The sequence below is a fragment of the Apium graveolens genome, chromosome 1, assembly GCF_009905375.1.
Source record: "Apium graveolens cultivar Ventura chromosome 1, ASM990537v1, whole genome shotgun sequence".
NCBI classification, from domain to species: Eukaryota; Viridiplantae; Streptophyta; class Magnoliopsida; order Apiales; family Apiaceae; genus Apium; species Apium graveolens.
This window is the reverse complement of record NC_133647.1, coordinates 129891779-129963867: the sequence shown is the minus strand read 5'-3', so window position 1 is coordinate 129963867 and position 72089 is coordinate 129891779. Positions and strand designations below refer to the sequence as shown.

Below are 72089 nucleotides of genomic sequence, written 5' to 3'. Positions count from 1 at the left end.
AGAAAAAGTTAAATAGACATCGCCTCAAAGACATCGGTTATTTTTGGCGCCGATGTAAAAGGTGTTTTAGACATCGGTTTTGAGCAACCAATGTCTTTTGGTTTTATAAACATCAGTATTTTAGATGAACCGATGTTATATGTATGTTTCCCAAAAATTAATCAGCGTGCCTTCCCCGTTTTCCCGCCTTAGAAAATATTTCATTCCCTACATATTTCCCCCCTCTGTTTTTTTCCTTAGCCAAATTCTCCCCCTTTTTTTCACACACATTTTCCCTCTCTTTTCAATTAAAAATAAAACTAAAAAATATTAAAAACATAAAACCAAAAACAAAAACAAAAAACTCAAAAACATATCTCTTCACTTTATCCTCTCTCTGAAGAACATCCACATCACCTCTTTTCTCTCGAATCTCGATTACTCTCTCTCTCTCTCTCTCTCTCTCTCTCTCAGAAGAATACCAACGGCATTTCGTCAATCTCTACCGAATTTCACTCCCCCAATCTGCATCATAATTTTTATCCAATTCCGTCCGTTCACTTCTCTCGCCGGAATTTCATTACAATATTCATTTGGATTTTCTTGTCGACGTATCCCAATTAAACATCGCAATGATATTGTCCATCTAATTCTTTTGTAATTTCAATCTCTTTCTCTCTCTATCTCTCTCTCCCCCCCTCTTGATGTTATATTAATGTTTATATGTTTTATGTCCATGAATTTGATTTCGATATTGTTGATTTTGTAAGATTTTCGTGATGCTGATGGCGAATAAGAAAGTAATATTAGAGGAAAAGAGCCTCTAGATCTGTATTTGGTGTTACGATTCTTGTATCGTTTTCGATATTAGCTAAGTTGAAGTTAAATCTTGAATTTGGTAAGTTTTGAACCCTAATTTTAGAATTGGGGGTTTCAATTTGAAACCCTAAGTTGTACGCTCTTTAATTGTAGAATAGTAAATTGTTGATTTTTCAGTTGGATTAATATTCAATTTATTTGATGATTTGACTTTTATATTGGGTATTGATTGACATTATTATTGGTTGTCGTGAAGGTTTGTGATAAAATGGCAGAGGAAAAGAAACAACCCATGTTCTCGAAGGTATAATAGAAGATCATATCATTTATCTTAGGGCCCAAAATTCTTGATATATTAATTACGTTGAGGCATCTTGGATTTTCTTTAGTTGAACATCTATCTTGAGTTGACTGAATTTATGCAGCCTTGATAATATAGACATCACGTGCAACAACAATTTTAATTGATAAGAAAAAAATAAATGTTTGAGCAAACTTAACCATTCTTAGTCTTATAAACTATCTACACTTTTTCTGTTGCGGTCGTTTCCCACAGTGTTTCAGGATATATGGGAGTTCAAGAGAAATCCAAACTAGACCTTTGCCTTAATGAGATGTATTGAATGTATTCGACTATCTTAGAAATTCAGCATTCAGAGGCATTGGACTTCAGTATATTTATAGAAATATATATCTCTGTCAAATACTTGTACGCTTTCAATTTTTATTATGCACATCCCAGCATCTGGGAGACCAAGATAAGTGTTTTTTTGCTTCTTTTCTTGTGTGTGTCTTCTCTTGGAACTTTTGTTATGTCATGCATTAGGAATTGTAAAACATTGATAAGAAACTGAGGTTACTGTTCCGTCATGTGTAAGTTATTCAGAGTTTTTATTTATCTATTACATATATTAAAATCTTATGCAGATGTGTTGCTATGAATCATATAATGATATCAGAATTTAGAAGTATGTCTTCTACTTCTTGCATTATAGTGACATAAATTAAATTAGAGACAAAGGGGAGAAAAATGAGACAAAGTTATACATCCACAATGCACTCATCAAGTTTAATTTTAATTTAATTTAATTGTATGTATTACATTTTATATAGAATTTGTAAAGTATTTAAATGTGCTTTTAATATATAGACTGCTATTTTTTGTTAGATATATAAATAGGGTTGTTTGAAGTTAATAGAAGGACTACTAGAGTAGAACTCCTAGAAATACACGACTAAAAAAAATCGTACCATATCCTAAAATAGAGCCGATAAATAATTATCTAGTTTCATGAAAGATTAGGAGTCCTTATGAGTAGCAAATGCCCTCGTAAATATAAATCACGCTAGGTTATAATCAATAAATCTTTTTCCAGGATACAACAAATACAAAAGCTCTTCCTGGTTCTTAACTATCAATCATGTTCGAAGTCTTCACTGTGCTTATTCTTCTTTTGAACTTTCTACTGCTGTTTCTTTTATGTCCACTTTCCTTTTTTGAGAGGGCCGTGTCGGAATCTGATGATTTTGAGTCTGCTGATACAGATGATAAGACTGTTGATCATGTTGACGACTCCGGTGAGGCAGAATCCAAGTCTGTATGTATATGTCCAATAGACTACCTTTTATTTTTGTTACATGTCCAGGTAAATTTATGTGCAAAACATATTTCACTCTTCACATGGTTTCTTTTACAAAACACATATAATGTGTTTATTCGCTACATCGGAGTTTGTTCGCTAGTTGGTTATATATCAGTACATTGTGGTATTTTTGTTATTGTTATTTCCTAAATTATTTAATTGCAGATTGTACTTACAAAGTTTTTCAATAGTAAGTTAAACTTGTTAAGGTGTATTGTTTAACAGGTCATGAGTGTTAAGGCAATTGGAATTCCCCTAAAGCTAACATTATCAGGAGTGAATCAGCTAATTTATCCCCAAACATGGGCATTTACAATGGTAGTTATCCTTTGTGTGCTCATATAAATGAATTATTTTAAACAAGGTAAAATTCTAACTATGAACTACTAATTTTCTTCTCATTTTTTTCATCGGGCACCGAATGATCAGCAAGTTGTGTTTCTCTGTCTTGTTCACCTAGCCTTTGATACAAATTGGTACAGATCGAACTATATAACTATGTGAGTACGAGCAATAGATGTAGCCATCTCATATTAGTTTGTTCAAGTGAAGCTTAGATTTAGCTCTTGGATTTCATGAAGTTGGCTTATTACATGATCAAATCGTTTAATGCTATTAGTAGTTAGGCAGACTACTGAACTTTGTATCGTGAAGTGTAGTAGTAGTTGATCATTTTTAAGTCAAAGTATTAGACTATTGAATGTTATGAAATTTTTATTTGAAAGTTTTTTCTTTACAGTTGCATAAGTTCAAATGATGCTATGTCATTTCCAAAGTTTTTGTTCTATTATTACCTACTGCAGACCTCTTAATGTTGTGTTAAGGAACACTAAGTTTTAGTCCCTACAAAGTACAGCTATATTTAGTAATAAAATTTAAAGGTCAGGATTAACTTTTAATGGAACTCCCACCTCACTGCACATATTAGATGTGCATATTATATTAATATATAAATAATAGATGTGCGTTAAAAATTTAACATCAAGATATAAATATCGGCTTCATACAAAAAATTGATGTTATATATCCTCTTTCACATCAGTTTAAAAGCGATGTTAAATGGGGGTCTTTAAAATCACCCGGAAAGACGTCAAATTTTTTCATTCATGGACATCGGTTTTTAGATGATGTCTATTGACATTTTTCTAGTAGTGATAAGTCATATTTAAATGATGTCATCATCAAACATAATTTTTATTTTCTTATTTGTGATTTGTTTGATAGGAGATAATATTTCCGTCGTAAGTTGAATGGCGTCGTGCTTCTTCAACTTACGAAACTTACGACGGACAATGTTTTCCTTGGTAAATAATTACGATGGAAAAGTATTTCCGTCGGAAGTTTCCGTAATAAATGGCTCGATTTGTCATAGCTTGTGGCGAAACTTCTTTTCAATTTCTTCCGTAAATAGGGTAAGAGAGTCATATTCAGCAATCTTGCTCTCCGTGAGCACATACATCATTGGAGGATTTTGGCAGAAGAACTTGACATCCTCCTGCATCATAGCCACTGCTTGAAGATATGTGTACTTCTCTTCCAGAAGCTTGATCCAAAAGTCGACAGCCTGGTTTAAACAAATATGGAGACGGTCTGAATGAATTTTGGCATGATCAAGCCTCGTCATATTCAGTGATCCAGTGATTTCCTAATTTAGCATCTGAAAGAAAGAAACAACTAGTTATTATCAGATTATACCATGACTACATGTAAAGAAGTCCTCGTTATACTGAATTTATACTGAATATTCTTCAGTTCTTTTTGTTATTAATTCTACATAGAACTTTTTATGCTGAAATCACTACAACCGTTACATAAACCATTACTAAAAATAACATAACACAATCGTTCATCTATACTTGTTTGAAGATGAAACATATAACAGTTTAAAAATATGAACCTCTGTGTCAATACCCAACGACATACAACTGTTTTATCAATAATCTATGTTCAAGTTCTTACACACAAGGATTTTAAAATGATACGAAAGAGACAACCATTATCTCAAAATTTAACAACAATATTTGTATTTAAAAAACCTTTATTCTAGTTTGTTAGAACATCTCCAACCATCACCTCCTTTTAGCAAAAAAACATATCCTATTTTGCACTCAAATATAGATATTAGGTATAAAAAAAGCACTACAACCACATCACATGTTAGCAAAAAAAATTAGATATATATTAGATGAATCAGTTAGCTATATTTTCCATGTGAATTTAATCCATTGTAAACCTAAATCTACAAATTAATACATACATATATTTATATAATATTTAAAACATAAATATTAAAATTATTATTTTATATATAATATTTTTAATTTATATAATATTAAGTGTGAAAATATTGTTCTCTTATTAATAAAATTTATTAAATATTTTTAACAAACAATATATATATATATATTACAATATATATTAGTAACTTTTATTAAATATATTTTTATTATATTATATGTTATTATATTTTCAGCTGAAATAATTATTAAATTACAAATATTTTTTTTTCATGTATTGAATTAAGTATTAATTAAATTTATATTATTATTTAAATTATATATATACATATAAGTATGAATAATAGGAATAAAATAATATTTTTAATATAACTAATGATTATAGTTAATATCACGACCTTAAAGTTCAATTAAAATTTAGATAATTTTGATTTGCCTACTATTTTAACTATATACATAAATGTTTAATTTACAAGCACAAGTGTTTCTAAAATTTTTAAACTTTTGTTACAATCCTGCGAACAATTTTTTTATTTAAGTAATGCACCTTTATTGAAAACGCATTATTCCGGATTATCGGAGACAACAATTTATTTTAAAAATAATTTGTTTAATGAGACAGAAAATGGTTTAATCATTTTTAGTGACTTTCACACATTTACAATGTTAACCTCATTAAAAAAATCAAATACTATTTAAAAATTAAATGGTGTCATAGGCTTGTTGCAATTTCACAACTGAAATTAAAATTCAATATTCAAAATTTATAAAGAAATTAAAACTATAGCTACAAATGTAATTTTTACACTCATTTGTCAATTTACAGATTGAGATCCCCACCTCACATTTTTTCCTTCAATCTTCAAACTTGAACACCATCAATTTGTGGCTCAGCTTGGAAATGTGCCATGACAAATACTAGGCACTAGTGACCTGATGGTACTGAAATTATCATCTTTGCACCTTGGCCAAATGAGACTCTTTTCCAATATTTCCTATACTCTAAGTTAAACAACTTGATATTGAGATAGTTTACTATGTTTCATAATGTTCTTTTTGACATTTTTATTATATGCTATATACAATATTACATGGTTAAATACATACCAAACTTTAGATATATGCGAATTTGTACTTTTATCGTCCTGCATTAAATTAAAAACTTTTGGATATTTAGTTATTCATTTAAATGAAACTCATAAAATATGCAGTATTTATTAACATCTATATATTAACTTGCTACAAACCATTTTACAAACTTTATTATTGAACCTCGAATTCAAAAAATTGTATAAATTATATTATCAAATAAAAAATTTCATGTTTTGACATCTAATACAACCTCAAATTAATTAAATTATTAACAATAATTTATATTAGGCACTGACATAAAATTGTTGTAACAACAAATACTACAATCACTAATGAAATCCGAATATTAAGATTGGTATTTTGTTCTTTCATAAGCTACAAAAGTTAAACATACAACATTTGTAAATTAAAATTAGGTGAACATGATTACTACACATATTTTTCTCTAATTTTACAAATTTGGAGGTGATAAACGTATCAATCAGCTAACAAAATTAATCAAGTAAAGTATATAGTTTATAAATTACTTTAATCATCAATTTAAAATAAATGAACTTAAACGGTACAACGTAAATTAAATTACAAATTTTTCTTTTTTATAAAAAAAGGTTTAATTATACAATATAGCTTTGGGTTAAATGATCTTTCTAGTATTATAAATTCAACATCCGAATTTATGAAAGAAATCATTTTATGTATTAGTTAATTTAAAATAAATTGTTTTCAATACTTTGAATTTTTTTTACTTTGTTTTTTCATATTAAATTGGAAAAAACTTATATAATATTTCGTGAAATTTTAAAATTTATTAAAATATTTAGAAAGGTACAAATGCAAAGCTGCATTGTTGAATTAGTTACTAAGATTTTTTTTAATAAAATTATATACCTTTAACAGTAATAGTGAACTATATCTTGGAAAGCATACAAACCAAATTTCTTCGTAATCTTTAACTACTCTTTAACCCAGCAACCATCTTACAAGTCATTTATGTCCAAAGTGTTAGCCATTAAGTGTAGCCATATCATACCATTTAGTTACATACATGGTTACTTACGAATGGTTAGTGTAAATCTCAATTAAAAAGGTATGTGAAGTCTTAGTGAAGCTCCCGAAAAAGAATCTCAATTAAAAAGGTAGGTGAAGTCTTAGTGAAGCTCCCGAAAAAGAACGCAGCATATCAGGTATCAATCTTTAACAATTAAATTATAGACTGCATGCATCTATGTATACTCAGCAATGAACAAATTTATTGAACACGTTAGCACGTACCCACTCTTTAAGCAATAAGTTCCCTAATAATTGATCTACACCGGTACAACAATTTAAGTGATGTGGATAGCTCAAGTTATGACTGGAAATGTAGAGTAAGAGTGCAGGCCCTATGAAAAAAGAAAATGAACATAGAAACGCAGGAATTTTGAGTTTTTAATATGCTTCTCATCAATGATATGGTAAGTACTAGATCATAATTACAACTCGGGACTACATGCTTCACTTCCAGAACACCTTTTAATATGATGCTAATTCACAATGTAGGACAATCGTTGCAAATGCAAAATATTGTGCGGACTCGACCTACACTTTGGTTGAAGGAGGAATTTACATAGTTGACAAATTTAAAGTGAAGGAATTTTTAAGGAACGAAACATATCGCCATGTCAGAAACAGAAAGCACATCTTCTTCACCAAAGACACAAAATTAAGCAGAGCAACTGAGCCGGGATTAGTAATTGAAAAATATGCTTTTGATCTTTTCCATATGACTGAAATAGAGAAACTTGCGACAGCCAATAGGTTCTTAGTAGGTATGGAAGTTGTACTCTTCTTGAAAATATTAACAATTTCTATTAGTACTAAAATGTATTCAATTTTAGACATGGTTGGTTACTTAAAGAACTGAAGACCGCTCATTACTTCGATTAAAAATAGTCAGGAAAAACAAAGGCTGAAATTTGATTTGGTAGATGGTAGGTTTGTCTTCTTAATTAACGATTTGTTAGTTATTTTTGTAAATAGTTACTGAAGTTCGTACTTAAGAAACTTTTCATAACTTAGGTGGTGCGTGTCTGTCACTTTGTTTGACGATTTTGGGAATTTAATTGACAAAGGTTTGCAACAACTTGATGAGGAAGATTCTATTATTATTATCAGCTGTGCTAGAGTTAGTTCATACAAAGGTATGGGTAATGGCACCCTAGTAATAATTTATATTAACTAATAAACTCCAAATGCCCAATAATAATCTACATTACTGACATAGTGAGAGCATACCTTACAAACTATCCCGCTACAAGGATTTTTAACAATCATGATCATTACAGTGTGGATGACCTCATAAATAGGTGATATGTTTTGTTAAGAGGAACTACAATATTTAATGTACATTTATATTTATGCTACTTTGCGATGTCTTTAAATGCGATCAAATGACTGATATGTCTGATGTTGATGAAGAAGACATCAAACAGACACTAATCGTGAAATATATTACTCTGTTAACCGAAACACATATTCATGTACTATAGTTATGATGGTGGTTTTGTAATTGTAATAGCACAAATACTAATTTATGATATTCCCGTTCAGAGGGAAGTTGTGTCCGAAGTTGTCATTGACAAGGTTAATGACGACGCTAATTGGTACCTAACAAAATGCACAAGATGCCTTATTGAAGCCCCTTTCATAGTTGACAAATTCAAAAGTCAAAATTGTAAGAGGATTATACCAAATCCCAAAAGAAGGTAATATGACAAAAAAAATAGTTTACACAAGTATCAACAGTAAGAAATTTATGGATGCATAATCACTTTCTTCCTTATACAGATTTCAGTTGGAAATAAGATGCTCAGATGACAGTGGATCGTTGACAATAATTTTACCCCATGAAGCCATTTCTCAAATTGCACAGAAAAGTGTTGAAGATCTGTACTCTCCGGAGAAAGAGGTTAACCTCGAACATTTTACTTGAATACTTTTATAAGAAATATCAGATATATTACTATAATCCCTCAATTACACATGTAGGAACTGGGAGAACAACAATTTCCCCCATATTTGAGAATGTTTGACAAGCAAAAATACAATATGATGGTCCTCATTATAGAGGAAAATGTCATCAATGGCTCAGAAGTGTACGAAGCTACTGGAATTGGTAACGGAATTGAATCTGGTGGGACCTTCACTCCGTCTTCTAACCAAACTGTTGAGGCAAATGGTATGTCATCTATGAATGTAAGATATTAGCATCATAAGTACCTTATTGCTATAAAAACATCTAATGTCTGACTACCTATTCACATGTAGGTATCAGTCAACGAAGATACATTAATGCAAGCCCTAAACACAGCAAAATCAACAAGCAAGAAGGTTCGAGCAAGAAAACTTCACGCACCAGTGCCATTTGATGAAGAAGGTCAAATTCAGAAGGAGCCTAAATAAGACAAAGTATGTAACCTCATTTTTACATTTTACTACATATTATTATTTCCCTATTTTTCCTCTCTGACCAAAAAAAACATTCCCCAGAAAAAGAAAGCCAACTGAAGAGAAGTATGAGATTCAGTGATATCAGGACTTTTGTCTACGTACAACAACTATTTGCAGTTGTACCTCCTCAAACTATGTGACATTATATTTTGTTTACAACCTCAGTTGTAATTGACTGTATTTTATATCATAAGTTATGAAGGAACCATTTCCCCATATTAATCATGGCCAAGTACCACTAATTAGAGCAAATTTCCCATACATTACAAACATCTTTCTAGGGTACGATATTCATAAAATTCTCCACCTATAACTGCAAACTATAAAAACAAAACTATAACAAACCAACTATTGATTTTTTTTCAATATCAATAAAGCAAACAAGTAAATTATAAACACACTACAATCAAATATAAAGGAAAATTATTAAAACTTTTCTTCATCATTTATATTTTTTGGGAAGTAATTACTAATATCAAATCAAACATAATTGCAAATGGTGGTAGGTGATAAACTTAATACATAATGCGTATGTAACCATAAGGTAAGTTGTTCACAGCAGCATACTTTCAACCAAAAAAATATATAGCATTGTACCTAGGTTGTGAAGAACATAATGTCAAAAGCAAAGTTTGACGACCTAAGTAGCCTGAAAATTGGAAAGTTTGATTGGAAAATCAAAGTAAGAGTTGTAAGGTTTTGGAGAGGAGCAACAAGAAAGGGCGAGATTTTCAAAAGCTTCAACATCATTCTCTTAGATGACAAGGTAAACTATGTTATGAAACTTTATTATTATACATTCACCTGCAGATTGTAATGTTCACTTTCTGCAAAACTCCCAGAATAACAGGATGCACGCATTCATCCCTGGAAACATAAATGATGTCCTAAAAGATAAGTTCACTGGGGTCAAGTTTTATAACATTAGGAAGTTTGTCATTCAGGCAAATAAAACCGATGATAAGTTCTTATGCATCACAAATGATATGCAGTTTATTTTCTCAAAAGACACTCAAACGAAAGAGATTGAGGAAAGTACAAGTGGTATTGAAGCAAATGCATTTGATTTCTATGATCATAGCGCACTTATGGAGCTTACAAAATAAATAACTCACTTGGAAGGTGAAATCAATAACTTTAACTTATTTAGTTCGTAACCTACAACTTAAAGTAACAAGTGTAAATAATTGTATCCACAGATGTAATTGGAATTGTCAAATTTTATAAGCCACTCACACATTTGGTTAACAGATTCAATGATGTTGAGAAGCAAGTTAAGCTAGTACTCACCAATGAAAGGTTACATTTTCCTTCTACATTTCATATCCATGTTTATAGGTTATTTTCATCGTTATTCCTCATATATACCGAAAATCATGCTTAGGTCCTTAATCAATGTCATTTTCTGGGATACATTTGCTAAAATGTTCGATGAACAAGTGAAATAAGTTCATGAAAAACCAACTATACTGATTATAGCAAGTAGACGAATAGGAATGTGGAATGGTATTATATTATTAACTTCTTCTGTTAATTGATCATTCCAAACACTATGTACGTATATTGACGTGTTGTGCTAAATATTGTGTATGTATACTAATGCATTTCGCTTCGAAGATCAAGTTGATATTTCAAGTGTAAGGGGAACTCAATCTTATATCAACTATAATCATTACAGTGTCATGCATCTAAGGAAGATGTGACGCCTTCCAAACCCGGGTCAGAAGTTTGGGGTTCATAAGACACACCCAATATCTAAACCTGTATATAAAATATTATATGCATTGACCCTTCTTTACACATCGACGGATCATAACAGGTTAAAGTATGAAAACAAGCCACAACCTTAACTTTTATTACATCGTATTAAATCCCAACTGTATCAACTTACAACTGATAATGATATCGTTCTTACAATCTTGCATAACTCATCTACAATATAAAGCTCCCGCTAGCTTGTTCCAAATTAACCTGGAATCCTAGCTCGCACACTGGACAGGTAATCCTCGTTATCAACAATTTCATTTTTAATTGTTGAAAGCATAAAAAGGTTTGCAAGAGTGAGCTAACTAGCTCAGCTAGTCATAGTAGCAATAATTGAGGTTAAACAATGATCAGTTGAAATGATTCTAAAGAATCAAGTTTCTAGATAAGCAATTATTAAAATTTGAAATTCACTTTTCATTTTAAAAACCATGGTTAGGCTACTGATCAGTCACGCACTAACCCCGAGCAAGGCACACATCTCTGCTTCTATACTGGATCCCAGGCACGCATTGGCCTATTATGACCATGAATCTGGTCTAAACACGAATCTGGTCCATATTTATAAAACCATCCAATTCTAAAATGATTCAATATGATAACCATTGTAATTCAATAAAAACAGAATCATAATTAACATTAATAAAACATTTACCTCAGAGCATAAACCATTTCATAGGTATCACCAGGGTATATCAAGGTGTAAACATGAAGAACGCTTCAAGACTGATGAAGAATCAAGTATCTGATGAACAATGATTCAATGATAAAGCAGGGTATAGATCTTTAATGATAGAGGATAGTATAGAGTGTATTCATTTCTGTATGCTCAAGTAATTCTGTTTTAGTATTTTGTTTATGGTGAGTATATGTCTATGGAGTAGTATCGTATTTTATAATTTAACATCTTGGAAATCAATTGTTGGTGGTTTACAAGAAATAAGCCTTACAGATCAAGTTCAATGATATGATCAGGGTTCAAGTTTGAATGGTTTAAACCGTTTGCAATATAAAAAAAGATTTATTTTGAATACTAGCAACATGATATGAGCAAGTTTGAAAATATTTGCATTATATCTTGAAGAAGGTTCAGAAGTACTTGCCTTATCACGGATGATTTCCAACTTTACTTCTACTAATCTAACAGTTCTAGTCATCAATCACTTTCCGTCTTTTCTATGCCTTGCTTCTATTCATTGAACACTTACCTTCTTTTTCTATAATTCAGTTCTATTCACTGATCACTTGCTCTTCTTTTCTATGCCTTGCATTTCTCTATTTGGTACCACGAGTATCTATCAATACCCAATCTCATATTATTTTAATCGTCAAATAGACGTTACAAGCTCTTATCTACCCTTCATTTTACCCAGATCGGACATACGGATTGAAAGTTATTATTAAAACAGTTAAACAATAACCACATATTTTTAGAAAAAAAAAAAAAAAAAAAACAATAACCACATAGGCATATAACCGATCCATCAGATAGCACGTAGCAAATAGAATGCAAGATATTCGATCAAAATAATTTTTCAAACATGATTCGTGATCAAAATGATTTTTCAGGTATTTATTACGAATTTTTAAACATTTTTCGGAATTAAAATGGGTCCCCGAATCATTTCATAATAAAATAATAGGGTTCGAACGCCAGAATCTGACTTTAAAATGATTTAATAATAATTATTGAGTTTTGAAAATAATTTTTAAATAATATTTGAAAACTCAAAAATATATTTAGAAATTTTTAAATCAAAATATATAATTAAATCTAATTAAATAATCAATTAAAATTAAATAATAACGAACTAAATTAATTAATCAATTAATATTTAAATTAATTGATTAATTAAATATTTAATTATCAACTAAAATTAATTAATTAAATAATTAAGATTTATTTTTAAATTAAAAATAATTTTCAGAAATTAAATACTAAATTTTGGAATTTTTAAATAATTAAAAATCAATTTAAGAAAATAATATAAAAAAGAAAATACAATTTCTGAAAATACTAAAACAAGAATCTGATTTTTGAGAGTTTTAAAACATAAATCAGATTTTTACAAGCTCTTAAAACCGAAATATAAAATTTGTAGGTTTTGTAAACGACAGCGTTGGAAATGGTAATTTCCCCCCATCCTCGTCCTCTACCTCCCATCGGCCGGAACTCCATGGCCGCCGACATGCAGCTTTTCCAATCGCCTAAAAGTAACCCAGAATAACATCAAATTCATAGCAAATGATAATTACGCTTCCAGGATCACGTTTGTACAATCACAACCCACAAAGGTCTCCTGTACAAGCCTGAAAATCAGATTGAAATTCCCGCCGCCGCCCCTTTGTATTTTCTGGCGATGTTCAATTAAACTGATCCAAGAATCGTTTGTTATCAACAAATACATAAATCGATTGTAAATCGAATAAGGAACATAACCCAATCCTTGGAATCAACTAATAACCCAAAATAAAGAAACGCCCAATTTCCAATCAAGAACATTCAAATATATAAATCCTTATTTTTCAATTCGAGAATCAAACAACAATTTAAAGATGTTATTGAACTCCAAATTAGTCATATAATATACCAAAATGACCAGGAAGAAAAGATCTACATGATTCTGCCATTAAATCACATCAAAAATATCAAGAACAAAAAATATAATTTAATCCATAAATAATTCGAAATAAAATAATTAACTAAGGAAAATACCTTGATTTCTGCACAAAAATGGATGGTTGATTCAGAAAGAGTTTTTCGAGAGTTTTGATTTGTATAGTGCACGACCGAATCGAAGTTCGGTAACACCTTCGTGTGTGTGATTGATTATCAACAACGCGAAGTTTAACTAAGGTTTTCTCTGTATTTTATCGGTTTTGACTGACTGATTGTGATCATACAAATAAAATAAGATAACAAATAGGCTATTTATGTTTATGGAATATTGGTTCATTTTGGATTATATTGGATCGATAAATTAGTTGCTTAGCCGCTAGGTAACTGTAAAAACGATCCGATTTAATACCCGTATTGGATAATTATCCAACCCGGGCTTCTTATAAAACACTTTATACGAAAATAATATAATATTATTCCGTACTTTGAGAATAGGGGTTTGAAATAATTATCGTATCGAAAATCTTGCGCCGGGCCGCACACTGGTCAACCCTGTAATCCGAATCGAAAAAGTCAAAACACGAGAAATGTCCGGAATTATCAGATTAGCTTAGGAAGGAGTTTTTGGAAGAGTTTCGGGTCGTAAAAACATAAAAACGGTTGAGGTTGGACGATTCCCGGCTTTAGAAAATAGTTTTGTAATTATTAATAGATTCACAAATCAATATAAAATCATATAACACTCCAAAAATTACTAGAAAAATACCTTAATTATCTATATTTTATTCTGGACATAATAAAATTAACATACTTATACTTTACCATATATAAACATCCACATAACAATGCCAATCATTAGATCATTTACCAAAAATCACAATATAATCACATAATAATTATTTATCAATAAAAATAATTATACGCTATGTCTCGGACATTACATCCCTCCCCCCTTAATAGGGTTTTGTCCTTCGAATCACACTAAGGATCAGATAATGATATATTCAACTATCTCACATGCAATTTCTCAGGTTGATTCCTCAACCATACAACTTTTCACAAACTTTTACTCACAACAGCATTCATTACTTAACAGCCTCTCGTTGACATCATATTATATTAGTTGCTCATAATATTAAATTCAAGCCTCCATTTTATATATAATGGAGCTAAATTTCTCTTCCTGAATATACACTTATAAACATCCTATGAACCAGCTATACGTATGGCGGTGAAGCCAACTCACATACACTTATATTGCATATTTTACTGTTCCAAAAGGACCGCCACAATGCATATTAATTCTGTTGTCTTTCTAATTCTAGTAATTCGTGCTCAAGACCGTTTACAATAGTTTACTGGTTGTTGAACCTCATTCCCACATATTTCTTTGTTCAATTAACTTAGTTTATAATCGCTTCCAATCGTATTTGGGGTTCTTTAATCGTTCCATTAATCTTCTTGTCCATCTACGAATGATATACTGAAACCATGGCGTATTCGATTTCTAACGTCCTCGAAATTATTATAGAATTAAGAATTAATGTGAAAATCTTGACTAGATATGATTGACGCACAAGCTTATTATCATATCTTATTTTCCTTGAATCATAATCGAATATCTTTACTGAGCAAAAATCTCTTACTACTTTGAAGAAAATACACTAGCCTGGAGGCATCACCGGCATGTTCTAACCCATATTATCAATTATTTTGGTTTTAGGGTGGTTCTTATATGAACTGAATGAAATGCTATTCCTTGTCGTCTAGTCACATATAACACTTATTCTTTCTTTATGTCGTACTATCAAAAAGTCTTCTTTGGCATCCATATCTTATACCATATTTGAATCCATTGAGTTAACGATGTTTATCCCAATTCCTCTCTTTTATTTCCGCCTTACTTAAGGCTCGTTCATCTACGAGTGGTATATACTACTTTGGTTCAACATAATTCAGTCAATTCTGAAAACGTCTGTCAAATCTCAAATCAAATAATCTTGAGCATTTAGAATCAATTTCGGGATCTAATGGTGTGCAACCATTTCTTCAGGCATCAACTGACCCACTTATTGGAAAAACTATTTATTAATAAAAGAGAATAATTAGGTTTGGATAACCTATCAATAATGATGCAATTAACGCTTTCCTCACTTTAGGTTCTCAGGTGACTTCACTACGATATCACTTGGGTAAATGTATTCATCTAGTCTTCGATATTCTTCCTTAGTTCTTGGGTTGGTATAACATGTTTTCCCCCATTTTCTCTTCAAGCCTGGTCACTAGATATTTTCTTTTAGCCCTCGGTACTTGATCGTACTCCTGGGATGCATTCCCTATCTCAATTTACAAATGTATCCTAAATTTTTCACCTTACTTCTGTCCTTCATGTTACTCATATTTTACCTATATCATGGCATTTTATAAAGTTTCTTTATCATATTTTTTATTCCACTTTCTTTCCTATATCCGTTCTTCATTCTCATAGCTCGTTCAAAACTGAACTCTTGATATTATTACTCATTTTGATGTCATATCAAATTAGATATCAATACAAACTTTGATGCTCAGAACATCCCATACTGAAGTAAACATCAATCATCTATATTAATACTACTTTTGATATTTAACAACAACCTAAGTATCATCATCAATCAAGAACTGAATTAAAACTGTATCTCATATTTTATCCAAAACAGAAATACTTAATAAGTCATTTATTGTATGATTATCAAAACTATTTAGAAACCAGACGTCCTTTAGTAAAACTTTATTGCAGATGATAAAATCTGTTTGATTGTCTAATAAAATCCATTTTGGTGTACTTACTAATCTCTTCTTTATTCCACCTCACTTCTTCCTTTCATTCCTTCCTTCTCTTTGCTCTATCTTAAATCTTTAGTTCTTGAAAACATTTCTCTCACTTGTACATGCAAATAACTTCTATTTCTCTTATCCATTAAAAAGGGCATATTCATCCAAGTAAAGCTTCACAAACTTGCTGCAATTTCTGAATTCTACTGGTGTCCTTACCTTCTCCAAATTCCTCATTGCTTTGATTTTAGATTTGAAGGACACATCAAACTTTGACTTAATCTAATTGGAATCAATTTCCATCTAACTGACCATTAATTGGTATAATTAATCAATTAACTCACTTAATTGATCAATTACACCAAGTGATGACTAGCTAAATGAAATCAAAGACCAATCATATATAGTCAGATTGGTTGTAACCACATTTCTCAAGAGCCTAGATCACAATTATTTGTAGTATCAACATGAATATCAATAACACACGGAATTATACTTTCTATTTTTAAAAGTAGGGTATATTCCTAAAATTTTGGCAGCATCTCCTTTATATTATTGATTACCAGTCGGACTCAAGTCGATACCAACAATCAATTAAATAACCAACAATCAATCCACAAGTGTACCAACCAGCTGCCACCTTCTAAAATCACCATTTCACCACCACATATAATACTAGCCAGTATAACCCATATTTTTAGTTCAACTTAAGATTATAGTGAACAATTCTTATTATACCATACCTTTTTCTCATATCTTCTGATTAAAATAGAATATCACTAATGAGTACCATTACAAATTATTCCAGAATTCTTCTAGTTCATGTTTCAAATGAAGGTCTCTGATTAAAAAATCACTTATCCTTGACAATGTACACTTGTTCTTATTAGTTAACTTGTTCAACTTCTAGTAACCAGCACCTGGTCACAACCAACACTATCATAATCTTGTAAAAGAATTCAATTAGTTTTAAAGTAATACATCTGAAAAATTATTGTAGTTAAACCACCATATCTTCATCTCCATTTATGTCTTTACATACTAAACCTTCTTCACTGGCTCAATTATGAGCGTCAATTTACCATAACTCACTTACTTGAGTGGGAAAGCCCAACCATTCCTTGAAGAACACCCTTGAAGTTTATTCGTAACTAGAACTTATTCGATCTTGAATCTTCATGACAAATATCTTCCATATGATTGAGGTATGCTTCATCATCACAATGCATTAATCGATTATCTGGTTATTATTAAAAATTTCTTCATTTGCTTTTGCTGTCTAATCAATCATTTGCCTTATTCGATATACGCAACTTTACTTTCTTATTCCTCTGGTTAATTTACCTCATACGGTTCCCTAACTACTCCAATTCATGCCAAAATCTTATACTTGCAACATATCATGTATAGATATTTCCGCTTCTGATTTGATGTCCTCGCAACAACTGCGTTATCGGCATAATGGTTCTTCTCTGCACGTAAATATCAACCATTTATTGGCTTACAATTATCCACACTCATCACATAACTCCATCCGCTACACGAGTTCATTTCACTTCCTTTTAAAACATTCAAAGAATAGACCTTACATAAGAAGGGAATTTGTGTATATAATTCTGATTGGAAACCTTTTGTAAGAGATAACAGTACTAGGAAATAATCGGAATGATCCATAAATCAAGAAATCATAATTAAAGAGGAAAGAATGAATGATAATTTGGATATGAGTGAAACAACCATATTTGTACTCAAGATGGCCAGTCATTCATACTATATGGCATACAGCACATGATTAGGTGGCGTCCCACCAGACTCTTCATTATTCTGACAAAGAGTCACACCATAACACCGCTTATCTCAATCAGAAAGGGATATTTAGAGGAGGAATGATTTAGAAGGGATTTAATAAAAAATTCTTTTCCTTATCACCTCATAGAACTTATGATGAAGAAAATTCATACTTTATTCAAGAATCAGAAGATTATACACTATAATAGTGTAGAAAAGAATAATATCATTGGCCGCCATCCACATTTCGTGTATATACATCTTTAGCACTTTTTTGATCAATAGATCCCATTCCTAGTCATAGATTAACTTTAAAAAGTTTTCAGAAATTCCTTTTTAAATCGATCACTAGAATAAATTCCTATTTATTAGATCTTGCATCTTTAGCGTCGCGTTTCCATGTTCAATATTTTATAATTCAACCGTAGTTGCCCTTTTACGAGATTTACAATCATAACTTCAAATTTCGCTTACGCTACTGATCATTCAACATATCAACTCATTTGCTAATAACATTCTTCCTTTAGAAAAGGCTTGAGATTTTCTCAATCTTCTTTACTAATACTCGGCTTCTTGTGAATCGACATATTCTTTGAACTGTAATCGTCTCAGAAATTCGATGAGCAGTTTCTCCGTACATTGATTATGTCGTTAAACTTACCAAACAACATTTGCATTCTTCTTATAGGTACAATCAAACCTTTTCTATAATAGCGGGTCTATTTGGCCTTCTAAATTAACCATACTAACTTCTAGAACAAGTATTTTTTTAGATAATTCAAATCTTATAACAATCGAGAAACTCAAGGAGTAATTGAACAACCAAGTTTTAAAACTTGTTTTGTTTAAAGGACTTTTAGAAAAAAATTGTTAAGAAAATCTCTTTTGAAAATGGTTTAAAATTTTGAAAATCATACACCTGGTCGTCATTACTATATGAGTTGGTTGTCGTCCTTCTCAACTACCACAAGGAATTTAATTAGGAAAATAATCAGATAAGAGCCCATTTATTTCCATATATATTTTACCCCTTAGGGATACATTTTACTTTCATTGGTCGACAAATATCCAGTTACCATTGCATATTATTTTATTCGTAACTTCATTTCTAGTCTCCCATACTGGTAACACTCCCATCATCATTTCTGACAAGTCTGTCCAGTAATCATCAAATCTATTTCATAAAACAAGGTCGACTAATATTGCATCACATTACTACTATACGCATCATGTTTGGTCATAACACCATCATCGAATTCCAAGAAAACTCTTGATCTTCAATCTTCTCAAACTCTTTTAAAATCCTTCTAGCTCACTCTATAAGATAATCATGGGTGCCATACTTACTAGAACCTCCATATAACCTGGTAGTAGCTATCCTTCATACTACATGAACCTTCTCTCTGGGTTCCTTTATACCTTTCTTAATACCTCGTGTACTCACCATATGTTGTAGCTCTCGAATCCATCCTCGTAGGTGTTGTTGCTTTAATAGACGGGCTTTAAACTTATGGTATAGAACAAGGTGTAGGATAAATAGAAAAGATACACTCATAGCTGAATATCCGGTAGAACCAGAATCAGCATATGGGGGATTCTCGAATAGGTAGTCTCGCATCAGGGGATAGGATAATAGCTTGAAAAAGTGTAACCATCACAACAGGAGGTGATATAGCTAACACCAGTGGAAGAGCAGGGCGTGAATCAAATGATGATCCTCCGATTGAAGGCTCCGGATGATCAGACAATCCCTGGATAAAAGAATCTGCCATCGCTGCTATTTCAAAATTCGCGTCGCTAGATAAGAATCTCGAATCTCATCACGAATCATACCAAAACCTACTTTACAATCGCACTCAACCTCTCTACGTTCTATCTCTCTATTTCCTAATCTTAATCATAACCCTCTATCCATTCCCGACAACTAGGCTTGTTTCAGTGACTTATAACATGTAGCTCTGATACCAAACCTGTGACGCCCTCCAAACACGGGTCAGAAGTTTTGGGTTCACAACACGCAACCAATACATAAACCTGTATATAAAATATTATATGCATTGACCCTTCTTTACACAACCACGGATCGCAACAGGTTAAAATATGAAAACAAGCCACAACCTTAACTTTTATTACATCATACCAAATCCAAACTAGTTCAACTTACAACTGATAATGATATCGTTCTTATAATCTTGCATAACTCATCTACAATATAAAGCTCCCGCTAGCTCGATCCAACATAACATGGAATCCTAGCTCACACACTGGACAGGGAATCCTCATCACCAACAATTTCCTTTTCAACTGTTTAAAACATAAAAAGGTTTGCAAGAGTGAGCTAATACTAGCTCAGCAAGTCATAATAGCAATAACTGAGGTTAAACAATGATCAATTAAAATGATTCTAAAGAATCAAGTTTTTGGATAAGCAGTGATTAGAATTGGATATTCACTTTTCATTTTAAAACCAAGGTTAGGCTGCTCTCTATACTGGATCCAAGGCACGCATTGGCCTATTATGACCACAAATCTGGTCCATATTTATAAAACCATCCAATTCTAAAATGATTCAGTATGATATCCATTATTATTTAATAAAAACAGAATCATAATTAACATTGATAAAATATTTATCTCAGAGCATAAACCATTTTATAGGTATCACCGAGGTATATCAAGGTGTAAATATGAAGAATGTTTCAAGCCTGATGAAGAATCAAGTATCTGATGAAAAATGGTTGAATGATAAAGCAAGTTATAGATCTCTAATGATATAGGATAGTATAGAGTATACTCATTTTTGTATGCACAAGTAATTCTGTTTCAGTATTTTGTTTATGGCGAGTATGTAATTGTGGAGTAGTATCGTATTTGTATGGTTTAATATCTGGGAAATAAACTGTTGGTGGTTTACAAGAAATAAGGCTTACAGCTCAAGTTCAATGATATGATCAGGGTTCAAGGTTGAATGGTTTAAAGCGTTTGCAATATAAAACATGATTTATTTTAAATACTAGCAACATGTTATGAGAAAGTTCAAAAATATTTGTAATATATCTTGAAGAAGTTTCAGAAGTACTTGCCTTATCACATATGATTTCCACCTTTACTTGTACTCATCTAACAGTTTTACTCATCAATCATTTTCCTTCTTTTTATATTCCTTGCGTCTATTCATCGATCACTTGCCTTCTTTTTCTACGCTTTAGTTCTATTTACTGATCACTTGTTTTTCTTTCCCATGCCTTGCATTTCTCTGTTTGGTACCACGAGTATCTATCAATACTCCATCTCATATTATTTTAATCCTCACATAGATGTTACAAGCTCTTATCTATAATTCATTTTACCTAGATCCGACTTACGGATTGAAAGTTATGATTAAAACAGTCAAACAATAACCACATATGCATATAACAGATCCATCAGATAATACGTAGCACATAGCATGCAAGATATTCGATCAAAATAATTTTTTTCAAAGAAGATTCGAGGTCAAAATGATTTTACAGGTATTTATTATGAATTTTTGAATATTTTTCGGAATTAAAACAGGTCTCCAAATCATTTTATAATAAAAAATAGGGTTCAAACGCCCGAATCTGACTTTAAAATGATTTAATAATAATTACTGAGCTTTGAAAATAATTTTTAAATTATATTTGAAAGCTCAAAACTATTTTTGGAAATTTTTAAATAAAAATAAATAATTAAATCTAATTAAATAATCAATTAAAATTAATTAATAACTAATTAAATTAATTAATCAATTAATATTTAAATTAATTAACTAATTAAATAATTAATTATCAACTAAAATTAATTAATTAAATAATAAAAAATTATTTTTAAATTAAAAATAATTTTCAGAAATTAAATACTGAATTTTTTTATTTTTAAATAATTAAAAATTAATTTCTGGGAATAATATAAAAAAGAAAATACAATTTCTGAAAATACTAAAACAAGAATCTGATTTTTGAAAGTTTTAAAACATAAATCAGATTTTTACAAGCTTTTAAAACCAAAATATAAAATTTGTAGGTTTTGTAAACGACAGGGGTGGAAATGGTAATTTTCCCCATCCCCTCTACCTCCCGTCGGCCGGAACTCCATGGAGCTTTTCCGGTCGCCTGATAGTAACCCAGAATAGCCTCAAATTGATAGCAAACGATCCTTACGCTTCCAGGATCACGTTCGTACAATCACAACCCACAAACGTCTCCTGTAAAAGCCGGAAAATCGGATCAAAATTCCCGCAGCCGCCCCTTTGTATTTTTCGGCGATGTTCAATTAAACCGATCCAGGAATCATTTGTTATTAGCGAATACATAAATCGATTGTAAATCAAATAAGGAGCACAACCCAATCCTCAGAATCAACTAATAACCCCAAATAAAAAACACCCAATTTCCAATCAAGAACATTCAAACATATAAACCATAATTTTTTAATTCGAGAATCAAACAACAATTTGAACATGTTATTGAACTCCAAATTAGTCATATAATATACCAAAATGACTAGGAAGAAAATATCTACATGATTCTACCATCAAATCACATCAAAAATATCAAAAACAAAAATAGATAATTTAATCCATAAATATTTCGAAATAAAATAATTAACTAAGAAAAATACCTTGATTTCTGAAAAAAATGGATGGTTGATTCAGAAAGAATTTTTCGAGAGTTTCGATTTGATATATTGCACGCCCGAATTGGAGTTTGATAATGCCTTCGTTTGTGCGATTGATTATGAAGAACGCGACATTTAACTAGGATTTTTCTCTATATTTTATCGGTTTTGACTGACTGATTGTGATTATAGGAATAAAATAAGATTACAAATATGCTATTTATATTTATGGAATATTGGTTCATTTTGGATTGTATTAGATCGATAAATTAGTTGCTTAGCCACTAAGTAACTGCAAAAACGACCTGATTTAATACCCATATTGGATAATTATCCAACCCGTGCTTCTTTTAAAATACTTCAGACAAAAATAATGTAATAATATCCCGTCTTTTGAGAATACGAGTTGTGTTGCTTTATCGAAATGATTATCATATCAAAAATCTTACACCAGGCCGCACACGGGTCAAACCGCAATCCAGATCGAAAAAGTCAAAACACGGGAAATGTCCGTAATTATCAGATTAAGTTAGGATGGAGTTTTAGGAAGAGTTTTGGTTCGTAAAAACGTAAAAATGATTGAGGTTGGATGATTCCCAGCTTTAGAAAATAGTTTTGTAATTATTATTAGATTCATAAATCAATATAAAATTATATAACACTCCAAAAATTACCAGAAAAATATCTTAATTATCTATATTTTATTCTGGACATAATAAAATTAACATACTTATACTTTACCACATATAAACATCCACATAACAATACCAATCATCAGATAATTCACCAAAAATCACAATATAATCATATAATATTTACTTATCAATAAAATAATTGCACGCTATGTCCCGAATATTACAGCAGAAGTAAGTAAAAAATTTAATTTTTATACATGTATAAACATCTAATATAGGCAACACTTTTAACATTGCCCAAATCTAATTAGGTTGACCCAACCAACTTTCCAACAAGAAATGTATGCAATGGACAAGCATGCACATGTGGAAATTCTGAATGTTGTAAAAATTATAATCATGGGGAAAGAATGCATCATGGTACTACAAAAATAAACAACTTCCTAAATTTACTTCATTGAAAGTGACAGTATATGTACTTGTAGAGACAAATTTGTGCACAACTCATTATCACTTCTATGGAAGAGACTTATATGTGGTACAAGACAGTTTGCACACAGTATTTTGAAGAAATAGAAATTGAGGAAGATAGATGGAACTGTATGTATTGCAATCGTATCATGCCCTGGGTTGAGGGGCATTTAAGTCACTTTAGAAATTGAGGAAGTTGGTGTTTTTAACGTGTTTTTGTAGTGTTTTGCATTTCAGGCATTTATGAGGAATCCAGGTGATTTGACATTGTTTTGATGCTAATATTATGTTAGGATGGTGTCTAGAATAAAAGCTCGTGAAAAGACCATCTCAAATCAGCAAGAAAAGAAGAAGTCAGAAAATTCCCCAGAGAGTCAACGCGCCCGCGTTGTAGCTCAAATCAGCAAGAAAAGAAGAAGTCAGAAAATTCCCCAGAGAGTCAGCGCGGCCGCATTATAGAAGCGCGTGACCGCGCCAGGATGGCAGAAGTACAGCACGCCCGCGCTGGTCAAGCGCGCGGCCATGCCGGGTCGGGATTTCAGAATCCTGATTCTCTTGTGATTATGATCCGTTGGACTTCTACTTTGCATGGGCTGCTATATAAAAATAACTTAAGGTCATTTTTCATAACAAGACGTACAAGAGTTGAAGAAGAATGTGTAAGAAGACTGTAGAGCACAATTTAATCAAGGCGAAGAGGATCTAGTTTATACTTGTGATTCTTCATTTACTATGCCATATATTGGATTCTGCAACCCCCAGAAACCATTACTAAAGGCCAAAACAGGGTTGCTAAAGCCTAAAAAAAGGCTATTGCGACTCTTTTTCGAGGTTGCAATTTTAGACGTTGCAATAGAGTTTTTTACAACCCCGGGGACACCCTATTACAACCCTTGGTTATCAATTACAGAAACATACTATTGCAACACCATTGGAGTTGCAGTAGGACTTGAAAAGTATTAGAACAGGGTTTGGGCTATCTGTATAATATTTGTTAGCCCCACATATGGGGCCCACATGTTTGCATCAACGTTTTTTTGTGTTTTTTGCAACATTTTACACTGATTATTAGCAACACTACAAAGACCTATTGCAACACTTTTACAAAAAAAATGCTAGGAACTGTTTGTAAATTAGCATACCCATAAATAAGACCATTGTCTTTAAACCCGCACAATCCACAAACCATAACATCAATCCACCAATGATAATATCAGTTACCCCATACTACCACTACCTTCACCATCACCATACTACCATCCTTATACCACTAATTGTCTACCAACCATAAAATAATAGCCGAAGTTTTAACAAGTTAAAGTTACAGTTTAAAATCTAAACATAGTACTGAGAAAAACAAAGTAGAATGAGAATGCTGCTAGAACGCTTCTGACTAGGTAGAACCACCTTCAGTAATATGAATGACCATGGTAACAAGAGTGCCATCATCATGGTCACTTGAAAATGTGGCGCAGAGCTCTAACATACCATCCACGACTATTCTTCTACTTCATGTTATGTTCTTTATTCATAATTAGGAGTTGTTCCATGCTTGCTTTGCTCGAAAAGGTAATTGACTTTCTTCCCTGCTTTTCTTATCATTCAGTTTTTATATCAATATTAGATATATATATATATATATATATAGAACTTAAAAGAAAAATATGCAAAGAATCAAAATTTTAAATAATGGTTGCAGAGTTTAAAAAATAGCAGTAGTAGACTGAAAAAATAGCAGCAACAACAGAATGCAATATATACTTTTATAAAATAGAGGAAGCTTATATGACCTGCAAAGAACAGTTTGGCCTTCCACCTTCTTAGCAGCACCTTCCAGGTTGACGACTTTAGGAATCATAATCATTGATTTATTTGAACCTGTAGGAAATAAAATATTAATACAGCCATTCTAAAGCAGAAATTGTAAATATAAAATAAATTGATTTAACAGTAGGGTTTAGCAATTAAATCACAAGTACTACATGAAGGATTAACTAAACCTGTGCCATGCTTCTTCTTATAAAGGTACTCAACTGAAGTCAAGTGAGTTATAAGTATTTGTGAAGATAAAATTACAGAAAATAGTAGTATGCTAAAGTAAACATATCAAGGAAAAATTCGTACCAATGCCATAAATACATCATATTAAGTTAATTACGGATCTAACAACTTAAATATACTAACCAGGGATTTTCTTATCCTAAGGCCCTGCTCATTACATGCCCATACAAACCTGTACAACAGTCACACATAAGATAACAAACATACTAATAGTATAAAGGATATAAACGCTTAGACTGTGTGTAGTCAAGGAAGACAAGCTTACAACAGGTAGTAGTGTTTCTGCCTGATCAGAATTATAGAATGAAGTACTTATATCAAGATTTTCATCGTCATACCCTATTTGTTTATCTTCCAATATTATCTTGGTTCATGTACCAGGCTAAACTTCCGATACTATCACAATTCATGTACCAGAAGGGTCCAATTGTAGAAAACATACACCTAAGTTCATGTTTCCCTTGCACTCCTTTCAGCAGCTTCTCTAGACTTTGCTTTATTCTTTTCTTTAAGATAGAGAACTTGATCAGAGAAGTTGTAAATGATCAGAAGTAAGAGTGTCAACCCAACCTATATCAATCGATAACAGGGTTAATTAAAGCATTCCACATAAAACTTAAACCCAACTTTCTTTGAACAATAAACTTACAGAAACCAAGATGCCATAAGCTGTGATATTTCAACTCTCGGTTTGTGCATCACTGGTGGCCAGCTTGAAACAACCTGAAAATTCATCTGTACGTAGTCAATTCTTTCTTCAACCTTAATTTTGTAGCGAATAAAATAGAATATGCAAAACAAAATAAAGCTTTTATCTGGAGGAGAACTTGCACTATCTTATTCTACTCCAATGTTTTGTGTTACAGACTTAAAAATAGAAAAATGCAGCTAAAAACTTGGAACAGAGAAACTGCTTCCTACTGCTACTCCACAACGTACTCTACTTCCTAATTTATCTCCAATACATTGAGAATTATTTAAACCAACTACTACCTAATTAATTTATTTAAAACAAAAGTTTAGATTAATAAAAACATAATTCCAACATTCTCTCCCTTCATCTAAACTTGATTGTCCAGGTTCTTGACCCCGAGCAACATCCGCATTTCTTCGAACTTCCCAGCTGTCAATGGTTTGGTCAGAATATCCGCCCTTTGCTCTTGTGTCTTCATATATTACACTTCTATTTCCCCTCGCTCCACACAATCTCTAATGAAGTGGAAGCGCATATCAATATGCTTACTCCTACCGTTTATGATAGGATTTTTGGTCAGATTAATCACGGACTTGTTGTCCACATAGATTACCACAGGTCCTGGGGACACATCCATCACTTGCTTTAACAAGTTCTGCAGCCATATTCCCTGCGTTGCTGCAGCTGTAATGGCCATAAACTCAGCCTCACACGAAGACAGAGCTACGGACCTCTGTTTCTGTGAAACCCATGTTATCAGATTCTCATTTAAGTAGAACACTACGCCTGTAGTGCTTTTTCTATCATCTATGCTCCCTGCATGATCACTATCTGAATAACCACTTAGAAGATAGTTACCAGACCCCTGATGATACACTACACCATAACTTAGAGTGCCCTTTATGTATCGTAACACTCTCTTCACGGCGTTGTAATGCAACACTGTTGGTTTCTCCATATACCTGCTTAGCACACCCACAGAATAAGATATATCGGGATGAGTATGAACAAGATACCTTAATTCACCAATGACACTCCTGTATAATGTGGAGTCGACTAGCTCTCCACCTTCATCCTTTCCTATCTGTATCTTGGACTCCATGGGAAATTTGACTGGCCTGCACATTAACATATTCATCTTCTCCAAGATGCGTCTTCCATACGATGTCTGTTTAACTTCAATATAGCCATTCTGCTGGTTCACCTCCAATCCTAGATAATAGGCCAATTTCCCGATATCACTCATGTCAAACTCGTTTCTCATCTGTCCCTTGAACTTTAGAATGTTTCCCGTACTCGACCCTGTTACTAACAGGTCATCCACATACACTGCAACTATTAGACACTCATCTCCTTCACGTCTTGTGTACACGGCATGATCATAAGGACACCTTGTAAATCCCAAACGCCTTAAATAATTATTTAATCTTGAGTACCAAGCTCTTGGTGACTGACACAAACCGTAGAGTGCCTTCAATAAGCGATATACCTTGTGTTCTTTTCCATGTTTTTCAAAACCACTAGGCTGAACTACGTACACCTCTTCTGTTAAATCACCATTCAGGAATGCGGACTTTACATCCAAGTGATGCACCTGCCAGCCTTCTTTCGCTGCTAAAGCTAACAACAATCGCACTGTTTCAATGTGAGTCACAGGTGTGAAGACTTCATTGTAATCTACTCCTTTTTTATAGCACATAACCTCATGCCACAAGCCTTGCCTTATATTTCACAATATCTCCATTGGTGTCCCTCTTAATCTTGTAAACCCACTTTAACGAAATGGGTTTGCGTCCCTCTGGTAAATCTGTCAAGACCCATGTCTTATTTTTCTCAATTGCCGTGATTTCAGCACCCATAGCTTCTTTCCACTCGTTGATATCCTTAGCTTCTTCAAATGTTTTTGGCTCTTTAACACCTATCAGCAAAAGTTCATCATCCAATTCTATTTCTTCTGTGGTGTCGTAGATTTCACTTAATAAACGGAACCTTTTGGGTTCACTTGTTTCACCTGATGACCTGAAGCTATCGCCTTCACTGTTAGACTCACCAATTTCACTTTCCCTTATATTCAGAGTGTCAGGAGTATGCGGTTCTGTTTCTGTTTCGATGTTACCCTGTGCATTAATCTGAGTATCCAAAACAACAAATGAGGAACCATGTGATTGTTGTCCATCCATCTGCATCTCTGTGTGCTCCCAATTCCAACCTTTTTCTTCTTCAAACACTACATCGCGGCTGACTTGCAGTTTCCCAGTATTTGGATTAAACAACCTGTGAGCCTTTGTTCCTGGCTCTTTTCCAATGTAAACCATTTTTACACTTTTGTCGTCAAGCTTTCCCAGAGCCACATTTTGCGTCTTAACGTGTGCCAGACACCCAAATATTCTGACATGATCGAGTTCTGGCTTTACCCCTGTCCAAGCCTCGTAAGGAGTTTCACCATTCAGAGACTTAGTTGGCAAGCGGTTCAAGAGATAAACTGAATGCCTCACTGCCTCTCCCCACATTACAGCTGGCATATTCCTTTCTTTCAATATACTCCTTGTCATAGCGATCACAGTTCGATTTCGCCTTTCTACAACCCCATTTTGTTGTGGGGTGTAAGGGGCTGTCAAATGTCTTTTGATGCCTATAAGTTCACAGAAAGTTTCAAATTCTTTTGACGTAAATTCTCCCCCCCCGGTCTGTTCGCAACACCTTGACAGTATCTTGTGCTTCGTTTTCTACCAAAAACCTTGAATTTTTTAAATACCTCCATTGCTTGATCCTTCGTCTTTAACATAAACACCCACATTGCACGACTATAGTCATCCACCAGTAAGAACACATACATGTTTCCCGCCGGAGTAGGTGGAGAGAGAGGGCCACACAAATCAGCATGTATCAAATTGAGCTTCTTTGTTGCTACGAACGTAGTTTTCAACGGGAATGATTTTCTTGTTTGTTTTGCTAACAAACAACCACTACACACAGTCCTTGGTTGCACCATTTTTGGAAGTCTTCGTGCCATTTCCTTCTCTGATATAGCCTGAAGTGACTGAAAGTTCACGTGTCCAAGTCTTGCATGCCATAGCCATGTTCATTCTTCAGCCTTTGTTAACATACACACAGGACTCCTCTCCTCTATTACTGCCTTGTATAACTGATTAGATGATCTTTGTGTCTTCAAAATAAGCTCTCCCTGCTCACCATACACCCACAAATATCCTCCACTCAACACAACTTTATTTCCACATTCTGACAACTGACCCAGAGATGATGTTGTTGCACAATTTCGGGATGAAGTATACATCTTTAAGTGTGTGTTCCTCACTATTTTTACACTTGAATACTATCATCCCTTTCCCTTCAATTTCTACAGCCGACCCATCTCCAAAGCGAACCTGGCCCTTCACGTTTTCATTTAATTCGTAGAACTTTTCCCAGTGTCCAGTCATGTGGTTACTGGCACTGTTGTCCAAGTACCATATATTTTTCTCGCCCTTTGTTCCTTCGTACTGATTAGTGTTTGGCTTTACACTTTCCTCATTCAACAGCACAATATTTTCACACTCAGTTAAGAGTAGTGTAGGCTCATCGTCCTCATATTTTGTGAGGTTTGATTCTTGGCTCTGTTCCTTATTTTTCTCCCTATCTTTTCTTGGTTTTCTACACTCAGTGGCGTAATGTCCATACACACTGCAATTATAACACTTCACCGTACTCCTATCACGAGTTGCAGCATAACCCTTATTAATTCCCTCACCCTTGGGTTGTTGTTGTTGTTGTTGGTAATGTCCTCTACCTCCATTTTGATTTCTGGAACTATACCTGCGTCTGCCACGTGCTGCAAAACCTCCTCTTGGTCTCTGGTTTTGATACGCAGATGACCCGGTCTTGTTCGACCTTTTTGTCCACTCCTCCTGTGTTAACAAGGGTTGTCCCCCTGTGTTTTCTGATTTTCCTTTCGTCCTTTCTTCATGGGCCTTGAGGCGGCCTACCACCTCTTCAACAGTTAATACTTTCATGTCCCCGAATTGTTCGATGTTTGAAGCAATTTAAAGAAATTTTTCTGGGACTGCCCTCAACAGCTTCCTGAGAACACTAGCCTCCTCCAATGTTTCACCAAGAACTCGAATGTTTGTGACAATGCCACTCAGCTTCATGTAAAAGTCGTCCACCTGGTCTGTGTCCTTCATGACCAGTGACTCGAATTCGCCCTTTAACGTTTGCACATTCGCCTCTTTTACTCGCTCCGCACCTATACACAATGTCTTTATCGCGTCCCACGCTTCCTTGGCCGTTTCTTTCTCAGCAATGGTCAACAAAATATCCTCTGGCACACCTTGATAGATCGCTGCAAGGGCTACTTGTACCGTCTTCTCCTCTGCGGGTTTCTTGGGATCCTTTGGCTCAATCGCATCCCAAACTCCTTGCGCTTTCATGAAGACTTTCATCTTCAAGGACCATACTGTGTAGTTGCTCTTGGTAAGCAGTGGGTAGCTTAGACCAACGGAACCTTCCTTCGGTTTTGAGGTTTCCATCTGCACACTCGTGTGTCTGGGTTGTATTTTAGGCATGCACGTACCTACAATAACCAGGCTCTGATACCACAATGTAGCGAATAAAATAGAATATGCAAAACAAAATAAAGCTTTTATCTTGAGGAGAACTTGCACTTTCTTATTCTACTACAATGTTTTGTGTTACAGACTTAAAAATAGAAAAACGCAGCTAAAAACTTGGAACAGAAAAACTGCTTCCTACTGCTACGCCACAACGTACTCTACTTCCTAATTTATCTCCAATACATTGAGAATTATTCAAACCAACTACTACCTAATTAATTTATTTAAAACAAAAGTTTAGATTAATAAAAACATAATTCCAACAAATTTGAGTACAAATACTCGATTGCTGAGGCGAAAGATGATAAACTTAAGGAGCTTTAGGAAAAATATACATGCTCGACCTCCACAAGGCAAAGAAGTGCATAAATCCATAAATCCAGTATGATTGTAGACAATCAAGGACCCTAGTCTGCATTTTTTAGGCTTATAAAATTTGATCTTCAATAATTGTTTTAGTACAAATTCTAAATGTAATCAAAGAAAGAGTAAATTTTAAGCATGGCCTCTATTGCATACAAAGCATATTTCCAGAAGCAAAAGGAGACATAGCAGAATGACATGCTAGCTCGGTTCATATGTATTATCAGGTGGCCTAATTGTCATTTTCATAAATTCACCTTTTCTATGAAACACATTTCTGATCAAAAGATGAACAAGAAATAAACTTTTTCATGGACAAAAGAAGACTCATACTTGATTGTTTTATAGATCCAGTCCTGTAATAATGCATGCATTATAATAAACACACATCATTAAACTGTTAAGCAGATCATATTGCGTGATTAAAAATGGATAACAAAAAACTGAGCTATATCACTATCAAGAAGAGAAAAAAATTAAGATAGAGATTAGAATGAGTATCCCTTGGTGCAAGTAGTTTTCTTTGTAGGAGTTTGACAATAATATCCTGTAGAACAGAATATCTCTTTGGTAGACATAACATCTCCCCACATGTCTGCTGCTCCACACTTATGGCCTTCATCCCCAGAAGGTGGTTGATAGGTATAACTGGAGATTTTGTTTTATGCACTTGTGTAAGAAGAAGAACATTTAATGAGATTAAAAAGAAAAAAAGTTGAAGGATGAATTTCAACTTACGGATCGCATACACCAGTAGTTTTGTTGAGTTCTGCAACTGGACAATAAGCACCTAGAGGGCAAGCTACATATACAATAAATTCAACAACATAAATATATTAAAACGGTGAGATTTTTATTTAAAACATACACAATATACATTATGGTCACTGCATTTGTAAGTTATGATGTCTTTCAAAATATATACTTACGCATCATGCAGGTAAGCCCATGTGGGCAAAAAAAGCCTTCACAAAAGGGTAGGCAGTCAAGAGTTCGAGAAGGCATTTCTTTTTTATTCTTCCTATCGACGTCCTTGCCTTTTCCAGCACTAGAAGCCCATCCAAGAAACCACGATGTTATATTACCGTTTTTGTTAGGTTTTACATAGTTATTAGCAGAAAACACACACCTAAGAAAGAACAGGAACTGCTATTTTGTGTGGAGTTGCCAACATGAAAGAAAAGATATTTACTAAGAAATAACATACCTGAATGCAAGACTTTTTGATACACTACAAGGAGAGTTGGATCATGTACTTCTGATAAGTGTAGATGTTTTAACATAGTGGTTATCGATGCATCTGCGGAGAAACAACAATCAACCATTTTGTCTACCAGAATGTTTTGTTTTGTGTGGTTTGGGATGATGTCTTAGTCCGAGTTTTAGGACAATAAGCAGAACATTAGTTTATGTAAATAAGGGAAAACAAATATCTTAAATTTGAGAATCATTAGAGCAAGCTGCTAAGTTCAAGAGATATCACAGATAAATAAATGTTATTAATCAAGCAAGCCATCTAGCAATATCAGAATTAAATATCACGGAATTGTATTGTAATGCATAATTTGATACAAACCCTCTAAATATCACTTAGCAAGGATAATGTAGTGCTTGCATACTATAATCATACAAGTAGAAAAAGTTTTTGCTACTAGAATTAATCAACATACTCAATGCATATAAATCTAAGCTAATTGAATACTAATCCAGACATCAACTATTTATACATAGCACCCAATCTAAAAAATAACTTGAATAATACAGAGACATCGATTTACATATACAAATGTTGGACCAAGACAAGATGGCCCAAAGGAATCATAGTTAGGATAATTATGAAATATTATGTAAAGCCCAAGAAGGCCCAATTTGTAAGATAAAGCCCATTTGGGACTTGGTATAAATAAAAGACAACAACCCCATTGAAAGGGGTTGGCAAATTAAGCAAAGAAGATCATCTCCTAAAACTATAATCTAATAATAATATTATTATTGGAACATCATTTGGCGCTAGAAGGAGGGCTTTGCTTTAACAAGATCCAGCCAGAAGATGATTGTAGAAGAGCTTGATCCGGGAACCGCCGGACCGACTCAGGTAAAGGAGTTGACGGCAGAAGTTGCCGCCGATCCCTCGACCCACGGCGATCGCGAGCTCCCTAAACAACCGGAATTGAAGCCGAAGTGTTTGTTCCCTCCACCTGAGGCTCCTCCAGAAGATCAATTTCTGGGCTTGAAGGACTCGCTCCAAAGGGAAAGAAAAAGAAAAACTGTGTCAAATCAGCGTTTTAGAGTTCAAACATCTAAAGGAAAGAAAGTCCTCTCGAGCGACATGCGATTGCATTTGGAAAAGAAAGAAAGGCTAAAAGCCCAAAACAAAGAAAATCCAGAAGACTCACTTGATTCAGATGAAGAACTCGAGTTTCTAGAACACGAAGCTCAAAGATTGCAGGCTAAGCTTGAGCGAAAACCCGAGATTCACCGTCTTCGTCGAGAGCTCCAACAAGCCCAAGTTCAAAATGAAGGTCAAGACGATGAATTTTATGTCGAGGACGATGCCGAGTATGAATATGAGCCGTCGGCAGAATCGACATATTCGCAACCACGCGAACGTCGACAGAGGACAGTGTCATCTGCCGACGTCTCGCGTTAGACAGAATCCACATAATCTATATCTCACGAGGAATTCGCTAAAATGTAGGAGGAAATCGCCCAGATGCGTACCTTGATGAGAAATCAGGCAGGCTTTGAGACCATTTCCGAAAGCCCCCTATCATTAGTGCTCGAGAAGGCGCGCATCGACAGGACCTTGAAGACACCTGCTCTCGATCATTTTGACGGATCTTCGGACCCGTTAGCATTCCTAAACACATTTGATGGTCGCATGGCTTTCTTCGGCCATTCGGAGATCACTAGGTGTCAATTCTTCTCCACTTGCCTCCAAGGCACGGCTCTGCGATGGTACAGTAACTTGCCACCTCGGTCAATCGACTCGTGGACAACTCTGAAAAGCAAGTTTCAGGCCCGGTTTTCCAGCAACTACAAAGGAATCAAAGTTACAGCATCCTTGATGACAATGCACCAACGCTCTGGCGAAAGTCTTAGAAGTTTCCTAACCAGGTTCAGAGAAGAGATAGCAGAAATTCCAGACTTAATAGAGCAGATGGCTGTCAATTTCCTGACAGCCGGCATCGATAAGTCTAGGCATGGCCTTCTTTTAGAAGAGATCTTTGAAAAAAGGCCGAAAACTTTACAGGCCGCGTTCCAGATTATAGAACACCGCATGATGCTTCAAGAAGCGGTAAGCTGTATACAGTCTCCACGGAGGTCATCAAAATATGAACGACGCCGAAGCTACAGTCCACGTTACCCCGCGAGGGAAAGGCGTCGAGAGCGCCGTAGGTCTCCCCCACCATGCACTTCGGACCTTCCCCCGAGGGATAGAAGGGAAAGAGATTGGCAATCCCACAATCGATCTGAAAAAGAGTTCACTAAACTCAACACCGAAAAAACGACAATTTTGGCGGTGTTAAAAATAGAACCGGATTATCGCCCTCCAAGACCCATGAAACCAGGAAGACCTCCAAGCTCCAGATATTGTCAATATCATGAAGATACTGGCCATACAACAGAGCAATGTTTTCAGCTTAGCAACCTCATCGAAGGAAAAATTCATCGAGGACAACTAGTCCATTATGTGCAGCACGATGATGAACCCAGACTCCACCATGGAGGCGAAGACGATCGAGTAATCGGCGTTATTTTTGGTGGCGTAGCCGCCGGAGGTCTCTCCCACAACTCTCGCAAGATTTATGCTCGAGAAGTCTTTAATGTCAATCCATCGGCATCTAAACGCCCTCGAATGAATCCCTCCCCAGTCATCTCTTTCTCCGATGATGATTATCATCCCGGTCTCATCGAAGGCCATTAAGATGATCTAGTCATCACAACACGTGTGGGAAACAACACAGTTAAGAAAATGCTGGTCGATAATTGTAACTCCGTCAACGTGTTATATCATCACGCTTTTTCCCGAATGGACATAGGAGATCGAAGACTTGAGAACTCCCGAAACCCGTTATACGGGTTTACAGGAAATGAGGTTCACGTGGTAGGAACCATCGACATGCCAGTACTTTTCGGTTCCACACCGTGTCAGATTTGGAAAATGGTCAAATTCCATGTGATTAGTGCTTCCTCAAGCTTTAACGCTATTTTGGGACGGACTACGATCACTGCACTCCGAGCTATAACATCTATCTCCCACTTAAAAATGAAATTCCCCACAGATTTCGGCGTGGGAGAAATGATTGGTGATCAGGTAACAGGAAGACAATGCTATCTAACCATTGTAACTCCAAGAAAAAAGGTTGATGAAGAATTTGATGTTAATCAAGTGCTTAACATCGACCCCAGGGACCTTGTGGAACCACCCACTAGCAATTCTTGCTCTCCCACCGAGGAAACTGAAGAAATAGAAGTGATCGAAGGAAATCCTAAGAAAACCACAAGGCTCGGCAAGAATCTCCCTGATCAATTAAAGAAAGATATCACGTGCTTTATCCGTGAGTTTTCTGATATTTTCACCTGGGATCCAAAAGACATGCCCGGGATTCCCGAGGCTGTCGCTCGACACTCTTTACACATCAGTAAAAACATCAAGCCGGTTAGGCAAAAACATCGTACATTCTCTGCTGAAAAAAGGGCAGCCATCGACCTGGAGATCAATAGATTGCTCGAGGCCGGTTTCATCGAAGAAGTGCAATTCCCCACTTGGATCTCGAAAGTGGTCCTAGTCAAGAAAAGTAGCGGGAAGTGGAGAATGTGCATCGATTAGTCAGATGTTAACAAGGCATGCCCCAAAGACTTTTATCCACTCCCGAACATCGATCAACTTATTGATGTGACAGCTGGATACGAACTTCTCTCTTTCATGGATGCCTTTTCGGGGTACAATCAGATTAAAATAGATTCGCAAGACTGGCAGCAAACCGCATTCATCACTCACCGGGGAGTCTTCGGATACCGAGTGATGCCTTTTGGTTTAATCAACGCCGGAGCTACTTTTCAACAAACAATGGATAAAATATTTGGCACACAAATTGGGAGAAACATGCTGATATATGTCGACGACATGATCACGAAGTCGAAGGTTGCCTCTGACCATGTCATAGACCTCCGCGAAACGTATGAAAACGCGAGAAAAAACAACATGTGGCTAAACCCATCCAAATGCTCGTTCGGTCTTACTGCCGGAAAATTCCTTGGGTTTTTGGTTACACAAAGAGGTATCGAGGAAGATCCATCCCAAACAAGAGCGATCTTAGAAATGGGAAATCCAAAATCAGTAAAAGATTTAAAAAGTTAACCGGTTGCATCGCCGCACTTCGGAAGTTTATCCCACAATCGTCAAAAAGATGTCTCCCCTTTTTCTCAGCAATAAAGGCAGCTTCCAAATCATTACACTTTGAGTGGAACGAGGAGTGCGAGAAAAATTTCTCCGAGCTAAACGTATTCCTTAAAAATCCTCCCATCCTCACTCGGCCCCTGCCAAATGAGCCTCTGAAAGTATATCTCTCTGCATCCGATGAAACGGTCGCGGCCGTTCTGATTCAAGTCAATGAAGGAAAAGAAATCCCGGTGTATTACATTTGCCACTCTCTTCGAGATGCCGAAGTCAGATACCCGCAAGTAGAAAAATTGGTCTATGCCTTGGTTGTCGCAAGCCGAAAGCTTAGACATTATTTTCAGGGAAGGGAGATGCATGTGCTTACAAATCAACCCCTGAAGAGGATTCTACACAAACCCGACATGACGGGTAGACTTGCCACATGGACGATAGAGTTAAGTCAGTTCTATATTGAGTATAAGCCTCGAACTGCGATAAAGGCCCAGGTTCTTTCAGACTTTGTTGCTGAGTGTCAGTTTCAGACCAAAGCCCAGAGTTTCGACGAAAATCACTTAAGACCATGGCTGCTGTTTATCGACAGATCCTCGACGGCTGACTCCGCAGGGGCAGGAATTATTTTAATAAGTTCGGGGGGATTCAAAATCCAGCAAGCTCTAAAGTTTGAATTTCTGGCAACAAACAATGTCGCCGGGTATGAGGCACTCATTGCAGGCTTAAAGCTGGCTATGGATCTCGAAGCTGAAAATATTGACGTATTTGGAGATTCTCAGTTAGTCTCCAAGCAAATAAGCGGGGAATTCAAGGCACATAATGAGAAAAGGGCTCAATACTTGGTAAAAACACAAGAGCTACTCAAGAAATTCTCCTCATGGAAACTTTCTAATGTCGACAGAGAAGAGAACCAATGGGCTGATCATTTGGCCAAGTTAGCCTCCTCAAGTATTCCAGTCAATCCCAATCCGGTGTACGTCGATGTCCTAGCTACTCCCGCCATCGATGAGCTTTCTATCAACCAAATCCAGAACAACTCTGACTGGTGAAAACCATTTCTCGAGTTCATTATCGACAACAAACTCCCGAGTGAGAAACGCGAAGCTCGTTCACTTATGTTCAAGGCATGAAATTACTGTGTAATTGGGTCGTCGCTGTACCGGCGCGCCCTATCTGAACCATTGCTCCGATGTCTGACGTTAGAGGAAGCCCATCTAGCGATGGTCGAGGTTCACACAGGAATCTGTGGAGATCATCTCGGAGGAAAGAACTTGACTCTCAAAATAATCAGGCAAGGTCTATATTGGCCCATAATTCAGAAAGACTGCGAAGAATATGTCAGAAAATGCCAAGCATGCCAGCTACACGGAAACGTGGATCACCGACCCACGACCAATCTCAATTCTATCCTCGCACCGTGCCCTTTCTTTCAATGGGGCATCGATATCTTAGGACCCTTTCCAAAATCTAAGAACCAGTGCCAATACATAGTGGTAGCGGTGGATTATGCTACGAAATGGGTCGAGGCGAAACCACTTTCAAAGATCAGAGAGAAAGAAATGATTGAATTCTTCATGGAATACATGGTATTCCGCTTTGGAGTTCCGCGAATCCTAGTTTCAGATAATGGAACACAGTTTGTGGGGGCTCAGTTTGAGAAAACTTTAGAGGAGCTAAAAATCTGACACATCAAGGCATCAGTGGCGTATCCGCAAGCCAATGGTTTAGCAGAGGTAACAAATAGAACCATCCTACAAGGGTTAAAGAAGAGAATTGAAGAGATCCCCCGCTGCTGGATCGACGAACTGCCAAATGTGCTGTGGTCATACAGGACAACCCCTCGCAGCTCGACAGGAGAGACCCCTTTTCGCCTGGCGTATGGCATCGAAGCGGTTTTGCCAGTTGAAATAAGTCTAATTTTCCCAAGGCTCGAAGTTTTCGATCCCTCCCTCGCTCTCGAGGGTGTGCGGTTTCACAATGACTTGCTAGAGGAAACAAGAGAGGAATCCCGTCTACGCATGATCGCACAACAAGAGAAAACTGCAAATTATTTTAACAAGAAGGTCAGGAGCAAACTCTTCAAAGTGGGAGACCTCGTCCTCCGGGACTCCGCGGCATCCCAGCCCACTATCACGGGAAAGCTCAAACCAACATGGGAAGGCCCATACAGGGTTTCGAAGGTCGTTAGCACGGGAACCTATGAGCTCTCGTACCTCGAGGGTCAGCCTATCAAGAATGCCTGGAACGACATTCACCTCAAGAAATATTATCAGTGACACGCTCTTATGTGTAAATTGTTGAAACTCTAAAGCTATGACTACACTACAAAAGTTATCCCTCGATGCAATGAGGGTCACTTTAGCTTATTTCGATATCTTGCCTGAACCTTTAAAAAAAAAAAGAGGGAGAGATGAACAACGACGTTCGACATGCCAGAAACTAACCCACATCGAGGGGCTTTAAATTATATAATTTTAATTTCCCAAAAGCTTAGCTACACAAGGTAAACAACATAACACAATTCTTTCAAGTATGTGCACTAAGCGACATGGAGTTTGTTAAACACATTCTCAACGATTTCAAAACAGATATACGAAACAACTAAAAACGGGAAATGAAGGCAATAACGAGGAACAAAAAGCATAGATATAATAAATTAAAATACTTCAAGGAAAAATCCCAAGGAAAACCAGATCGTTATAGGATCCAAACAAAGCATGGAGAATAAAGGTAGCCAGCAACAAATAGGAAACAAAAGTCTTCAAGAATAAATTTAAAAATACATCACTTACGGGGCATTCCCCGCCTTCAAGAGCCTCCAGCTGGATCATCAGGTTGCGAGGCAGCAAGATCGCGGATATAGTCCTCGAAGGAATGTCCCGTCGTATCGAGTCCTGCATTTTGCATGCGGACAACACACCGCCCGTAACCATCCTCAAGAGCACTAGCGATATCCTCCACAGCCTTCTCCACTTCTACCTTTAGACTAGTATTCTCCTCAACAATTAAACGATAAGAGGAATTCATCCCCTCAACATGACGCTCCAAACCCTCACACTTTCCCTTCAACTCATCCCGCTCCTTCTCCACTTCAGAAAGCCTCCTCTCGAGCTCCGAGATCGTGGCATTCAACGACTGCTTCCCAACTTCCATCTCACCTACTTTCTTCGACAAGGCGGTATTATCCGCCGTCAAATCTGACGATCTCTTTTCCAACTCCAAATAACCTGCCATGAGTTTCTTTCTCTCGACCCTGAGAGAACTCACCTCCGCTTCTAATCTCTTACAAGCAGCATCATTACCGTCAGTGCGAAATTCCTCTACAATATGCATAAAATCCGTGAGGAACGGCCACAAACCACAATTCAAAGTAAGGAATATAATAAAAAAAAACAAAACAAAACAACAACAAAAATTTGATAGCACACCCTTCCAGCACGGCTCTTACAACGATCAGCTAAATCCTCTCGACGACGCCCATCAAAAGCAATCGCATCTTGAGGGAGATGAAAAAGATCAAAAACCCTCAACGATACAGTTGTCCCACCTGTCCAGCGTTCATGGGGCTGAATATCAACCCTTACAACTCCTTTTTTCTGTCGGGGGCGACGGTAGGGGCCATTGTCGCCCTGTTACCAACCAGGGTAAGGGTCTTGTTCACCCCACCAACCGATGCATCCCCTTCAACAGTCCCACCATCTCCACAATTCTCCCCCTCGACCTCTCGACGACCCCTCTTGCGAGGGTTTAAAGCAGTCGGCTCCACGTCTGGTATATCCTTCTCAACATCTTCCACGATTCTATTTCCTTGGTCATCCAGTAGCTCAATTGAAACAGAATGCCCAACCCTCGAGGGACCAGAGAGGGCTCCATCATCACCTTTCTTCGAGGCTCTCTTAATAAGTAGCATCATTGCTTTATCCATCTCTCCTCTGACCCCGCTGTTCAATATCTTCTCTAAAGAGGCTCCAGCCACTGATGCAAAACAAGTCAAAACAAAAATTTAGCACGAGCAATATTAACACAAGAAATAACGGTAAAAAGAAAAAGAGAGAGAGAAGAAAGAGCGAGCAAATATTACAATCATGCATTTCTAAAAAATCGGGTTCTATTAACTGAAGGTGAGTGTACACCGAGGCTACCCCATGAAACCCGTTCAAATAATTAGCATCGCACTTCTCGAGATTATTCAAGTAGTCGATGGTAAGCTGACTCACTTTCCCACACGGCTTTACAAACTCTAAATCCGGCCCCCCAAAATACAGCCACTTAGAGTGATACCCTGAATTAGAAGACCTAACGCTGACAATCTTAACCCTTTTGTAAGGACAATCAAAGTAAACCTGCCCGTCGTGATACCTAACTGCATAAATCGAGAAGAAAAGCTTAAATGTAGGAATCAAGTTCCTATCGCAATAAAGAGCAACAAACCCAGTAAGTTGTGCAAGGGAATTGGGCGTCAATTGACTAACCCCGCATCTGATAGCCTCGAACATCCCTAAGAAAAATGGGTTCATAGGTAACTGAAGCCCGAAGTGAAAAAGGATTAGCGGAATCCCGTGCATCCCAAACTCTGGCATCATCCATACCCTTTCATCGGTCGTCGGTACTCGATAGCGATAACCATTCGCCAAGTCCACGTATGATTCCAACTTACTCACCGGGGGGTCCTTGGTAATATAGTAACTCAAATAATTCAAACTCGACCTGTCCCCGAACTCTTCCTTACCAACACGAAGACTATCCTCAACAATCCGACGCCTTCTATCTAAGGTTCGAGGGCTCAAAGGAGGGGAAGGAAGAGGTCCGATAGGGACACTCCCCAAGAGCTCGTCCTCGTTCATGAAATCGAAGGACCCACACTGCTCTAGGTCTGGAATCTCTAGGTCATTCAAGTTTAGAAAGGACTCGTGATCACCCTCCTCGAGGGGTCGCTTACCAGGATCTCGATCAGATACAGTACGGATAGATGATGAACTAGACTGATCCATTAAATGATTATGATTGAATAAACTAAATCAAAGAGAGGCAAGATACAAAGGAGAAAGTAGCAAAAGGTAATGTAGAGGATGGAAAATAACTTACAGGCAGTTATAGTAGAGGTCGAGGGTTTAGGACGAGATAAGTGTTGATCCGGCCAGCCACCTCCCCCTTTTTGTTAACAGAAGCAGAAGTCGAACAGCCAAGCTCCAATGTCCAAGCAGTAGTCCCCAGAAAATAAAAACGAAAATACTTATACATTTTAAAAATAATAATAATAATAATAAAATAAAATTTAGATATAACGATATACACAACACACGCACTCCTATCTCAATATTCTTGTCTTTTTATTCTTATTTTTTTTATTCTTATTTTTATTTCACTAACATTTAATCAGCCCACTGTCTTGTTTTGCTCTATTTTCTGTTTATTTGCATCTTCCGCATCTCAGTAATTCTCAGGTCCCGAAGTAAAAAGCGCAAATCTAAAGATAATTGCTTACACTAGGAGGGGGACAAATGTTGGACCAAGACAAGATGGCCCAAAGGAATCATAGTTAGGATAATTATGAAATATTATGTAAAGCCCAAGAAGGCCCAATTTGTAAGATAAAGCCCATTTGGGACTTGGTATAAATAAAAGACAACAACCCCATTGAAAGGGGTTGGCAAATTAAGCAAAGAAGATCATCTCCTAAAACTATAATCTAATAATAATAATATTATTGGAACATCAACAAATACAAGGGTTTTGAGAAATTTTCACATGAGCCATGGCCTTAAGTCTCATTGAACTACCTATATTTATACCTCAAAGTACATATTATCCAACAATTACAGTGAAATTGACTGTAGATGCCTTACTAGGTTCAAGCCCTTCAGTTGACTCACTGAGTTTCATCATCGAGTTGTCGAGTTTTGTTGCGGCCACCATTGATTTGAGCTTGATCTTCGTGAGGAGGGCAAGGAATCGTCTTTACTAGCCTGGAATCGTCACCGAGATGCAGAATCGTCATTGATGAACTGAAGAGCTTCAAAATAATGATCGAATGATTAATTTGAAGTTCGAACGAGTGAAATAAGTGTTTTAACATCGTTTTTAACATCATATCACTGAGAAAACACAGTGATTTGACTGAATAATGGGAGAGAGAGCATCTATAAAGAACAAATTAGGGTTTGAGGAATTGAGTGATTCGGGACTAGAAATATTGACTTTTGTATATGAATCAAGAGAGAAAAGCAGGAAGAATAAGAATTCATGATCAAGTTGTATGAGTAAACAAGGATTTGGCCTGAATTTTTGATTAAAATTAGAGTTCGAGCAGGGTTTGGAAGATAGGGAAATCAATACTAGTATTATTCTTCTTAAAATATGTTTTACGTATAAGAGACAACTTCAATTTTTTTGTTAGAGTAACAACGCGCCAATTTTGCCGCCCCTCTAAAACTTTTTTAAATTTTTTATTTCCTTATAAATATATATTTTGATATTAATTATTTTTATAAATTTAAATTTTAAATTATAAAATACTTTATAAATACAATCATAAATTACTCCTTTAACGAATAGTTTAACTTTAGAAATCAAAGGTAATTATTTCATTTATATAAGTATATATATATTAATATTAATCCTTTTCAAATAATTAAAAATTTCTCGTGTTATAAAAATATCATAAATATTCGTAATAATACCCTATTAAATCTTTGTTAGACCAGTGTTGCAATTTAAATCATTAATTTATCTTTTTTAATAAATATTATTTTTAACATTTAATTATGAGAAACAAATAAATTAAAAAAAATATAAATAGCGTAAAATGATCAATATATCAATTAATTAATGGCTTGTTATGTTTTATAAAGCATTCAATTTATCAATATAATATTATAAATCACTACACTAATATTATTAACTTTAAAAAATAAATAAAATATATATTTCAATTATTATTTCATTTCTATCTAAATAATTATTAATTAGTTAAAATAAAAAATCATCTTTAATGATCTATGTCATTTTGGTAACACATTTTGACTATACCGCGACATCAAAAAATAGAGGTTGCGATAGACATGGGTTTAGAAGGCTATTATTGCACTTTTGTTTACAGCCCTAGTGTGAACGGTTGCAGAATCAAATTTATGGTGTAGTAGTTTTAAGTTGTAACTTTGGATGCTAGTTTTCTTGCTTGTGAATCTATACTCTTGTTCCGTACTTGGTTTATTATTTATTCAATATAAAGACTACATTTATTATACCATGCTTTCATCGGAACCCACGTTGACGATGAGACCGATTATGGGCTAATCATTATCGTGGGGTTCTAACAGATTTATATATGGATTTCTTTAGTTAATTCGTTTCGATGCCTTAGTGTGTGGTGATTGTATGATAACATAGTATTAGCTGTACTTATTCGTCTTATGAGCATCACAAACTTATAAGATATTGTTAATCTTTGATTAAGCGAAGGTGAATTTAACGGTTTAGAACTTGCCATACTAGCATAGGTTCATGTATTTGATATGCATGATTCGTATGTAATTTTAACCATCTTACTTGCCCTATGTAATCATGATAGATAACTTCTACATTAAACCGTTATGTTATCAAATTCTATAGACATATATGGTCTCAATATAATTGGTGTCTATTCAGCTTCTATCTCTTTTTTGGATGTCTGGTAGTATGGTATTGTACAACTAAAGTTTTGTGTTATCTGATTAGTGTTATCACCATTGCATACTAAGGTTAAGAACGAAATGGCTATTGAATGAAGTATTTAATGAAGTTAGAATCCCATGTTTTTGTCATATAGTATGCAACTCTCTTTAATTCTCTTAGTTAATGTTCTTTAGTATAATCTCTTAGTTAATTGTAGCTAAACAATCTCAATTTTTTATTCGTCTTAGCATTGGATGATAACCATATCATTGTTGCATAAGTACATTGATTAAAATTAACTTAAACCAGTCCTTGTGGGAATGAACTAGAATTAATTCTATATTACTTGCGATCGCGTATATTTGCATGAATATTAGCGCGTGTTCTAGCCCTAACAAGTTTTGGTGCCACTGCTGGGGACTCGTGGTTAATTTTTAGGACTCGTGGTCTTTAAAGTTCATTGATTCGGACATTGTTACTTACTAAATTCCTCGTCGTATTTCAGGTACCCTAGCGAGCGTGTATGCATACGCGTTCTTGGTGTCATAAGAGAACACTGGATCAAGTTGAGGAATAAGTTGTAGTAGAAGAGGTTCTTAGTTGAGAAGGAAGAAGAGGTTTTTATTTCAATGGGAGAACCAGAAGCGAATCTGAAGGCTTTGATGGATTACTCTCAACCAAAGATTAATGATATTCAGTCTAGCATTATTCGACCAGCCATCTCGGTGAATACCTTTGAGATCAAGTTGAGCACGATTCAGATGATACAGAACTCAGTTCAATTTGGGGGATCTCCGACAGAAGACCCCAACATGCACATCTGAGATTTCATCGAGATATGCGACACTTTCAAGTTTAATAGAGTTTCTGAAGATGCTATTAAGTTGAGGCTTTTCCCATTCTCTCTGCGGGATAAAGTGAAGTGATGGTTACATTCTCTGCCACCAAGGTCTATCACCAAATGGGGGGATCTTGCTAAAAATATTTTAACTAAATTCTTTCATATGGTGAAGACTGCTATAATCAGGAATGCACATACTCAATTTGCTCATAAATCTGGAGAATTTTTTTGTTAGGCTTGGGATCGCTATAATGAGATGCTTAGAAAGTGTCCTCACCATGAGATGCCTGACTGGATGATCATTAACTGCTTCTATAATGGTTTGGGTGCTACTTCTAGACCCATGCTTGATGCAATATCAGGAGGAGCCTTCTGGGCTAAAAGCTACAATGAAGCTTATGAATTGATTGAACTGATGGCTGCGAATGAATACCAGAATCCTATTTAGAGATTATTTCAGGGCAAGGTAGCAGGAATTCTGGAGTTAGATGCAGCTACTGCTATAGCTGCTCAGCTTAAGGCTTTGACGATGAAGGTGGATTTTTTTGGCTAATTATGGAGTTAATCAGATCACTAGTGTCTGTGAGCTTTGTGCTGGTGCCCATGAGACGGAGCAATGTGCTATTTCTAGTGAATCAGCTCAGTTCGTGAGCAACTTTCAAAGGTCGCAGCAACCTGTGCCAGCCACCTATTATCCTAACAACCGCAATCATCCTAACTTTAGCTGGAGTAACACTCAGAACGCGGTTCAGCAGCCTTATCGGCAGTATCCAGCAAAGCAATACAACCCCCCTGGTTTTCAGCAACCATAATATGCACCAAGGAAACAACTCCAGCTGCAAAAGTCTAATGAAAAATCTGAATTAGAGGAGTTGAGGCTCATATGCAAGAGCCAAGTGGTTTCTATCAAGACCTTGGAAAATCAAATTGGGAAAATTGCCAATGCCTTTCTAAACCGTCAACCTGGTATACTCCTTAGTGATGCTAAAGTTCCAGGAAATAGGGAAGCTAAGGAGCAGTTAAAAGCAATTACATTATGGTCTGGGAAGGTTACAAATCCCGAACACTCTCAAGTTTTAGATGAAGAAGCTGTGGCTGAAGAAGAAGTATAGAAGTAAGCAAAATTAGAACCAAGGAAGACTATTGTTGAACACACTCCTTCTGAGGGTAATACAGGGGAGAAACATATCTATTCTCCACCACCCTTTCCTAAGAGGCTGCAGAAGAAAAAGATAGATAAGCAGTTTGAGAAGTTTATAGAGGTGTTCAAGAAACTTCATATCAATATACCTTTCGATGAACTCTTGAACAAATGCCTAGTTATGTGAATTTTATAATGGTATTCTTTATCAATATACCTTTTGCTGAAGCTCTTGAATAGATGTTGCCTCCAAAGCTTAAAGATTCTGGAAGCTTCACTATTTCTTGCACTATTGGAAAAGTGTCATTTGACAAATGCTTGTATGACTGGGAGCTAGCATCAATCTGATGCCTTTATCATTTTTCAAGAAGTTGTACTTACCTGATCTAAAGCCGACTTGTATGACCTTGCAGTTAGCCGACCGTTCTATTACATATCCATGAGGCATTATGGAGGATGTCTTGGTTAAGGTGGATAAACTCATCTTTCCTGTTAATTTTGTAATTTTTTATTTCGAGGAGGATAAGAAGATTCCCATAATCTTGGGATGACCATTCATGGCTACGGGTCGAACCTTGATAGATAAGGATGTAACTTTTAATGTGTTCAATGCCATGAAATTCCCAACGGAAAATAAGGAGATCTTAAAGGTAGAGTTGGTCGATTTTGTGGTTACTTTAGAACTTGATCAATTGCTAAGGTCAAATGGCTTAAAAAAGGCCTTGTTGGGGAATTCAGATAGTGAAAATGATGAGCGATTGCAATATCTGTATGCTTCTCCCTGGAAGCGGAAGATGGATATGCCTTTTGAATCTTTTGAAATGGAGGAGCTAAACAAACCTCCAAAGTGCATCAAGCCACCTATTGAGGAAGCTCCTACTCTTGAGCTTAAACCATTTCCTGAACACTTAAGTTATGCTTTTTTAGGTAATGCATCTACTTTTCCTCTGATTATTGCATCTGACCTTTCAGGTAGTGATGAGGAAAAACTCTTAAGAATTATGAGAAAGTTCAAATCGGCAATTGGATGGACTATAGCATATATTAAGGGAATCAGCCATTCGTATTGCATGCATAAAATTCTGCTAGAGGAAGGTAGCAAGCCTACTGTAGAGCAACAGAGAAGGCTCAATCCAATCATGAAAGAAGTTGTAAAGAAGGAAATTCTCAATTGACTAGATGCAGGGATCATCTATCCCATTTCTGACAGTTCTTGGGTGAGTCCAGTTCAATGTGTGCCAAGAAAAGAAGGTATCACCATTGTTGCTAATGAAAAGAATGAGCTCATTCCTACTCGAACAGTCATGGGGTGGTGAGTTTGCATGGACTACAGGAAGCTGAACAAGGCCACGAGAAAAGATCACTTCCCTCTGCCTTTTATTAATCAGATTCTTGACAAGTTGCTTGGGCATGAGTATTATTGTCTTCTGGATGACTATTCGGGCTATAATCAGATTTGCATTTCCCCGGAAGATCAGGAAAATACTACTTTCACTTGACCATTTGGTACTTTCGCCTATAGAAGAGTTTCATTTGGTTTGTGTGGGGCGCCTACCAGATTTCAGAGATGCATGATGGTTATATTCTCTAATATGATTGGTCAGAATGTGGAGGTGTTTATGGATGATTTATCTGTGTTTGATGATTCTTTGGATGAGTGCATGCAAAATCTTGGCGACGTTCTTAAAAGGCGTGTTGAGACCAATCTAGTTCTCAACTGGGAGAAATATCAATTTATGGTGCGACAGAGCATTAATCTTGGTCACAAGGTCTCTATTAAAGGTCTTGAGGTGGACAAAGCCAAGGTGGGGGTCATTGAAAATATACCTCCACCAATTTCTGTTATGGGAGTTCACAACTTTCTTGGTCATGCGGGTTTCTATAGGTGGTTCATCAAGGACTTTTCTAAAATCTCTAAACCCTTGTGCAATCTTTTAGAGAAGGATGTCATGTTCAAGTTTGATGACGAGTGCTTAGCTCCTTTTGAGTTCTTGAAGAAGAGTTTGATCATGGCACCTGTCATAACTGCACCTAATTGGACTGAACCTTTTGAGAAGATGTGCGATGCAAGTGACTATACAGTTGGAGAAGTTCTCGGGCAGAGAAAGAACAACATATTCATGCGGTCTACTATGCTAGTAAGACCCTCAATGGTGCTTAACTAAATTATACTACTACTGAGAAAGAACTTTTGGCCATTGTCTACGGTTTTGAGAAGTTTCAATATTATTTTCTTGGGACAAAGGTGATAGTTTTCACTGATCATGCTGCGATTCGATATCTCGTCTCGAAGAAGGACTCGAAGCCTAGATTGAATATATTGGATCTTTTGCTTCAGGAATTTGAATTAGAGATCAAGGATAGAAAAAGTACTGAGAATCAAGTCGATGATCATCTCTCTCATTTGGAAGATCCATGTGCAACTTCACAGGATAAGAAATTAATAAATGAGTCTTTTCCTGATGAGAAACTGTTTGGGGTACTAGAAGAAGAATCGTGGTTTGCAGACATGGTGAACTACCTTGTGAGTAATATCATGCCTCCAGACTTGTCTTATGCTCAAAGAAAGAAGTTTCTTCATGAGGTGAAGTGGTACATGTGGGATGAACCATATCTGTTTAGGCAAGGAGTTGACCAAATCATCGGCAGATGTATTCTGTATAGCGAAATGGGGGGGATCTTGTGAGACCGTCATTTGACGGCTTATAGAGGCCAATATGATGGAGAGAAGACATCAGCTCGTGTCCTTTAAGCGGGATTTTTCTGGCCTATATTGTTTAAGGATGCACATCAGTTTATTTTGAAGTGTAATCCATGCCAGCGTGTAGGTAATACGTCTAAGAGGGATGGGATGCTTCTTAATATACTTCTCGAGGTTGAGGTCTTCGATGTTTGGGGAATCGACTTTATGGGGCCGTTTGTCTCATCTTGCAATAATCAGTATATCTTGTTGGCGGTCGATTATGTGTCAAAATGGGTTCAAGTCAAGGCTTTACCAATAAATGATGCGAAGGTAGTGCTTAATTTTCTTCATAAGGAGATATTCACACGATTTGGGACTCCAAGAGTCATAATCAGTGACGAGGGATCGCATTTTTGCATTCACAAGTTCACTGCCATGATACAAAGGTATAATGTGAATCATCGCATTGCTACAGCCTACCATCCTCAGACTAATGGTTATGTTGAGGTGTCTAACAGAGAGATCAAGCGTATTCTAGAGAAAGTTGTGTGTCCATCAAGGAAGGATTGGTCTTTGAAGTTTGATGAAGTTGTGTAAGCATATAGAATAGCATACAAGACTCCGTTAGGAATGTCGCCATTTCAGTTGGTTTATGGAAAGGGGTGTCAATTGCCTGTGGAGCTCGAACATAAAGCATATTGGGCTTTGAAGAAATTGAACCTTGATTTGGATACAGGTTGTAAGAAAAGAATGCTTCAAATGAACGAACTTTATGAATTTCGGCTTCAAGCATATGAAAACAACAAACTATATAAGGAGAAAGTCAAGAGGTGGCACGATAGGGGTCTAATGCTCAAGTCATTTGTGCTGAGATAATAAGTTCTGTTATTTAACTCCCATCTCCGTCTTTTTCCTGTAAAATTGATGTCGAGATGGTCCGGGCCTTTTATAATCAAAATTATGTTTCCGCATGGAGCTCTAGAGATTTTTGAGAATGATCCAGGTCAAGTGTTCAAAGTGAATGGTTAGAGGTTGAAGCATTACTATGGGGATACGGTAAACCGAGAGGTGGTTACTGCCGTTATATTGTCTACTTGATCTCGATATTCTACGTCAAGCTAGTGACGTAAACCAAGCGCTTCTTGGGAGGCAACCCAAGTTTGTTGTACATTAGTATATAGAGGAAGAAGGAAAAAAGGAGAAAAACACAAAATAAATAAGAAAAATAGGAAAATTTAGTGCCAATTACAGTAGCACGGCTTGCCCGTGTTGAGAAGCGGGGCATCCGCGCTGAAAAGTTAGTAGCACGGCAAACCCGAGCTGTCATGCGAGGCGACGCTGATTTTCCAGAAGCACGGCGGGCCCGCTCTGCCAGGCGTGGTGGCCGCGCTGAGTCACTATTTGAGAAAAAAAATTAAGTCAGAATAAAGAAAAATTCGGGAATTTTAATGTAAAATCAAGTCCCGCCCGAATTTTACTCACCCAAATCCCAAATTTCCCTCTCCAAAGTATTTATTCCTGAAACAATAATATATCTGTCGCGGTGGCTCGATCGAGAAGAATATCCAGTAAGCTACAACTACAGGTATATGCCTTCAAACAATTGAATTGATGAAATCCAACTTATTTATGATATCCGTAAATCCAACTCACATAGCTAATAACTATGAATCACATGACTCTAAAAAAATTTCATTACGAACAATTCAAAAAAACCTCAAATTTGTAAAACCAACTTACTTGGTTGTAATATATTACTAACATCTAAGAATCATATACGTCTTAAAAAGTGCTCATTACTAAAAAATCACGAACAATTCAATAAACCTCAAATTCACAAAAGCAACTCACTTCTTATCCTTTCGTCCGCGTTTCAAACTCCACCCCTCCATCTTAGCAACCGTGCACCACACTTGTTCTGAAACACAAACACAACCCGTCCATTAACCGAAGCCATTTTCCTCTACTCTTTCCTCAAACACTAAAACTCCTTCCCTTCACCCCCTCCTTTGTACTCTGTATGAGGTTGTTTGATGTGAATTGAATATCATAAACAACCTTACTAGCAATTATTTGAATAAATAATCAAAAAACAAGAAAATAGAGATAAAAAAGCGGAAAGTAAAATTAGGGTTTAAATAGAAGTACCTGCATACAAGTTTCATCCCAATCGTGACAGAAGCGAATGACAATGAGGCGCTCTTCTTTGGCAATAAACATCAAAACAAGAAGATGAATTAGAGAAAAAGTCCTAATAACTAGAACAATAATATTTAAGCTCTGACCCGACTGAGAAACCTAATTACTAGAACCCTAATTTCCAAGCTCTGCAACTCGATTGAGAAGCCTAATCGATTAATTGGGAGTATTTTTTGTGAGTGTATGTATTTTTTAGAGTGCATATTTGGGAGGGTAAAACTAAGCGGATTAAAATTTAGTATATTATTTTATTTTAGTAAAAATTAGCGGGACGGATTTTTTTTTGGGTGTCTAAAATTTGTGTTAAAATTTGGCCCGGGATTACTATCCCGCCTAAATATTCAGTCCTATGCTAACAATAATTGTAATATCTATGCTAACACTATATTTCGTGTGACAATAGTAATTTTTTCATATCTATGGTAACATTTAGTATCCTCTACAGTAACACAAATAAAAACTGTTATCTCAGACCAAATTTTAGTGATTTCTGGTAACAATTTTGCTTGTAACACCAAAAAAAGTGTTACTACAGGCCATATATGGTGTAGTGAAATCAAACCCAGTATTTCCATTATTCCCATAATCAATTCTCACTTCTTTTCCATAACTAATTCTCTCCCAACTTCCTATATATATACATACACTTACACACAAACTTCTTCATCAATTTTCAAACTCTCAAATATATAAATCTCTCTTACAAACTTGTATTCTCTCAAACTTATTCAATCTTAATGGCACCAAAAAGACAGCGAACCCAAGTTAGCAGCAACAACGCTGATTCTTCGAGTGCGGGTGATGTGATGCATAGGTTTTTAACTCTCGAGGCTAAGGCAGAGTATGCAAGGCTGCTTTCGAAGCCTACAGCCAAAGAGCGTGGTTTTCTGTGATTAGGGAAAGATGGTAAGTTGTTGGAGATGATCTTGGACATGGGTTGGGTTGCTTTTTGCGAGACACCCGCTGCTCTGCCCTTGAGTGTGGTGCGTAAGTTCTACGTGAATACTAAGGCGGAGAAGAACGGTTTCACGGTGGTTTGGGGGATAACGGTGGAGTACAGTGTTGAGGCTATTCGTAGGGAGATTGAGCAGCCCAAGAGGAGGCCAGATCAGGAGAGTTGGAATGAGAAGATATCGGAGGAGTTTAACTTGGATTTGATTGTTGCTACCCTGTGTGTGCCTGAGACTCATTGAAAGTTCAAGAAGAGCACAAATGAGTATGCCAATTTCCCTGCATCGTGCATGAACATGTTTGCACATGCATGGAATTCTTTTATTTGTGCTAACATCATGCCATCTTCTCACGTGTATGATGTTACTGTGGAGCTTGCGCGTTTGTTGTGGGGAATTCTACAGGGAGATTATGTGGATCTTGGGATGGTGATTCATCAGGGTATTTTGCGGTTCTTGCGAGGGAGTACTACAGGTTCAATACCCTATGCGTCCATTATGATGAAGTTGTGTGTGGCGGTTGGATTTCATTGGCCCGTACATTAGCAACTGCAGCTCCCGAGTACCTCGATTAATAGTTCAATGCTGGTGAATATGAGGGAGTAGTATGGTGGGCATCCTGATCCTAAGGAGATTGGTTATTCTTATGACCATCTTCCAGGTGGAAGGCCAGCTCCTCAGGCGTATGCTGGTGGTACGGCACAGGCGAGCAAGGCAGCGTGTAGAGCTGAGCTGGGAGAGACCGGTCCTTCAGGATCGCAGCAGCAGCAGTAGGAGGAAGCACAGGGCAGTGCTGGTTTAAGCACGATGCAGTATAGGCATTTAGCTAGGAGGATGGATGCGATGCATGATATTCATAGCAGGGTTGCACATGACCTCACCCATGCGTTAGCGACTGCATTTAGAGCCACAAGAGTTGACATCTAGTGGCAAGTATTCGGTGAGGATTATGTGCATCCGCCTCCAGACACTCCACCCCTCGAGGGTGATGACCCTGATTCTAATTAGGTATGCCTGAATCCTTGCTATTACCTTCACTCAGGACAATGAATATATTAAGTTTGGGTGTAGTATTTAAGGTATTATGTGTTTTTTGTGAGTCGCATATAGTTTGCATATTCATGCTAGTTTAGTTCATATAGTTGCATATTTTCCATGTAGTTGTTTTTATTTTATTTTTATTTTTTTGTAGTTTTTTTATTTTTGTATGATAGTTGTTCATATAGTTCATGCATTTGCATAATAACATGATCCCTTAGATGATTTTTCCGATTTATTTGTGATATTGATGCTAGTGTAGTGATGTTATGCTTAGTGATGTTAAGTCTTATCGAGTTGATTTGCATGCTAGAGAAAATTGTATTTCAATAAGTCTTATAGGTTGCTTGATTGCTAGAATTTAGGATATTCTCTTAATGATAAAATAACATGGATATTTAAAAATTGGAGAAAATTGGATTTCATTAATAGTTGTTGTGGCTAGGTGTCAAATGGCTATTAGCCGGCTCATTTTTATATGAGTAGTGTAGGGTTAAACGAGACGGAGCGTAACACACTCGTTTAGAAATTATGTGAAAAAAAAGAAAAAAAAGAGAAAAATATATGTGGTTATGTATAATTGATCATGAGTGGGCTCTTTAATACTCGAGTTATTAAGTTCTTAGGGGATTTTGTGCGTAGTGACCTAAGGCTTTTATAGTCTGGCATCCACTAACCTAACGCTCGCTACATGCGTATTATTGTATAAGTCTTTTGTGGACCTCACTCATTGCACAGTCAAATAAGCATATTTGTGTTATTTTTATGTTGTGAATAAAAGCATGAATCCATGTAAAACTCCTATATAAGAATTGAAGTGTTATAAGTTATTTTGAGTTTAGCTTTTATTCTATTTAAAACCTTGCGATTGCCTTTATGAGTAGTGAGTCATGATTATTAATCTAGTTGCGATAGTTTATCTGTAAGCATTTGCATACACGAACGTTCCTGGCTTGTAAGTTGATTTATGGGGTTTGATTGATCTTTATGCGAATAACTACATTTGTTGAGATATTGCTTATTGATTGGTTTAGTTATTCTATGGGGATCGTTACATTCATATAGTTTGCATTCATGCATTTTATTTCTTATTCTTTGAGTATGTTTACGCTTGAGGACAAGCATCGATTCAAGTTTAGAGTTATGTTGAGGGGCATTTAAGTCACTTTATAACGCTCCGTAAAGCTTTGAATTCATGATTTGTACTCAAGATATTGGTGTTTTTAACATGTTTTTGTAGTGTTCTGCATTTCAGGCATTTATCAGGGATCCAGGTGATTTGGCATTGTTTTGAAGCTTATATGATGTTAGGATGGTGTCTAAAATAAAAGCTCATGAAAAGGCCAGCTCAAATCAGCAAGAAAAGAAGATGTTAGAAAATTCTCCAGAGCGTCAGCGCGCCCACGCTGTTGAAGCGTGTGGCCGCGCCAAGATGGGAGAGGTACAGCGCGCCCGCGCAAGTCAAGCGCGTGGCCGCACCGGGTCGGGATTTTAGAATCCTGATTCTCTTGTGATTTTGATCTGTTGGACTTCAACTCTGCATGGGCTGCTATATAAACATCACTTAAGGTCATTTTTCATTATAATACGTACCAGAGTTGAAGGAGAAGGTGTAGGAAGACCGTAGAGCACAATTCTACCAAGGCGAAGAGGATCTAGTTTATAATTGTGATTCTTTGTTTTAAGTTGTAAATTTGGGTGCTAGTTTTCTTGCTTGTGAACCTATACTCTTATTTCATACTTGGTTTATTATTTATTCAATATAAAGACTACGTTTATTATACCATGCTTTCATCAGAACCCACGTTGAGGATAAGATCAATTATGGGCTAATTATAATTGTGGGGTTCTAATGGATTTATTTATGGATTTCTATAGTTAATTCGTTTCGATGCCTTAGTATGTGGTGATTGTATGATAACTTAGTATTGGCTGTACTTATTCATCTTATGAGCGTCGCGAACTTATAAGATAGCGTGTTAATCTTTAATAAAGCAAAATTGAATTTAACTGTTTAGAACTTGTCATACTAGCATAGGTTCATGCATTTGATATGCATGATTCATAGGTAATTTTAACCATCTTATTTGCCATATATAATCATAATAAATAACTTGTGCATTAAACCGTTATGTTGTCAAATACAATAGACATATAGGGTCTCAATATAATTGGTGTCTATTCCGCTTCTATCTCTTTTATGGATGTCTGGTAGTATGGTATTCGTAGAATGAAAGTTGGCATTTATCAATTTCGTCTTATCTAATTAGTGTCATCACCGTTGCATGCTATGGTTAAGAACGAAAAGGATATTAAATGAAGTATTTAATGAAATTAGAATCCCATGTTTGTGTCATGTAATATTCAACTCTCTTTAATTCTCTTAGTTAATGTTCTTTAGTATAATCTCTTAGTTAATTGTAGCTAAACAATCTCAATTTGTTATTCGTCTTAGCATTGGATGATAACGATACCATTGTTGTATAAGTACATTGATTAAAATTAACTTAAACCAGTCCATGTGGGAATGAACTAGAGTTAATTCTATATTACTTGCGATCGTGTATACTTGCGTGAATATTAGCTCGTGTTTCTAGCCCTAACACCTTTCCCCGACAAGAGGTATATTACAGATTAAAAGCTTCTCCGTAACATTAAATATTGTCTTCATGTCATACTACATTCAAATCTTCTATTGCCTCTTCAGTAAACATAGGTTCAAGCTAACGGTAAAGGCATCAGATAACAAGGGTTGCATTGACATCATCCTCCATAACCATCAGGTTAGAGCTGTCCTCGGAAAAAAAGATGTCCACCTCCTGAAACAGGTAACAACTCAAACTTTAACCAATCATTTTCTGCATCATTTCACACACCAATAACTTCATTGTCTACATGTAGATGAGAGAAGATAATTCATTCCCTTCAAACTTGAAATCATTGGTTAACAAAAACCACACCATCAAACTTATCATCAAGGAATTCAATGTAGTGCACAAGGCCACAACATACTTGGAAACAAATATTTGCACAGGCTTCATCAATCCAAACAAACACCTACCTGATGAAGAAGTCTTTATGCAGGAACAGATAGCCACGGTATGCCATTACACCCCAACTCTCCTATTACAATATTACAAAGAAGTTATCTCTCAATACACTTTTTCAATTTACTGCAAATTAAGGCATCAAGCTGCAGCTACCATCTCGACATGATGTCAAATCTAAACCTTTCGGTCCCCACCAACAAAACTGAAAAGCAATCCATGTGTCCACTTCAAACACAAAGATCAAATCCAGATGATTTCCAGATTCTATTTTGCTTGAATTTTGCATCCACTACAACGTGTAACTATATGTAGTCATGGTTTTCTTTTTCCCTCCAACATTCAAGGTCAGGGAGATAAACTATTATGTAATGAATTAATTGCTTTTCCAAACTAACTATATGCACTAATGGCTTTTAAATTGTTGATCAAATAATGTGTGCTATCACATTACAAATATTCTAAACTTACCACTTTCTATTTACAACTATCAATCTATCACACTTTAACGTGGAGTTTTAATATCAAACTAGCCTTCAAGCTCATGTTACAATCTTCAAATGATTTCCCATATCAACTTCCAATCAGCACCAACAATAACAAAGAAGAGGGAGTAATCAGGCAATAAAATAAAGAAATATAAAAGTGTGGCGCAACCTCATTTTCTTTTTACAGTATTTCACAATTATGTAATACCATCAATTTTTTCCTTTTTCCATTTCCTTGGCGCCCTCATAAAAAAAAGACCGATACGCCTCCAAGCTTTTAATTTTGGAGAACCAGTTCTATGTAATTAGTTGATTATCCTCTTAATTTATTAAAAAGTCAATACCAGGCGAAGCGGGCATCCATGCTAGTTTCCAATATTTCGTATGCTCTAAGTTGAACAAGTTGATATACAGATGACCAACATATACTTGTTTTTTCACGACAAAACTGGTGTATTATCATATAATTACTCGTTTGTTCACATAAAAATGGTAATGAAAAATTAAAAATATAAAGTAAGCGATGGCAACATATAATAACAAAAAAAATTATCATCAGCAAAAAATCTTGCTATGTCTCTCCATGTCTCCTACAAAATAGGTGAAAGAAAACTGCATTAGTGACGTTAATTACAACTAATAAAACAATAATACCATGTCATGTATTGTATCCTTCAACCGCTAATCTTCTGCTATAATTGAATAATTAGCATGAACCCATGTCTAAATATGTACATACCTGTGCTAGAAGACAAAATATAGTTGATGCATGTCCAGACGCTCTTAAGGATAATTGTGCTGAAAAATGACCAATTATATGATATGATACATATGTTATAGCTGAACTAAAGTAGCCCAACAAGAAACACGTGTTAGCAAAATCTTCAACAAACATTGAGATAGTAACATGTGGAGAAAAACTTTGCAAGAAAGAGGTAGGGGTATTTATTTACAATTGAACAAAAGGTAATTTCACATCATCATCATCTTTAGGCAAACTTCAGTGAGGCAAAATGAGTATCTCACAACTATCTAGTTCCCCGGAAACATACAAAAAACAATATTTAAGCATAACTTCATTTCAAAATATTTTTCTAACTGGCAATGTATTCTCCTTCGCCATAACTCATTCAAAAATACTCTTATAATTGACCATGTATATGGCTGCTATCGTAACAAGAGCTCCAACAAGTTGCATAGGCAAGAAGTCTCACCAAGATAGAGAAAATTGTATGAAAAAAGAATATATTCATTCTTCAGGTGACGAAAAGGCTAATACTAGATTATAAAATGTCCAATACTGTTCTTAGGAATGCCGGATTTGTTTTCTTATTCTTTACTCTATCTTTCATCATGAATACTTTTTATATAACCACATGAAAAGAGCAATAGCATGGACGGGAGGAAATAAAACTAGCTCGTACTGCTTTAACATATTTCATTATTATCTTACCCAAAAAATGAAGCAAATAATGAAGTCAAGAAAAAGAGTGACCTAGGCTTTGTAATTAGGCTACCTGTAATATTAAGGACCTTTAGGTAAGAAATTTCCATAAGTAAATGAATATAAATAGTATACATCACAATTAACTAACCAAAATATAGTTTATAATTCAAGAAACCAAATTATCACTACAACAAATTTGACATTTATCTACAAATTTTAAGTGTAGGTAAAAATTATTTATGTGTTGGTAAAGAGTTTTATCTACCAATATTATATTGGTAGCAATTGATAGGTAAAATTTTGTACAGAAGGAGTCTTTAACTAAAAATATAATATTGTAGACCCCATTTTATGAATTGATAAGGTTGAGTCATCAGCTGACGTGTTGTCGACCTACGTGGCAAAGATGGTCTCATTAGTATTCCACGTGGTAACTTCTGATTATTCTAAATGGCGCCTTGTGATTGGTCTACATGGCACTCTACAAGTTGCCCTCGTAGGTCTTCAAAAGTGGTCTACTCGACAACTCAAATTTGTTACGTTGTATTCTTAGATAAATTATTTTTTATTCATAAAAATATTAAATAAATAGATTATGAATTGATTCTATTATTTGCTTTGAAAGTGGAAAAAAGGAGTATTTAGGATATCAAAGAGGTTTTATCATTCGGAGAATTTTCTTGATCATAATATTTTTAATTTACTTGATCGTCACTTGTGTTACACATGAGTTTTTTTTCAGAATTAGAGAATCAAAATTACAAATGATCACTGCTTCTATTTCACTACAAGAAAATCGGCTAAATTCGACCGAAATTTTTTGGTCGAATGGTCTAATAGGTATTTTCGACCAACCAGTTGTTGGTCTAATAGGTATTTTGGTCTAATAGGTATTTTGGTCTAATAAGTATTTTTCATGGGAATGGAGATAAAAAAAGAAGAATAATATAGATATATTCATGAACAGGCCCAGCGGGTTTGCGTAAGAGGGTAAGTCGGTTGCGCGCCCTATTTGAACCGCTTAGTCCAGTATGACAAAGAGCTAGCTAGTCTCTGAGTTCTAGAACAGGTTTATGGTGGGATAGACTGATCAGTTGTCCCTAGAATTTGTCCAAATATATATCTGATTTTGGTTTAGTTATTCCGGTAATGGAACAGATAACTTTGTGTTTCCTGTAATGGAACAGTGGATTTATAAATGAAAATAACATGCCAAAATTGGACTCTAATATCCACACAGCAGACAACTGACGAAACGATTTTATAGAGCATGCTAGTTATTGATATCCAGTTTATACCTGTTTTACTTCTGTTTGTAAATGATTTATGCTTTCTGTTCCTATAACTATTTTTATAAATTGCTTTACCTGTTATTCATATAGTGGTATTCTTGAGAAATTGATTGCTCACCGTTGTAGCTTGTTTGTGTGTGTATGTATATATATGTATGTATATATATATATATATATATATATATATATATATATATATTGCAGATGCCTATAAGACCCATCCGACCTTGGCAGAACCGAGTCTTGTTGAACCTAGGAGGTCTGATGAGTTGCGGTAATAAAGTTAGAGTGCTGGGCTTGTTGAATAAATTAGTTGTAGTTTTGTAACCTAAATAATACTTGAACCTGTATCGGATCTTGGTTTGGGGTCGTGTTAATATAATAATGTTAAATTTGTAGTTTATATTTGTGGTTTATTATATTTTAGTGACGTCAGCCCCTGACCCCGTGTTGAGGACGTCACAGTTGGTATCAGAGCTACAGGTTCAAGTCCCTGACCCCGGTATTTTATTTGTTATTATGTATGTGTGATTCATTGGTATACAGGTTTATTTGCGTAATTAATTATTGAGTTGTACTGATTTGTTTTTACTTTTAAAAATGGATTTATTGCAAATTTATTTGCATAAATATTTGGATTGTCTCTAAAATTGTTTTTGTGATTTTAAAATTTTGATAATTATTTTTGGTATTTTATAAAATTGAGAAATCAATATTTCATTAATTATTTATCAATAAATGATTTTCTGAACACATTTATTTACAAAATCAATATTAAATTCAGAGGTGCTACAAAAATTATGAAACTCATATTTTATTAAGTTTGTAATATTCTGAGAATTTCAAAATTATTTTAGAAATTTTTGGGATTAAATTCACCCGTACGTTTGTTCGTTAAATCGTTAAATACGGGTATAAGTTGTGTTTCAAATAATTTAAAATTATGAAAATTTTATATTGTTAGTTTTTATTTATTCCGGAAATTTTAAAATTAGTTTGGCAAATTTTTGGGTTATATTCGTCCGCAAGTTTTTTCGTTAAAATTAAATTCCGGGAAGTGCATATTTATCTTTGTAACTATGTGTCAGTTTTATAGAGATCTGTTGATAAGTGTTGCAATTGTATACAAAGAGAATATATATATATAATAAAACTACCCCCTTCCTTCACCCCTGTTCTTCACCCCCCCCCCCCCGTAACATCAATCTCCCGCACTCTCATGTTCTCTCACTCTCTTATCTTTCTCTCTCCCTCACCTTATCTTTCTCTTCCTCCTTTTCTTGGTCTCGGCCGATTCCCCTCTTCCCAGGTGAGTTTCCGGTTGCTGGCCTAAGTGATTCAATTTTGCTTCAGTTGATATGTACATATATACATATTCGTGTATATATGCATGTATATGTGTGTAATTTCTATACATGTGTTTACTATGCTCGTGTGTATGTGTATGGCTGTGTAAGTGTGTCGCGCACGCGAGCTGCGCGCATGTGTGCGGGTGTTGTTTTGTTTGCTTATGTTGTTCAAATTGCAACATGTTGGGGCTAAATATATAAAACAAATAAAATGATTTGTATAAACTATTTTTGAAACTAAATAAATATTTGTGTTACGAGTCATATCGAGTCGAGAATTGTGGATTGTGATTTATTGGGAAATTGACGTCGATTATGTTTCGACGAGTAAGCTTATAAACAGAGGAGTCACTGTCCAAATTTTATGAAAATTATTTTAAATACAGAAATATGAGTCCAGCGTATATATTTGTAAATAAATACTAAATGAACCGTGATTGTTACGTGTATTATTATTACGTGTAAGTACGAGTCGGGATTCGTTATCGTTTGGGTAAAGTGTCTAGGGAGGATATGTCATGCATAACTGGCACTACACCATCAATGGCCTACAGCAACACCAAGAAAATGTTACAATAGGCCCAAAAAAGTGTTACCACAGCCAGAAAAAGGCCTAAGGTAACATAAAAATTAAGTTGCTTTTTCTCGAGTTACCTTTGGCTCCTAAGGTAACATTACTTTTGCCCTGGTGTAACATTGGAATTTATGTTACAATAGCAGTCAAAGGTAACATCAATCTATGTCTATAATATCACATTATGTATGTTACCTTTGCACTTAGAATTTCCAAAAAATGGGGCCCACCTTTGGGGCCCACTGGGTAACAATAATGGTTTGTATTATACCAATTTATTTTTAACATTTAAGTACCTAATGTAGCATATTTCTTAAAAAAATTGATAGGAATTGTTTATAAATTCAACATGCCATAAAACCTGTTTTTCATCCAAGTCAACAAAATAAACAATTCAAACCAATCACCAAATCAATTTTCACAAACCCCCAGTAAATACAACAGTTTTCATATAATTCACCAACTCCACATACTCCAAAGAACATGTACTTAGTTTAGGACGATAAAAATACATCTAAAATCTGGTACGATAACACTTGGTACTAGTACGCAAAATAAGATATGTAAAAAGATACACGTCTAAAATCTAAAGGTCAGAGCCTGTAGTAACTGGTGTGAGGAATCTTCAATGCAGTAAGAAACTTGGTTGTCCCACTTTGTGCAATCGTACCCAGACAATCAATTAGTTCTTCACTTATCATACCAATACCAGAATTGCTGCAATATAAATATTGGATTAAACTCAGTGCACTGACTAATAAAACATAACCAACATCAACTATCTTTTGCTACAAAACTTATGTGATTGTAATTATTCCATTATACTTGTCAGCCTGGATACGAATATCAAGCTCAACTTCATCTTTTATAAGCTCACTATTTGTAACACTGAGAAAAAATAAATTTAACAACACATTAGTATTTCATTCTTTGCACAAAAAAAGTAAAACACCGAAGTTTCATTTCTATGGACATGTATAAAAGAGCAAGAACATTTTCTTTCTTTCGGTTAAGGTAGAACATTTGTATGGTTTTAACTTTTAACCGGTCAAAAATGTATAATGTACAACATCAGTCCATACTTCTTTGCTTTGACATAGGACATCTCCAAGGACAAAAAGAAAGCAAGAAAGAGCAATCGAGACGAATATTCTATTACCAGTGATATGCTAGTAGAGATCGTTGAAGAATCAATACGAATCTATTGGTGCTTCATTCATGCTGACGAGAACTGCAATACTGCATTATTGAAAAGCAGGAAGGGGCAGATCCCACTTCAAGACCCTGCAGACTCTCAAACATTTAAAGAAGTCCAAAAGGATTTCAAAAAGGTGTGCTCTTATATTTGATCATCATGCAGTCTAGAGGCTAGAACTATAACGTTTAATTTAATATAATATTGGTATGCAGAAGGATAGGATGCTAAAAGATCAGATTAGAAGTGGTAACTGCATACTGAAGAAGTTGAAGAAATGCACAGAAGATGATCCTGTGATCAAGTACTTATTTTCTTCTCTCAAGTCGATATGAAGTTGGTGTCGAGGGTATTAAATATGCAGATACTAACAGCAGATCATCTGGCCTAGTGTATAAATAAATTGAACACAATTAGTTTTGTTGATAGGAAGATACATGTAGAACCCTCATTTTGCCTTTTTCCATGTTAAAATTGATATTTATAGACATGATGAGTTACATCTAAAATTTTTGATCTAGCGACATGAATAGGTTTTCATAAGGGCATCTTCAAGTTGAACTTCCCTTATTTTTGTCGACCAAGCAACTTTATTAATGAGCACTTCCTAAAAAGTTGAAGTTCTATTTTGACATGTTAACCAAACAACCACTATTTATATATTTGATTGTGGAATATATTATTTTTAATAAGCTGTAGAAACTATGAACAACTAAATACTCCGAATTCATAATGTTTTTGACAATTGAGAAGATGTAAAATAATTGCAATTCAGCATGATTTTGTAACAGATGACATAACCACACCTCTTTTATATATAACTTACTTAAACTACTACATGACACTTTAACGAACTAATGCAAGTTGCATTTTTCACCTGAACTCCGCACATTTAGGCTGAGAAGGGGTTATGCTTCTCGGTTCAGCAACAACCCGAGTAATTAAGCTTAATTGCAGTTCATTTAGGTGGCTCTGTTGCTGCTTCAATATACCAGCAGTTGTATTTTCTCTAGTTAAATATAAACAAATCAAGAATAGTTCTGTACTTTGTTAGATTTAACTTCACGGGCCATGTCGATTTACTCATACAAGTAGTTTATTATAACCTTCCCTAAAACTTCAATTAAGTTACCGCTAGATGCATTCTTCCCCATTTTTATTGCAAAGAGGCATCCTTGATATCATCATTGATGCATACTAAAAAGTTCTTAACTTCCTTTACATCATCAGAGGTCATCACCAATGCATTGGCAGGAGCATGCAAATAATGAACCAGGTGCCCAGTATCACATACAAAAGTACAATTAAAAGTATGAACATTTTTGACCGGTTAGAAGTTAAAACCATTCTTAGGTGCCTCAGTTTAATTAACTAAATGACATTTAACATAAAGCAACAGTTCACCCAAATTATACAGTATGGATTTAAAATCTGGACTATAAATTAAAAATCTAGACTTGAATACCTGATAAGTTCCCGAAGAAACACCTCTTTGTTCCTGTACAGGCTGTTGACAATGAGATCCATGAGCCGGCTCACCTGTTTCAGTCGTAATATCATAAAATGAACATATCTTTATGTTGTTTGATGGCAGGGTAATAATACACTGTTGAAAAAACCAACCTCCGCTTCATACTCATATTTCTCAGATGGAGGGTGTGATGATTCAGAAGCTGTAGCAGATGATTCGAATCATTTCCCTAAAGAAAACTCAGTTTTCGTTTTTATAATATTAGAGGATACAGAACCACTGGATGTACCAGCAGGTAGGGTGGAGAACCATCTCTGTTTAGTGTCAACCTCTCCTGCCTGTGCAAGTTCAAAATTAACTCAATTTCATATAATAATGATATAGAGCATCTGGAGTACACAAACTCATTCCAACACAGAATAAAATTTAAGACACTCCATCCATCTCAAAACGAGAATTTAACATGAAACACATCCATCAAATCATGATCAAGCTTTTATAATAACAAACTAATTTTTAATAATATACTAATAAACTAGTTTATACATACTAAAAAATTAAGTAAGAAAAATTATATTACAATTACGCATAAAGTGTAATAGAGTAGTTTAACAACGCATTGAACATATTGTTAATTACAAACAAACAAACGAAAAAAGAACACAACCTGTAGTGTTCTTGCTTCTGAAAAACAATTAGCATAATTAACACAATTAATCACACATAAATACACAAAGAGGAACATAAATCATAAAAAATTAAAAGAAGTAATCTTTTTTTATCACTACACATCAATTAGCACAGTCAATTACACGAAAAACATCATAAATCAAAATTATACCCACATAATATGATATATGATAGGGTTAAAAGTGTCAATTACCGAAAGATTGGAGAGATTGAGAGCTGAGAGAGGAGCAGCGGGCATTCTATAACGAACGACGTCGTTTCTAAGTAGAGAAGAGACGGAGCGCTTTGAGATCATGTGCATTTTGGCTCAGGGGGGAGAGAGGGGTAGAGATAGCGACTGATATATACATATATAAATAAAATCAGAGAGAGAGAGGTATTACCTTAATGTTGAACCCCCAGCTGATTTGACCCCAATTTCAATTAGAAATCCTAGCCAATATGTGACTCGCTTATCCGCTTCTTCAAAATGTTACCCACTTTTCCAGTTAGAAACCCTAGCTCGAATCGGTGAGAGCTAATCTCAGATAGCGACTGAGAGAGAGATGTGTACAACGTGAGAGAGACAATGAAAGAGAGATAAGGGATATGTTTAGAATGAGAGAGAGATCAGAGATATGTCTGAAATTTTACCCGCTTTTCCAAAAATTTTGAGCCAGCCCGATTAAAAGCCATCGAGAGCCAAAAAAACAGCAGCTAATTTTACTTCTTTTTTTAATAAATTTTAAGTTTAAATAGTGTTTAAATTTTTTATTGATAAAAAATTATCAATTATTAAGTTCCTACATGTTACTAGTTTGTAACACTTTGAAGTTATAGTAACATGTTATAAAGGCTATGGTAACATTAAAAATACTACGTTGCGGTAGACTAAGATGAGCATACCTAAGGTAACATAATTTTGTAACATGCATGATTAAACCATTGCGATAGGTCATCTATGGCGTAGTGTGGTCGTCTAACCTAGGATGTTTCGATTTTCTAGGTTCAAGTCAAAGGACTCGAAAGTTAAAGTCAGTTGAAAGTTGAGCTAGTGTTAGTTGTAAAGCTTTGCTAGGCAGGTACCCATGACCATTCTTTTATGGTTCAGCATATATGAATAAACTGTTATTTTATTCTCGCAGTGGAACAGAATGTTTTAAGTTACGTGTAACGACTGAAAAATTACGCTTGTATTATATCATAATAAAGATAAATTATGCATTTTATTATGTTATTTATGTGTAATTAGCTATAAAACCCTAACTATTATGTGGTACGTATATTCAGTATCGTCAGGATATTTTTCGGGTATTTATAGGATATTTTGTTTCGTATTTAAAGGCTTTGTATCAAAAGTTATACGATCCGAACTATATTTTAATAGTTGATATTTCAAATAAAATAATTGGCCTTATTTTCCCTAGAACGGCTTGCACTATCGCGTTATTCTGCACATCTTGATATTTTATAAATGTTCTCGTTTTGCTAAAAATAACTTTTCGGGCCCCATTGGGTGTTAAAAACCCCACAAAAATCACATTTTTATTTTTATAAAATTATAGGACTTTCATTTATACCATTTCTTTTCATTTTTGAATTATTCACAATTTTTGGGAATTTTTGGCATATATATTGTATATATAAAATATTTAAAAATTAAAATTTAATACTAAAAAATTATCAAATTAGGGGCCAATTAATTTTAAAAGATGTATAATTAGGAGTATTTTTTTAGCTATTATAAATAGCCTAATTTTTATTTAATTATTATTAATTAATTATTAAAAATCAGAATATTATCAAAATTCTCTATTTTCGGGTCGGATTTTCCAGGATCGGGTCGAACAATCAAGCAGTGATTTTGGACTCATTTCTGCATCAAATCGATCAATGTTAGTATTAAATTCATCCTCTTGATCTGTTCTTTCGATTTCTGATATCAATTTCTTGTTTTGATTCATTATTTTTCAATTTTAATTTCTAGGGTTTATACTCGAATTAGGACTTTTTGTTTCTGGGGTTATAAGATGATTTTGATGATTGATATAGCTTCCATGTGTTGTTTATAATCGATTCATGCTAATTAATTCAACAAACGATAACTATATGTGATAGTTCGAATTCTAGGGTTTACGTGAATTTTGATTGAATCATTTTTTTTATTTTAGAGATAGCTGAGGTATATATGGATATAGGGGTTTGATTTTACATGTTTCAAGCTTTATTTTAAGCTATATATTATAATTTTCTATGTACAAATCCGTGATTTCGACCTTTGATCGAAAAATTTTGAGGGTTGGCCGGAGATGTTGATTCCAGGATGATTACGGCTAGTTGTTGCCAGAAAAAGATTGGGAAAGTGATGAGGAGTGGTTTGCATCGAAAACAGTATCAAACGGTACTCGTTTGGCCAAGATCGGAGCATCACCGGAGTACGGGAACTCGCCGGATTCTGGGTTGATTCCGGAAAGTTCATCCCGACCCGGGGTGTTCTTCCCCAACCCGTTTTCAACCCGTTTCTTGACCCGTTTTTTGATCCATTTTGTCAGATATCCTTTTTGTGACAAATGTTTCTAAATTTTATTTTTACTTTTTAATTTTACTAATCCAAAAAATCAGTTTTATTTATTTTATAAATTGATTTATATTATAAATAATTCTGAGATATTTTCTAAAAATCAGAATTATTTATTTCTTTAATTATTTATTAATTATTTAAAAATGATTAATAATTTTGATAATAAATCAAATTATTTTCAAAAAATCATAATAAATTTATTTTAATTCCAAAAATTATGGAAAAAATATTTTTAATTCTAATTTTTCCCAAATAATTATTTAAAAATATTTTTAGTGTTCGAAAATTAGGAATAATTATATATATTGAATAATAAATTGATTTATATGTATTTATTGATTAATAATTGACCCGTTTATCCGATTTGAGTGGAACAAAAGCCCTTCGACTCGAAAAAATGATCTGTTTTCATTAAAAATAGTGTTAAATCCTAATTTCCTTTACAAGTGAGTTGATTTTCGATATTTAATTACTTATAAGCCTTAGTACGTATAGAAACGAGTCCAATAAATTCTGAGAAATAGGAAATGAGTCAGATATTACTTAGTAAAACGAATAGCGAGTTGATTTTGATTCTAAAAATTATTTTAAACCTTGAATGACTATGTGACTTATGTGCTATGTGAATTATGTGGTTAATAGAGTCCTAATTGTTATTTTATAATATACGAATCAAAGATACGCGTACGAGTAGACGATAAGGGCTATGTGAAGTCGGTTTAAGAAGCGATTAAAAAGCGGGATAACTAAATAAACATCTTTCTTTGTTAGAGACTTGGCCAATAAGGCGATTTGAGATGGTAATAAAGGACGGTGAAGTACTTGTGGTACATCGCGTGAAAGGCAAGTTTTTCCCTATTCTAATTTCCGAATAGTGAAGTACTTTCATATTCTTATCTCAATTATACACTGATAATTCTTGTTCACAATCACTAATACACAATTATCATGCTTTATTTCATAATTCATTCGATTCCTGATTTCTCCTTATTCATTGAATACTCTATTCATAATCCAATAGTTATATATATACATATATCCTGATATATTCCGATGTTGGGATACATCAAATCATACCGATTGTTCCGGTTGCTCCTCTACGGACTGGATGGTGACGTTTAGGATCAGGTATACACTTGATCCTAAGGACTGGAAATTAATCAGATCCTTGTATTGGGCCGTAGAACCTGGTTACCCGAATGGATCTATACATTGAGGTATAAATCTGCACTGTATCCTGGCTGATTATCAGGATATAGGTGTGAACTTCTGTCCAGTTTAGTTTATTGTTACTCGTTAATAATGGCCTTCATTCTTTTCTTGCGGGGTTATATCTTTACAGATGTAACCGAGTTACCGGTTCATTTAGTTGATTATAAAATTGTCGATATATTGTGGACTTTTTGAGCAACTTATAGCTGGCCCCCTTTTGTTGTTATTCACCTTATTGTTTTCAGTTAAAAAGGAATATGAAACCTAAAGAGTTGATCCCAATTCAGAAGGAAAGCTTTGAGTTGCCTGAGCAGGTGTAGTGTATATAGATAATGTGTGTGTTTGAATAAAGTTGAATTTAGTTTAAAACTTGTTAGACAATGGTTTATAATAAAGAGAGTTTTATGAAATTTTAAGTTGGGTTTATAATAAAGTTAGGTGGTTGTTCTTGTTTTCAAACTTGAACCTAAAAAAATCGTGGTTAGTATAAAAGGGATTAGATATATATCTGCATAATTTTTATACAGGTTAGGAGATTAGCTAGTAACCCCAGACCTATACCCCAGATTTAGAGGGCGTTACTTTACGTATCCCCCGTATTTGAAAATTATCTTATTAAAATAATGTTTTTGGGAAAAGTAACTTCTGAAAATGCCTATCTCTAAATTTTAAATAAAATTAGAAAGGATTTAGAAAGTCTGTTGTGATAAATTATTTTAACAAGAGATAGGTACCAGTGATTTTGGAAAATGGATCAGATATTGGATGGTTGCGTTAGAGGCCCGTCATGGCCCATCGGGTTTGCATAAGAGGCTAAGTCGGTTGCGCGCCCTATTTGAACCGCTTCGTCTACCGTGATAGAGACCTATCTAGGCTCTGAGTTCCGGAACAGGTTTGTGGTGGGATAGACTGATCAGCTGTCCCTCGGATTCGTCCAAATATATATCTGATTTTGGTTTAGTGGTTCCTGTAACGGAACAGATAACTTTGTGGTTCCAGTAATGGAACAATGGATTTATAAATGAAAATAACATGCCAAAATTGGACTCTGGTATCCATATAACACACAACTGATGATACATTTTTATAGAGCATGCTAGTTGTTGATATCCAGTTTATACTTGTTTTACTTATTTTTATAAATGATTTATGCTTTCTGTTCCTCTAACTATATTTATAAACAGATTTACCTGTTATTCATAGAGTGGTGCTATTGAGCAAATTATTGTGCACCCTTGTAGCTTGTTTGTGTATATATATATTGCAAATGCCTAGAAGACCCATCCAATCTTGGCAGAACCGAGTCTCAGCCCCTACCGGACCTGGCACCTCTGAGGTAGTTTGTATCAAACCATGAGGTCTGATGAGTTTCTGTAATAAAGTTAGAGTGTCAGGCTTGTTGAATAAGTTAGTTGTAGTTTTATAACCTAAATTATCGGATCTTGGTTTGGAGTCGTGTTAGTATAAAAATGTTAAATTTGTAGTTTATATTTGTGGTTTATTATATTTTGGTGACGTCAGCCCCTGACCCCGGGGTTGAGGCTGTCAACAATGTGATAGTGTTTGGCATTCAATTTATACTTGTAGTGATTATTATACTTTGTATCACAACTATTATGATCCAATACCAAGTTCAATAAAATTGAAAATTCTTTTAACACTACTGCAATACGTAAACTTGCATCTTATAGAGTAAAAACTAACAATACAAATTCTGATGGAGCAAATCCTAATAGCACAAATGCTATTAGAAAGTATTTTGTTGCAAAATTACATAAGATGTCAAATAGAAACAAACAAGTGTGGGTTCTTAAAAATGCTAATTAATTCCTATTCCTGATTGCAGGGTAATGAGAAAAACATTCTAGTGCGAGACAATGGAGGTTCTGCACACACGACTGGAAATAAGACCCTGTTATTAGAATATGAGAAGAAGGTTGGCCCAATGGTTTCCTATGAAGGTGGAAATGTATGACAAACACTGAGATATAGAAATATCATTATTGGAAATTTCATCATTCAAAATATAGCTCTGGTGAAAGGACTGGAGTACAATATTTTGAGAGACAGCTAAATTACTGACAAAGGATACCATGTTGTATTTTATAACACTCACTATGAAGTGATTTATAAAAAGTCAAAGTAAGTTGCATTTATTTGATATAAGCATAGTAATATCGATGAAGCTAAACTTTATGCAAATATCAATGGTCCTGAAACTTGCTTAATTAGCAAGGAATCAGTAGATGAAAGTTAGAACTGGCACAAGAAGCTCTCTCATCTCAATTTTAGCAACATAAATGAATTGATTAAGAAATATTTGGTAAGTGGATTACCACGCATGCTCTACCCTCCTGATGGCCTCTATGATGGTTGTAAGAAAAAAAAACATAAAAGAACATCTTTTTAAAAGCAAAACAGAATCATCAATTAAAAAGACATAACAACTTTTGCACCTGGATCTTTTTGAACCTGTGAACATCATTTCAATTAACAAAAAGAGGTATACTCTAGTCATTTTTGATGAATTTACCATATTTATGTGGGTATATTTCTTATACATGAAAGATGACGCTCCATAAATACACAATGAGAAATACGGAATCATCGGACTGATTGAAAATGCTTTAAAACATAAAGTACAAATACTGAGATGTGATAATGGCACATAATTTAAAAATTCCAAGATGGATGAACTTTGTAAATCCAAAGGGATTTCTCAACAATATTCAGCTCGAGGGACCCCTCAGCAAAATGGAGTAGTTGAAAGGAAGAACATACCTTTAATTGAGGTTGGAATAACAAAGCCTGTAGAAGCTAGTCTGAGGCTGTCAACCCTGCTTTTTACCCTCAAAATATAAATCTTACAAACAGACATGGAATGACTCCTTATCAAATTATTAAAGAAACGAAACCAAGCTTGAAACACCTTCATATTTTTAGCAGTAAATGTTTTATGCTGAGATCGCATTCTGAGTAGTTTGGAAAGTTTAACTGAAAAGTATGTGAAAGTATTTTTGTTAGATATCCTTAATCAAAAGCCTACAAAGTTTTAAATTTGAGAACTAGAACCATTGTTGAATCTATACATGTGTCATTTGATGACAAGAAAGTCTATGGTTTTAAAGAAGATTCTCATGAATA

The 72089-nt window shown here is 35.0% G+C and overlaps 4 protein-coding genes, 1 long non-coding RNA gene and 1 other non-coding gene across 6 annotated transcripts; 4 read left to right on the top strand and 2 right to left on the bottom strand.

Annotated features, from left to right (window-relative positions):
- Positions 1-32217: 32217 nt before the first annotated feature.
- Positions 32218-32703, bottom strand: LOC141720747 (uncharacterized). Its single transcript, XR_012574541.1, has 3 exons — positions 32647-32703; positions 32456-32519; positions 32218-32333 (listed from the first exon to the last, which is right to left on the bottom strand). It is a non-coding gene; the product is annotated as an uncharacterized LOC141720747 (long non-coding RNA).
- A 1727-nt stretch (positions 32704-34430) lies between these two features.
- On the top strand, positions 34431-35645 carry LOC141706493 (uncharacterized). The gene has a single exon (XM_074509234.1). The coding sequence runs from the start codon at positions 34431-34433 to the stop codon at positions 35643-35645; it is 1215 nt and encodes a 404-aa protein (XP_074365335.1).
- Positions 35646-35750: 105 nt separating this feature from the next.
- Positions 35751-36551, top strand: LOC141706484 (uncharacterized). Its single transcript, XM_074509230.1, has one exon. The coding sequence runs from the start codon at positions 35751-35753 to the stop codon at positions 36549-36551; it is 801 nt and encodes a 266-aa protein (XP_074365331.1).
- A 395-nt stretch (positions 36552-36946) lies between these two features.
- On the top strand, positions 36947-38164 carry LOC141706473 (uncharacterized). The gene has a single exon (XM_074509227.1). The coding sequence runs from the start codon at positions 36947-36949 to the stop codon at positions 38162-38164; it is 1218 nt and encodes a 405-aa protein (XP_074365328.1).
- Positions 38165-38335: 171 nt separating this feature from the next.
- On the top strand, positions 38336-39391 carry LOC141706461 (uncharacterized). The gene is made up of 2 exons (XM_074509224.1): positions 38336-38751; positions 38947-39391. The coding sequence occupies exons 1-2, from the start codon at positions 38336-38338 to the stop codon at positions 39389-39391; spliced, it is 861 nt and encodes a 286-aa protein (XP_074365325.1).
- A 6396-nt stretch (positions 39392-45787) lies between these two features.
- On the bottom strand, positions 45788-45894 carry LOC141683919 (small nucleolar RNA R71). The gene has a single exon (XR_012560492.1). It is a non-coding gene; the product is annotated as a small nucleolar RNA R71 (small nucleolar RNA).
- Between the last annotated feature and the right edge of the window lie 26195 nt (positions 45895-72089).

What these genes read in the sequence shown, in the direction of transcription:
- LOC141706461 (XM_074509224.1), top strand. Translation starts at nt 38,336, where the DNA reads ATGGTCGAGGTTCACACAGGAATCTGTGGAGATCATCTCGGAGGAAAG. An exon ending in GTTTCAGATAATGGAACACA is followed by an intron (nt 38,752 to 38,946) that starts GTTTGTGGGGGC and finishes GTGGTCATACAG; the next exon opens with GACAACCCCTCGCAGCTCGA.
- LOC141706484 (XM_074509230.1), top strand. Translation starts at nt 35,751, where the DNA reads ATGGACATAGGAGATCGAAGACTTGAGAACTCCCGAAACCCGTTATAC.
- LOC141706493 (XM_074509234.1), top strand. Translation starts at nt 34,431, where the DNA reads ATGCGTACCTTGATGAGAAATCAGGCAGGCTTTGAGACCATTTCCGAA.
- LOC141706473 (XM_074509227.1), top strand. Translation starts at nt 36,947, where the DNA reads ATGCTCGTTCGGTCTTACTGCCGGAAAATTCCTTGGGTTTTTGGTTAC.